This window comes from Myripristis murdjan, chromosome 16, assembly GCF_902150065.1.
Source record: "Myripristis murdjan chromosome 16, fMyrMur1.1, whole genome shotgun sequence".
Classification (NCBI taxonomy): Eukaryota; Metazoa; Chordata; class Actinopteri; order Holocentriformes; family Holocentridae; genus Myripristis; species Myripristis murdjan.
This window is the reverse complement of record NC_043995.1, coordinates 18,371,543-18,443,631: the sequence shown is the minus strand read 5'-3', so window position 1 is coordinate 18,443,631 and position 72,089 is coordinate 18,371,543. Positions and strand designations below refer to the sequence as shown.

Genomic DNA, 72,089 nt, shown 5'->3' with positions numbered 1-72,089 from the left:
GTTCGTACTTGGTGTTAACATCCGTTTTGGTTGATCCAGTAACAAGTGGACAGCCGCGACAGATCATCGTTCAGATCTGGTGTTATCATACATGTCAACTGCGTCCCCAGTGATAATATCTGATCAGATTTTGTGACTGCATTCCTCTGTACTCCAACTCCCTCCCGTCCTGGTTTCCTCTTCACCTTTATATCTCAGGCTGCTTATTCCAGATCTCTGGCCCTTAAACAAACCAGTCACTCTATTTTTGGATTTTTGGATGAAGGCACTGGCAGATCACCACAACACAAACCTCATCTCAGTTTGAGTTTCACCACCAACAATCCACTCTACCAGACACTCCTTCCACAAAGCAATCAGGCAGTCCTCTAGTGTTGTTGGGGATGCATTAGGATGCATTTTGTTCAAACTGCAAAAGCGCCGTCTGCTTGTGATTAGATCGCCTCAGATGGACATTCAAACCAGTTGAGAGCAGGGTCAGAGATGCACAGAAGGTTTGCATTGTGTTTTTAATATGTCACTTTTTCCTCTTTCTTTCCTCTTTATCTCTTCAGGAGAGCTGTCAGGTCAGGTGCTGTCATTCGCTGCTAACACTATCTATATGGCCATCTCCTGTAGCAACCTGCGACTGAAAAGTGAGGCCAGCGAAAACTCTTCCACAGGTGAGACAACTCGCCCTCTGCCATCTCTGTTTATTAGAAGTACAAATGCAATCAAGATCGCTCACCTTTTGTTTCATGTTGTCTTTCCCACTCCCTCTCTCTGGATACCCCTCCCTTTCTGTGTCCCTTCCTCCCTCCCTCCAAGATGGCGTGAACTCTGCTGGTCCCGCTCCAATCCCTGTCACCCCAGGGTTCCCTAGCGGCTCTCGGCCCATGCCAGCTGGCCTCTTCCAGAAAGAAAAGAGCTCGCAAAGGGCCAGCGATATCTACTTCATACTACTAGTCTGGGCCATAGTGGTAGTTCAGGTCTGGCTCAACCTCTGGATCCTGCAGCTGCTGCCAATCCCTGTGGCTGGTAACACACACCTACACACATGCCTGCTCTTACACACTTCTTCACAGATCGCTTGCATTATTTCGGCATGTGAACGGCTATACTGATACCACTGAATGACTGCGTTTTTTGCTTTAGTTTGGGTGATGAAGAAGCTGGTGGTCCACTTTGGTGTGAAGAGCTTTGCAGAGCGCACCCTTGCCTCGTGGTGGACGGTGCTCGAGAAGTTTGGACGTGAGCGAGAGGAGGCCCTGCTGCCCGGACCAATCAGAGGCCTGGCTCAGTTCCTGCTGCGCGTCGATACGAAGGTAAGGCCTCTGACTGGTGTCAGGGTGATGCTGATGTGGTCAGCGGCCCGATTTCTCCAGTGACTTGACACTTCCTTTTATACACACATGCGCACACACACATTTTCTCTTACACTGGCACATCCTTTTAGTGTCCATGCATTCGTCACTGTCAACATTTGAGGCCCCTGAAGGCTTCCAGGGCCTAGCTGCTCCACACTGTGGTCAATGATCGCTGAAGGTGAGGCCTAACATGAGTGTACTCAGGTGGATCTGAGAGAGAGAATGATGCAAGGGCTTAATACCACATAAATACTCTGCCACAGGTCATTTAGCTGATGAATCCTCTTAAGGTTTTAGATTTTTCCAGTAGAAATGACACTAACTGCCTCATGTCTGATATCTTCCATACTAAACGACTTTTTATTCTGATGTTGGGATGTAGGTATGACCCGGTCCGATTACATGTTTGTAATCGCAGGAATTTGCATCCCATTGTATTGCCACTATAGTCTCCCTGTATGTCCTGCATCCAATTAGATCCTGCCTGCCCCTGCCCACTTCCTGATGCTCTTACTGCCTGTACCCAAACAGAGGTTTTGTTCTTGTTGCTCGGGTACATGTGATGATTGCTGCACAGATCGTTCCAGTAATAATTCCCAATGTCTCTTTGTCTCTTCCCCAAGCTCTGGCATTGGCTTAACAAGCAGGTAATGATCTGGGGAAACAGAGTGCTGAGAGAAAGAAACAGAGAGATTGACAGAGCATGAAAGTCTGCGTGTTTGGGGGAGAGAGAGCAGGAAGAAAGATGTGTGTGTGAGTGTGTAGGCGTGAGCACACCTTGTAGTAGCTTGGACTGACGCTATTCCCATCCACTGTCATCATCCTCTCATCCTGTCTGTGTCTGTCCCCTCACTCCCCTCCTGCTTCCCGCTTCTGTTCTTGTGAAGCTACGGCGGGGCGGGAACACACCGGTTCCTCAGCCCCTCCTGTATCTTCCCTGCTGTGATTCGATTGGCAGGTTGGCTTCAGAGTGTATGAGCTGCATGGAGAGATGGCTGATGTAGACGGGGCAGAGCAGACTGGGTGGGGTGGGCATGGCTGACTCCCAGACAGGCCCTCTGGGATGAAAGGGATCAGAGGTGAAGGCTTTTATGGGTGGGGACTGGGACTGGGATCTGTTGCGACTACAGGGGGTGGACAAAACAATGGAAACACCAAACAGCATACTGTATAAATAGCAAGATTTCAGGTACTTTTCATCTGTAGAAGTGGGTAATTCCACCCTGAAATGCTGTCAAACAAGTCCTTAATTGTGGTTAGTGGGATATTTGTAATTTGCACCAAAGGACTCAAGCTTTTTAGGAATGAGGCAGATTGGCTTTGTGCTCCTGAGTTTGGAATAAAATTGCAATGATGGTTAGATCTGGTGATGGGGTAGCCATGGCAGGTATTTAACTTCATCCTGGCGTGGTGTTTGAATATGGAAATATCAAGGTTTTCCCTATCATTATGTTACCATGCAGTCATTGGAACCATTAATTTTGTGAGATATCTTAAGAGTTGACAACAGACATTGTGGGATGAAGGCATTCTTTGGCCTTTATAAAGCACAAACCTGTCCAGATAAAGGAAATATAGTGAAAGATGATTCATCAGAGCATATTAGTTTTTCAGTTGTTCAGAGGTGAATTTTTGTGCTCCTTACACCACGCTATATGTTTTTTTTTGTGAATTAGCTTTGGGAACAAGTGGTTTCCAAATAGCAGCCCCACATAAATACCAGATCTGTGAAGCTCACCTTGCTGTAGGGTATTTGTTTAGACAAAGGTGTTGACTCAACTCTTTGGTCTTTTCTGATGTTGTTGTCTAGTGGTGTTAAGCGACTATCCTGCTTATGGTCCATCTATTTGTGTTTGTGGACTGCAGTTCATGATGATTGTCCTTGATAATGAAGTTTGTATGTTTGGTGTAGAATTTTTTTCATGTCACATTAATTAATCTTACCGTCTGTGTGTGACTAGTGCACCTGCAATTTGTGCACCAACTATCTGGTCTCTTTTTTTCCCTGTTAGTTGCCAAATACTGCTTTCAGAACTGGCATATAAAAGTGGTAATTGTCAGATTTAAAGCTTGCTCCTACTGTTACTTAGCATTCAACTTTGAATGATTTGCTTGTTTACAATTGCCTATGCAAATCTCATGTAGTTACTTCCAAAGTCAAGTCCTGTTCCAAGTGGTGTTTCCGTTATTTTGTCCGCCCACTGTATGTCTTACTGGGTGTAAGCATCACATCCGTCAGCCTGCCAAGTACAAAGGTAAGATTCATATCGGTGGTTTAAAAAACTCCTACAGATTTCATAAATATTCTGGAAAGATTAATTTGACTAACACAGCAGTGCATTGCTATAGTGTGGATTTGTGTAAACTCTCTCTTGACGATCACGCTGATTATCCTGTACTGAGATGAGACGCTGATACGCAGTATGACGTTTACTGACCGCCATAACGTGTCATCTTCGATTTGATCGCAAGCCGTTAGGACATGGCCTCATGGGAAGGAGGTCTTGACTAACAGAGCCTCTTCACTGACATCAATAACTCGAATTTTTAACACATGGCTGTAGACACAGGCACACAGTCAGGTACACACTAATGGGATTTAGAAGCTGTTGTAAGTTGGCTGTTGGAGGCTCTTGCAGCATTGAGAAACCTGGGTTAAGAATTGTGCCACCTTGCAGTAGTCCACATTAAAAAAACTGCCACCATTTGTAAAGAGAGCCTGGCAAGCATACTTTAATAGTCAGGCACACACACATACAGAAGCACACAACCTGTCTGTTCTCTTATGGCCCTCAGAGTTCAAAGTGGTGGCTACTGGCTGTAATTTAGATCCAAAATGGCCTCCTCACAAGACAACGACACAGGTTTCTCCATGTGTTTCTCCAGCCATTGTATGTCCTTATCACTTTCTGATTGGTACTCACTATGTCTCTACTTCTCTCTGCCACCTTCCCCCTGTTTTTCACTTCTTGTCACTGTCATTCTCTCTTTCACTGTCTTCATCTTCCCCATTCCTCTACTTCTCCCCCTCTGCGTTGTCTTCCTCCTCTCCGTGCAGATGATTGTGTGGTTGGAGCGATCCCTGGATAAAATCATCAGCATCTTCATCATCTTCCTCCTGGTCACAGGGACACTGCTCATGGCTCTGCTGCTCACTGCTATGGTAGGCCGTGTTTGTGCTTTTGTGTTGCAGCACCGTATTCGACATTGTCCTGGTTAACACCTCTGCACCGCTGTGTGTTTCAGTGACGCCTCTGTCATCACCTTGGTTAACAGAGTATTTTCTGCCTTTCCCTGCCCCTGCTCTTTTCTAGGTTCATCATGAGAGTGTTCACATCATCGAGGTGACCAGTAACCTCATCAATGAGACTGTGTCTAACCACCCAGAATGGGCCAAGTATGACAGTTTTCACATTTCCTCTCATGTGGTGTCTGTGTGGTCTTTCTGGCTGCCTGTCAGTCACGTCACCTCTCTCATGCAAAAAAAGACATGGAGGTTTAATTTTCTCATCTGTCACCCATCTGAGATTTCTTCCTTTTCTGCCTCTCTCTCTTTCGCTTTCTTTTGTCTTTCCTTCCCCGCCCCTCTAGTTGGCTACCAGAGGCCCGTGTGGTCCAAAAGGCTCTGAACTCAGCTGCTACTAATGTCTATCAGCATGGGAGAGAATGGATAACTCAGAAGGTGAGAGTGACAATTACCTGTACATTTCTCTATGGGCTTTCTGCCCTTGAACATGCAAACATGTAAAACAGGAGCTAGGTATTAGGAGTGTATGATGCAATGACTCTTTGGTGTTTCTCTGTGTCTGCAGCTTCATAAGATGTTAGGAGACAAGGTGAACCACACCGCAGTCATTGAGAAGCAGGTGTTGGAGCTTTGGGACAGACTGTACCACTCCTGGTTTGTTAAGGTACACGCCCATCCGTGAGACGACGCAGTGGGAGGGGCCCTGCCTTCTCGAATGCCACACTCAGTGTTGCTTATTTTTACACAAAGCTTTATCCTGTGCGTACTGCAGAATGTGACCCACGCTGGACGCCATCGAGGTCAGAAGATGATGACTCAGAGACAGAACAGCTGGCTGGGCGACATTCTGGACTGGCAGGACATCGCCTCTTTTGTACAGGACAACATTGAGACGCTCCTGTCTGTACGTAGAGAGCTTAATGCCAAAATGTTTACTCTGTGCTGTCCACATTTCAGAGGTGATAGTTAAGATATTATTGATTGGATTTTGATGAAAGCTGGAGGAATGAAGCTGGTCACCACTCTGTTATGGCCTCATAAGGCTAGTACAGTTACAAGTCAAAACCCGGTGACAGAGGGGACTGCATCATCTTGCGAGAGCCGACATGTTTACTTTTACCTTGTTTTTTTGTAGATCCTGGAGTCTCTGTGGGTGGTCATGAGCAGGAATGTCGGCCTTCTCATCTCCACGACGACCACTCTGCTCACCGTCTTGTTCCACAGCGGCACGGCTCTGCTCAACTTTGCCCTGAGTCTGGTAGGAAACACCCGGCCGAGCAATTTGTGCTGAGTTCAGCTTCAAATTTTTTATTTAAACTTTTAGACCAAAGCTGGTATTTTATAACACAAAACTCATAAATAGCTAATTAAAAAAAAAAAAAAAACACTGCAAGAACTGATACATCTACCATGGCTGCATGTGTGTGTGTGTGTGTGTGTGTGTGTGTGTGTGTGACACGCTGATCATGTTTGTTCCTTTTCCTGTGTGTGTGCAGGTGATCTTCCTGACCACTCTCTTCTACCTGCTGAGCTCCAGTGGAGAATACTACAAACCTGTAAAATGGGTCATCAGCCTGACACCCCTGTCCCAGCCTGGACCTTCCTCCAATATCATTGGCCAATCTGTAGAGGAGGCCATCAGGTAGACACACACACACACACACACACACACACACACACACACACAAAATATCCCATGTTGACTTAAAGTGCATGGTAACATGTTTAATCTTTCTGACTTAATAATAAAGTTTTAAAAAGTGGGAAAAGCATTATTTTACTAGTTTTGCAAGATTTTAGTCGCACCAGTGAATGGAGATGTCTTCTGCCAGAAAGTATAAGACGCCTGTTTGCTCAAAAACACTTCCTGGAATTCGCCTGGCACTTACCTCGCCAAAAATTTCCACTCCCTTGGATGCTGCTGTGCTTTTTAGACGGATCTTGGTGGTTAATCACTGTCTGTGTGACCTACAGTTTTAGGTTTAAATGAAGTACAAGCTATTAAATACATATTTCCAAGTCTGGATACATATAGATTTTTTATTTTATTATATTAATTGAACAGCGACAGGGACACATTGATATACTTGCTGTACATGTGCCAGAATTAGCCAACAGGCTCATTTACAGTTTACATCTGTAGTCCCTGGCCAGATGTTAGACACAGAAAGTAAGAAGTGAAAAAAGTAAAGGTGAAAAACAAGACACAGCATAAATTGTAGAAATGCCATTATATGCGTTATATTATATAACAAAGTAGTATTAAAAGTAATCTGCTAAATTAACAATTGTTCAAATTAAAATAATTTTTCTTACATTTTAAATGAATTTACAAATCTCTGTATACATTTGCAAATGCAAGTATTTTAAGAAGCACACATTCGCAGGTTACACATTTACAGTACAAAAGACCTGATTTTATTTCCATATCTGTTCCATACATGTTGTAGGTCAAAGTGAAAAGAATAAAAATATGCAGCACCAGTCAAACGTTTGGACACATGTTCAGATTCAATGTTTTATTTTTATTTTTATTATCAAAACATATTCTGGTTTGTTCAACACTTTTTTGTTTTTCTACATAATCTCATATGTGCTCTTTCATAGTTTTGATATCTTCAGTGTTAATCTGCAGTACAGTGTAGAAAATAATAAAAATAAAGATCTGTGTATATATATGACAAAATGATACAAATTATGACACAGTTGTAGATTATTTGTTTCACGTTGCGTGTGTTTGTTTTGAAGAGGAGTGTTTGACGCCTCTTTGAAGATGGCTGGCTTCTACGGCCTCTACACTTGGCTCACACACACCATCTTTGGCATCAACATCGTCTTCATCCCTTCTGGTGAGTCAGTGTGTTCGCAGCAGCTCATGCTGTCACTACACCTGCAACTGCCAAGCCGTGGTCATCGTTTTTGTTTTGTTTGTTTGTTTGTTTTGTTCCCTCCTCTCTGCCCCTCCCCGTAGCGCTGGCTGCCATCCTGGGTGCGGTGCCGTTCTTGGGGACCTACTGGGCAGCGGTGCCAGCTGTGTGTGATCTGTGGCTGGCACAGGGAGAGGGCGTCAAGGCCCTGCTGCTGCTCGTCTGCCATCTGCTTCCAACCTACTTTGTAGACACAGCCATCTACTCTGATATCTCCGGGTATGTACGCATGTGCGGCACTGCTGTGTTACCAGCTTGTGTGTGTGTTACGTGAACACCCCCCCCTGTGGGACAGACAGATCTGAGTGTTGGCATTTGGCATTTGACTTCAAAATTTAAACAACCTGCCCGTGGTTGTTAAAGGGACCGGCAACCCTAAAATATAACTTTTGAGATGTAAACTGATATCTAGGTGTTGTTTGAGATACAACACAATCATACATTAATTTATTATTATTATTATTATTATTTTGCACAGTTTAAAATATACCAAAATACAAAGATAACAAATAACACACAATGCAGGAAGAGGCAAAAAACCCAGTGGGCTTATCTGAAGCCTCCACCGAAATATTAAAATGTTACAATGTTATATAGTACACAAAATTAACATACAAGAATGATAAACTATGTGTGTGTGTGTGAGTTCTGACGGATTGTATCGACAATGACTCCAGAGTTAATGACAAACAAACAAAAAAAAACAAAAAAACAAAAAAACCCAAAACAAAACAAAAAAAAACAAAAATATAATTAAAAACATGTACACATAAAAAAAAAAAAAAAAAAAAAAAAAACTATTTCAAAACAGCAATTAAATGATCCTTTAAACATCTTTTATAACAATTTGTCGAGGAACATTTTTTTTTAACAGGCGAGAAAAACCATTCCATAATTTGGTACCTCTGTATCTGAATGAAAAGTGACCTCTGCAGGTGAGAATTTTAGGAGGATGAAGATCTGAAGAATAACGGGTAGAGTAAGAATGAACCTGAGAGTTTGCTTTGAAATATGTCTTCAACTGTTTGGGAATATTCCCCTCAATTGACAGTATCTTATAAATAAATACACATATTTGAAAAATATTAATGTCATAAATGGTAGAAATTTTGTATTGTTACTGGGTGAATAGGTGCTACCTTCACATTTAAGTGCATATTTTGAATCACTGTCGTTTTAGGGGCTAAGTTGACCATCCTCAAGTAAAAACTAAAAGCTAGATGAACATCACTGGATGTTCTTATTGTATTTTAGGTCACCCAAAGATGCTGTAATAGAGTACAGCGATACAATATCAAAAAAGAAAATGGTGCATGCTTTCTTGGGTCACACTTCCTGTGGATAGTCTTCTATGGAATATGAATTAATAGAAGGTCAATGGTCATAAATTACATTTCAACAACATATTGACATATCTAGCGACATTCTGTTGTTTGTGTTTGCTGAGTCTTAACAAACATGTAGGTCTAGTTGACATTATTGCTGGATGGCCACTTTGTCATAATGAAACCCACCAGAGTTCTGGGCAAGACCCGCCCTCAGCAGTAAGGTTAGGGTTGTGCTTGGCTGAGGGCTTATGTCAGGTCTTTTTTAGTCTATGAGCAACAGGCCAACAAATGTTATGATTAATCACAGTGCTGCTGGGTGTATCTTGTCCAGAACTCTGGTGGGATCCATAACAATGCTTTACAGACTTGAAATGTAATTTATGGTTTATTGAAACTCTCTGATATTAAACTTGTATATCATTTGACATTATGTTGAATATCTATAGGGGATTATCTAAGGAGAGTGTAAACCCTTTCTTCTTCTAAGGGGGTGTGGCTGGCTGTATTGCCTAGCAGTGTCTGTGCAGCAGGAAGCACCAACAGATACAGTCAGGTCCATAAGTATTTGGACACAGACACAATATTTATAATTTTGCCCTCTTACACTACCACAGTGGGTTTGAAATGGAGCTTACCAGTGCATTCCTTCTTTTTCAGGATATACCAAACCGTTGATTTGGCTACTCCTAAAGTTGTTGGCTATCTGTCTGATATTTTTTATTTATTTATTTATTTTTTTTGCTTTTTGAGCCTGATGATGGCCTCTTTCATTTGCATAGACACCTCTTTGGATCACATGTTGAGAGTTCTGATAAACAGCTACCAAATGCAAATGCAAACACTCAGAATGAACTCGGAAAAGGCCACACCTGGACGGGAAACTGCTCTTTAGTCAAGTGTCCAATTTTTTTTTGCGCCTCTGAAAATGGGGTGACAATGTATAAAACTGGTTGCAATTCCTAAAAGTTTAATGCCATATTTTTGGTCAACCCCTTAAATTAAAGCTGAAAGTCCGAATTTCAGTCACGTCTTGATTACTCCATTTCAAACCCATTGTGGTAGTGTACAAGGTCAAAATTATAAATTGTGTCAGTGTCCAAATACTTATGGACCTGACTGCAGATGGCACAGAGAAAACCTCAAACAAAGTCACAGTGTTCAGAAGAATCAGTCATACTCTGCACTCAGGTACGCCTTCATCAAATGATTCTAAGTTGTGTCGTCTCGCTTTTTAAACTGTCTCTGGTTGACTCCTGCACAGCCACATTGATCAGACAGCTGCTCCTCCTTCCCCCTCCAGTGCTGCTTTTTCAAACAAGTGAGGTAGGCGGAGAGGAAACGAAACTCTGAGTTCTGCCACCTCTGCATACAAGCCTGGTGTCTGTCCTAATATGGCTTTGAAATGAGTCCATCTTGTTGGAGAAGTGTAAACATTGTCTCAGTTTGCCGCAGTCATTTTCCTAAAGTGTTTGTCAAGTTTCAAACCGCCAGCAAAGGCAACTGCTTAACTATTTTAAATAAATAAACGTAGAATCTGGTGCTTTGTGAATATTTTCCCCCTATTATACGACAAAGGCACTGTGTGTGTGCTGGTTGCAGTGCTGCGCTGAAGGCACATCAGTTATACAATAGTCAAACCCAAGATAGCATGGCTGCACCATTACCTCAGATAGAAAATATCTAGATGTCTTCTGCATCATTTTAAACACATTTCCCTATAATTCAGCAGCTCATGTTTGGTATCTTTGGAAACCCTGGAGTCTCCAGAAGAATTTGAAACAAAGTTCTGTGGTTTTGAATAAAGTTCTGACATGCAGCGATGTTAAGGCCCAGCCATGGGCATGGCAGAGTTGAAGAAGCAAAAGAAACTGTTTTCCAGGAAGTGAAGGTAATCATTTTGTGGGTATTTTAAGTTTTAATGGCCCGTTTTCGTCCTTGTCTGCCAGGGGTGGGCACCCGTATCTGACAGGTCTAGCTGTGGCAGGCGGAGCGTACTATTTGGGTCTGGAGGGGGCCATCATTGGGCCGATTCTGCTTTGCATCCTGGTGGTGGCAGCCAACATCTACAGTGCCATGCTGATGAGCCCCAGCTCTGCTGTGCCCACGCCTGTTCAGTCGTCCTGGCCTCTCCACCCCGTCAGGTAAACAGCACCTCAAACACCTGCACACACAGTGGGTGATGTGTTTAGCCAAGGGAAAATATGCTGCACTATTCCCACCCTCACGTTGTCCTCCTGTCACTCTCAGGTCCTTTGCAGACTCCACGCCTGTGCTGAAGAAGGCCAGTGAGTGAGAAAAAGAGGGTGTGGCTCTGTGAAACGTCTTCCGGCTTCCTATTGGCTGATGATTTCCCAGGGGAAGTCCTCCCCTCTCTGAACGTCCTCCCTATGCTGCCCCGCTCCTCAGGGATGGCCCTGACCAAGAGATGGCAGCGTAATGCTTGGTTACCCATGATGCCATCTGTCTACCAGAGCGGGTGCACATGGAGCAACATGGCAGCAGCTCCTGTGACTCAATACGAGAACATAAATTTGCAAAAATGAGAGCACACATGTTCAGATTCCCCAGCTGTGCTCCATGAAATGTGGACCAATGTCACATTGGGCTTACGATTTTTGAATGGCGGAGAAATTGATGCTCGTCACATCGTCTCTCAGAACTCAGTGCCTAAGTCGACGTTCTAATGTTTAGAAATACCTAAATTTAAACCACATGTGGTTTGTGGTAAACCTGACCATTAAGATTCTATATTTTATCTGCGATGCCCCCGGTTTCCAGTTAGCACACCCTGACTGTTTAAAAATGGCGTGGTTGTACAGTGTTTGTGCTCCCTACCTCGCTCCTCTTCCAGGCTCATGTGGTTCATATTGCGGGCTGATATGTGCAAAGATGAACTGAACTCTTTTTCTCATAGTAGTCCTCATGCCCGGCCAGGGAGTTGATGAAGAGTGATCTCTTTTTTGTTGTTGTTGTTTTTTACTTTAACATAAGGCTTGATTCACCTTACTGCGTCAACGAATCTGAGTTTACCACATTAGTTCTTGGCTTTAACAAAGCTGACACTCCTCCGCTCTCCTGGCCCAGGCTTTGGTACCACTGGTTTTTGCTTTTTCTTTTTTAATAGCACTACTGTTGGATTATAACTGTTATTTTTTATTATCTCTAACCGTTACATGTTTTTTTGGACATGTAGTGTTGCTGTAATGTCTGGAATGGAGATGAGTTCTGTGCACAAACAAACCTGTAGTGCTGTCAGATTAGATATCTGCATATAGAGTTTGGTCTCACTTCTCTTACCTAGGATTCTGTTCTTACATTTTTTTTTTCAGGCTAAGTTTGTTTAAACACACTGTGAGTGCACATACACACACGCGATTGCACATGCGGTCATTCTTTAGTTGACCTGTCAATGTGGAAACACGCCCCTGCACTTAGAGTATGTTGGTATTGACAAGTTTGACAGGGTACTTTTGCAAGCGGTTTTGTTCAGTTTGTTAATACTTGGATTGTCATACCCCCTCTCTCTCTCTCTCACACACACACACACACACCTCACTTCTCATAGAAGACACATGTTTGTATTTTCTACTCACCTCATACTCACATAGAGTTAACTCCATAGTAAAGTTGTGAAAACATGAACCAGTTTACATCACATGAAGCTTTAATAACCAACTTGTACAGGTGAATCATCTGTATGTAATGAACCTCATTTGTCATACATGGCTACGGCGTCAGCTGCCTGGTGGTGGGACTGGAGAGCTGCGATCTGTTAGGAGCGGGGTTGGAACAAGCCCGTCTCTCTAATGCGATCTCTGTCTCGTACCATCACTGTGTTGGTTTTTTTTTTTTTTAAGTTACTGGAAGTGCACTGACCCAATAAACATTACCATTTTGACATTTCAGATTCCACAACAGTCTGCTTTTGTCTGAGGAGGTTTTTGTTATCTGTTGAAAGGGAAATATTTACTTTGTTAAATTCCATTTTCATGCCAACACCGTGGTAAGCTTGGAAAGATTATATCCACTTAGTGTTTACTTGGCAAACATCTAAACTGCTGATAAATAGGAAAGGGAATACATACATACAGTGTATCAAACTTTCACATAGATAAAGATTTATCTTTTCATACTGAATTGATTAAAAAAAAAACAATGTCCTTCAAATCACACCCTTTATAACAGAAAAAATGAAAAGGAAAACATGCAAACAGATGAACTGATAGCTAAAGAAAGAGTCATAGATCTTCCTGTTAGGTGACTGCACTGGGGAAGTGCTCTTCTCCGCAAAGCTTCCTCTCACGCTGCTGCTTCCTCTGATCCAGGTTTCAGATTTGTAGAACTTTTAGAGATCAATGATTGCCTCTTAAGTACTGCAAACATGGCAGGATAACTATGAGCAATTACATGCATCTTATAATAAAGGAAGAAAGAGGGTAATGAAGAGGAAAAGGACTCCTGATTCACTTCATGCCTGTGGCTGGGAGGGTAGCCGCCCAGCTGCTGTAAACGTGCCCTTGTGCAAGACATTGAACCCACACCAGTGCCTGTGGAGCCGCTCACAGGCCAGCGGTAGATGGTTCTGGTCACATAAGAAGTGGGATCATTTTTAACAGAATGCAGTGCACGGCGCTGCTGGAGAAGAGCAGGCATGCCCGGCGGACTTTCCTTGAATAAATAACTAAAGGTTAAAATCTCCCTCTGTGCCGGAGCTGCCGAGAGCTGAGAGAGGCTGTGCGATCTGCTCTCGAAAGGCTTTACAGATTGTCGCTGTGTCTGTGAAAGCCGGGACAGATGGACGGAAAACAAACATCAAACCCATGCAAAGCTATTATTTCTTTGTCTGCCGGTTTGGATGAGAACCATTTAACTCTCCGGTTATGTTAACTCTCCAGAAGCACCTGCCTACAAAGCCTATTCATATAACTGGCGGAGCTATTACATACCACACTTGATAAACAAATGGTACATTTGGGCAGCTGTTCACACTACACAGTGATTTCTTTTAAGATTGTATATTTTAGTGAATCCAATCCATCTGGTCCTGTCAGCAGATAATAGCAGAGTCAGGACCATAACAGCACTGAGGGGCTTAGTAACACGGGCTGTGAATGTGCAAGGGGCTCAAACAACCAGAGCGAAAACTGTAGCATAGAGTGCCATCTGTACTTTAAAAACTGTGATACTATGGGCATTAAATATCTGTTGCTGTTAAATCTCTCAACAGGATATTTTGAAAAGAGGAAGTAGATTTTGCAAGATTAAGATTTGGACATCCTCTCTCAGCACTGCATCACTGTTAACTGATGCACCTCTTGTCTGTATGGTAGAATGTCAAATGAACTATGGCACATGTGAAAATTATTTAATGAAGTTTCTTTAATTAATCTTTGTTGTACATTAAATCTAACAAAGATTAGATGTCTTGTTTCCAAGAGAGACCTGGTCAAGAAACCTTGCAGCTTCAAAAACATGCATAGAAAATACAAACAACATGAAAATCAATACAAGTATGTAGTATAAATGATCAAAAGGGAAGGATGCTTCAAACAAGATTCAGAGAGGAAACAATGCAGAGTAAATAAGACCAAACTTGTCGTGTTTTGAGAGCAGGGGAAGGTGCAGGAAAGATTAACTGAGGCCCATTTGATTTTCTTAATGAAACCAGGTTGACATTGCCAGATTTAGAGTGGCCCAATCTGTCCCTTTACTCACTGCCATAAACCCAAAGAACAAACAGTAGAAGAAGAGGGAGTAATGAGTGTGTAAATTACACACATTACTCCGTTCCCACTTGGCCCCTCAATAACAGTGCTCTCATTAGACTTCTCTGCATGGTGATGTTATTTTTAAATGATGCACTTACGCTGACTCTGATACAATAACTTGAGTCAGTACATCCTTTATACTCTTAAAAATGTTCTATTATAAGCCGATATTACTTTTATTACTTCAAGTCAAAATGTTACACCCATTATGAAGCGGTAATTGCCAGTTAATGTGACAATGTGATGTTATTTCATTATCAGGTGCAGCTTGGTCTCTCTGAGGTGAAATTGCTTCAGACCGCGGGGCAAATTAGACACGCAAAAACGACTGGCAATAAAGCGTTTGATATAAGACAACTAAATATGAAGATCTGGCTTGCACCTCAGTTTATTCACTAATGATGTGATCAGCAGCACAGCGGAGCCCTGCGATTCACACCATGGCTCTGTGAGATTACATTCACGCAGAGTGTCACTAACTGCAAAAAATAGATTAGCAGTTCCACTCTACCAATAATGATGTCGCTGGAACGAAGCAAAAAGAGCTTGAATTCATATGAGAGTTGTATAAGTGTCTTAATAATGAAGCACAGAGCTGTTTTCACAAACAGGGATAAGCCCTAATCCTAGACTAAAAACAGAATTTGGATAGACATGTCCACAAATTAAATCAGTGTCTGTGAAAACAGTTCAGTATTCCCTCTTTTCTTGGAGTTCCTCTCTGGGCTGTTTAAGAGGCCTTGATCGAGAGCCGCAGTCTGAGCCGTCTTTGATCTGACTGGCTCTGTTCCTTCTCATGAATTACATCAAAATGCTCCTCTGAAGTTGGCAGCGCACAAACCAGAGCTGAGGCTTCCTGAGCTCACACAGCCGTGGATCTCCATAAAGAGAAAATCATAACTCGGTTCACTCAGACGGAGGAATAGAGTGAGGCGTCTACCTTTGAGGAAAGCTCCTCCTTGATCTCCTCCTTGAACATACAGGTAGCCGACTCTGTGGCTGTGGCTCACAGTCGGATTAGTCTCCAGTGAGGCTCAGGAGGAGGCGGAACGACATCAACAAGTGTCCATTCGCAGTGGTGGAAACAGTACTACACACTGCTACTCAAGCACAAGTACTGATACTTTACTTAAGTAGAAGCTCTGCTGTAAAAATCCACTGAAGTAAAAGTAAAATTAGCTCATTTAAAATGTACTGGGAGTTAGTTACTGAGCTACTTTTCCAAAACAAACTGTGTTAGGTGTGATCTTTTCCATGCAGATATAAAAGGATCAAAGGTTCAAAGGTTCATTCTTTTAAAGAGGCATTCTGCAAAATTGCAGAGGGCTGGGTGAAGTGAGAACCCCTTTTATCCACATTTATTCAACATTTTTTTTTTCCAGCTGGGTCTAAATGGTTCTCAGTTCCATCGACCATCTGCAATTCGTCAGTGTGCAGCCTTTTTTTGGAAATTTGGAAATGACAAAAAGTAGAACCAACAAAGCAGAACCAGATCCCTACTCTCATATTTGCTGACTGAGCTTCCACAATCTGTCATCGATCATTTGTTCTCTGTAATGAGTGTGATTTAAAATGGATTGAAGCACAAAACTCAAGCAAAAATGTACTTCAAGTAAATATAATTAGTTACTTCCATCCATAGTCCATTTGCACTTAGCAAGGCCCAATCCTCTCTGCTCTCATGCAGGACAGATGCTTGATTTAGCTTTTGATAAATCTGGTTTTCTGACCATCTGGGAGATCCACATTTACAAAAAAGGAGACAGATTAAACAGACCAAACCTGTCAGACACACAGCCTGTGGAGTCTGATCCATCTCGTTTGGCCCTTTTGGAGAAAAAAAGAAGTTAAACTGGAACAATGAGTGCTTTGGTATGAGGTAACACAGTTGCATGGAAAAAAAACATCTTATTTACAGCAGATGCTTTCAGAAATCAAAGGCAAAGAAGGAAACAATAATTGCTTATCTGGCATTAGGGGAAAAAACTGCACAATTTGTTTGCCTAAAACATGTTTGGAAAAATGACAGGTTTGCAAATCACTTCTGTCTCCCTGATGGTTCTCAGATGGTCTAATACTGACAAAAGAACAACAATTTAATAGGAAGTTTAATAATCTAATCTCAATAAAATGTACACTGGGTCTCCATTTTAAACAAATACAAAACTCAAATTTTTCCATGATCTATATTAATGTAACACGCTTCAGATATTCAGATTCTGATATTCAATGACTTTGTAGATTGTATTAAAACCCTGACTTTCCTGGAGTACACTTTTAAAAATCTCTAATTTTACAGAAATCCCGTGACCCGTTTCAGCCCGTTTGCACTGGATTGTCTGTTACCTTTGCATCGCAGTCCTGTTTATCAAGAGGACAGAGGAGTGTGTCTTTATTCTCTGCAAGACTCACTCTGGATGATGCTCTGCTGATTCATCTGTCACACGGCAACTTCCTGCTCACCAAGGGACAGAAAAGAGGTTATAATCAGGGAACAGAGTTGATATTTTTGTCCCTAATGTCTAAAACTGTAGCTGTTTTGCTGCAAGGCTCATTAGATCACGCTTTCAATATGACCGTGATTTCCACTTAATCTTGCTCTTCCTCTTTTTGTTTTTAAGTGTTCTTCAACCTGTATAACGAGTCACTTTAGCAGCCAAAAATAAAACCACAGTACTTCATCACTATGTAAAACGTGAAACTGAATCTAAAACTCAGTGGCACTCAGTAGTTCAGCTGTTTCTGATTGAATCCCTGAGTCAAGCAATATGTGTGTATGTGTGTGTGTGTGTATACAAACAGAGGCAGGAGTCAAGGGTTTCCTTATATTGTTTTGTAAACTTTTTCACCTTTATTTTCTACAACATTTGGATCAGCTCAGTGTGGAAGCCTAGACATGTCAATCACCCCAAACCCCGCCCCCCCCCAAAAAACAGAACAATCGATACACTCCCTCTTTCTCACAATCGAAAAGCTCACACCTTCACCACACAGTCATTCGCTCAGACATGAATCAGTTGACCGCCTCCTCTCTCTCCCATGCCCACAACAAGGATGAATTAATGACATGTACTATGTATAAACCCCTCCTCCACTGGAGGAAGTTGAAATGGTTAAACTTTTATGGAAATCACCTCTCCTGCCCTGGCTCACACAGAGAGGAGTGATAAAAAAAGAAAAAAAAAAAGTGAACAGTAAAAAAAATATAAGGTACAAATGACAACACATCTGTTCTGCTGTCCAGCTCAGTGAAATATGATTAAACCAGACTGAAATACTATTTGTGAAGTGAGATATGGATATTAAGATATGTCTGCTGCTTCTGTGCTCTTTGTAATCCACAGTTTGACCTTTTCCTTTCCTCTCCTCTACGAGTCTTCAATTCCTGATGAACTCTCAAACACACCTCAGCCCTCCCAGTCTCTCCCTTCAGGCTGAGCTAAAACAGCGACGTCTCTTTGATGCGCTGACAAACACAGCCTCTCTCCAGACAGCCAGTCCCAGACGTGTCTTTAAGAAACTGCCAAAACTACGCTCTGTTCAGAATAAAAGCAGCAGCTTTCGCTATTTTGTACAATGAAAGCGGGGATACACTGATCTGCTGTCAGTCTATTGTAGGAGCTCTGCGACGCGTCTGAGAGCTGTTTGTTCTGGTAAACAGGGAGCCGATGGACTGGGATAGAGCATGGATTCATCACTGGAGACAAAAACTCACTCACAGACATACTCACACTCAGACATGCATTTACACACACACAAACACGCACCTATGTGCGTATACACACACTCCGTTGAAGGAAAGAAGCCCTTGGAGTGTATTTTCAAGAGGTCATTGAGAAGAAGATATGACAAAATGGATTAAAGTGACAGGCTAGAACAGCCTTTTCCTATATGTTTGTGTTTATGTGTGTGTTTTACTATGTAGTGCCTTACGGGAAAGCTCCTTATGGTTGAACACTACATTAGGCAGTGAACATCAGTTAGATATGAAGAGTCCTCTGTGTGTGTGTGTGTGTGTGTATATGTGTTAGCTCTATGTTAAACATCCTTAAAGACAACAGATACAGACAGACTAGGGTTACTGTTCTGTGGCACGCTCACAGGACTGTAGAAACAGACAAAGCCATGTAAAAAAAAAAATTGGACATAGAAATCTCAAGATATCACAAAACATCATATATCTCTATCTCTAGATCTCTGCTGATGGCAGACGTCGAATCCTCATTTTTTTTCTTATGGAGTCCCTTGGTATTTATTCTTCGGCGAGGAGGCTTCAGTCTGTAGGCTGAAATGCCAAGGAGCAACACTAGAGGGAGACATACACTTCTGCAAGACTGTTGGAGGGGCTCTCATTCAGGCATACATGACACATACTCTCTAGCTCACTAACACACACACACACACACACACACACTTGCTTGCTCGTGCATGCACCCTTCTTCATATGAGTTCACCAGGACATTTTCAAAATCCATTACAAAATTAAATTAAAAAAATCATTAAGGAATAGCCCCGCTCTCGTAGCCATACATTCATCTCTGAACACACACTCACTCATAAACACACACACACACACAGACACACACACACACACACACACACTCAAACATGCGTACACTCTCATAAGAGGCAGTCAGAGTCAGTAAACGTTACATGATGAGTTGAGGGGTGGGACACTTTCGTCCAGGGAAGCTGCGAGCACAGAACCTCGCCTCCACCGATCTCTCTCATGTTCACACACAGGAGCGAGTCTCTCTCTGTGTTTAAAATCTCTTAAAAAAAAAAAAAAAAAAAAAAAAAAGAAAAAGAAAAAGAAAAAGTAGCCAACGTCTCCTAGAGGGAGTCTCTTGTTGTCCTGAGGAGGGTCAAACACACTCCTCCCTCTGATATCTCCATCTAGCCCCAGCAGGAGCCAGAGTGCAGAAGCTGCTAGAGGTAGTACCGTCCAATCCGTCCTCCTCAACCTCTACATCCGTTCATGGAAAGTCTTTCCTTTCCAGATGCCCGATTGTACTCTAATAAACAAGTCCGCTCCCTTGCATGCTCGCGCTGGGCCGCTGCGTGTGTCAGTGTGAGTGCGTGTATGTGTGTGTCTGTGGGTGTGCAGAGTGTGATCAGAAGATCTCGGGTAGTGTGACGTTGCGGAGCAGCCACTGTTGGGAGCGTGAGTGTGTGCAGTCTCTGACGCTGGGCACCTGGCTGTCCTCCTCGCTGGCTTTGTCCAGACACTGGTTGCTGTTGACATGGACCAGGGTCAGCTTCTGCACAGTGGGCAAAGGAGGGGGATGCAAATTAGATATGGGATCACACATATTTTACTGGTCCATTTGAATTCACAAGGGCAAGTTAAAAAAAAAAAAAACACACACACACACAGAAAAACAAACAAACAAACATAAAAAAAAACACATCAAAGCACACAAAAAACTCCTAGACTAAAAGAACTAAATGCACAGAAGCTTTCAACATTTTCACTTTCAATGTTTGGAGATCTTCAAGTCCACAAAAACCTGGGTCTATTTTCATGCCATTTGAGCAACTCAAGCACTGTCTGGTTCAGGACCCACACAGCTTCCTCTTTTCTTTAGTTCAGACAGCATTAATATAGGAAGTGACCACTGAGAACCCAGTCTCGGCCTGATCTGTCTGCACAGTTTGTTTGCTGTCTGTGTGTGTGTGTGTGTGTGTGTGTGTGTGTGTGTGTGTGTGTGTGGGGCTAGATATCTCTGCTCCGACTGTGTGTTGTGCTTAGTGCATGTAGCTGTCTGTCTTTTCTTTCACACACTTGTCACATGCAGAGATTTTACCTGGCACTGAAAGCTACTGCTGCCCAGCTGGCTCAAGTCCCAGGTTTGTTTGTTTTTGTCTTATATGTTTTCCCATATAACTGTCACTGTCCATATTATTGTCGATTATTATTGCTTATTTTACTGTTGTGACATGGCCCACCTAAGGTTGATTTCATTCATTTTTTTCCCAAGGTTCTTCTTGGGAGTTTTACTTATCCTCTCTGACAGTCAAAGGTTGTTTGGCATGGTGAGATCAGACAGGCAGGCCTACTGTGTATTTTCAACATGCTGCTTCATGTCTTGTATTTTTGTTGTGTTTGTTGCATACTCTGTTGCATCATTTTGTTTTGTTGCTCGTGATGAAGGGCTACATAAATAAACTTGATTTGACTTGACAAGATTCCATACATTCTCTCTCCAGACCTTAACGTCTTGACTCTGTTTGATTTAGGTCAGTGTTCTGTATGGTGCATGCTGTCGTTGGGTGATATGTCAACTACATCACATCAATTTAAAACTGTAGATAATTATTCACAATAAATGTCACACAAGACGTCCAGACCTTCACTGGAAGCTTCTGCATATATTACAACACATGCAGAAATGTATAAATTGGTCATTTTGACATGTAATGACATGTAATCTGCCCCACTCACCACAGGGTCATACTCCCAGAGCTGGTTGCCTTTGAGGTGATGACACTTGAGCATCATGACAGGCCCGTTTAGCTTGGACACGTCTAGACACAAGTCGTCTGTCCTGATCTCCTTATTGGCTGTGTAGGAAAACACCTGCACACACACAACAGACAATAGATTTACAAAAAACATGGACAATTTTTTTCCTTTTCTCTTCTCATTGAGCTTAATTTATGCTTGGTCACTCGACACTCTAGAGAGTTGTCTGCAAAAGGTTACCACAGGCACTTTCCCACTCAGACATCTCACCTCAGGGTGAGTCGCCGTGGGGTGACACCCTCAAGTTTGTCCCTGCTTCTTTTCACATTTGTTTTAATTGCTCACCCACTGATTTACATTCACCCTGTGGTCAGAGATGTTCACACACTTATTATTTCATACCAGAGTTGAAGAGACACGTATTTTTTTTTACAGAATGTCTCAAATATAATATCTAGGTTACTGACAACAGTGTAACCATAGTAACACCAAAATGGCCCATACCTGTGGTAATGGTAAACAGCCTATCTGAGTGACAGTGCGTGTACAGCTTGGATACAGCAGGAATGACATGAATGCTCTTTAAGGTGTATGTTTTCACTGCTTGTGCGAGGAAGATCTCTGGCATGCAGACGACAATATTTTCTTATGCCAGCTAACACCGTTATCCCGAGAGAATCATATCAATATATCTATCTGTTGTCATGGTAACGTCAGCTGTTGGAGCTGCTGCTTCGGATGCTGAAAAAATACGGGCTGAGCTCAATCATGTTGTTTTCATGCAACAAAATTTCAATGCTGGTCCCAGGCAGGGCTGAATTCACCTCAGGGGAAAAGTGTATGTGAAACTGCTTGTGTGCTTACCATGGGGCTCCTCCGGGTTGAAAACAACTCCCTTATGTTGCCTTACCTCCTGCATTTATATGTTGGCAAAGACTTATGCAATAGGTTCTGTCATCTCCATGGTACTGAAATGCTGACAGGTTTGTTTACATCTCTCTTGGTACGTGGCAAACTCGGATGAAACTGATTGATTGTTTTGTTTATGTTCTCAAGAGAGCATGACTGTAAACTATCAGATGACACTGCACAACACTCCTCACGGGAGGTAGATGACAGTGAAAATAATTCCCTGAGACACATTTTTCCCCAGTAAAAAAATGCCTCATTTAAATCCAAAAACCAGCATCTCAAAAGTCCAGTGACCAAGCACAGATGAAGCTTTACTCGTTCATAGCACTTTTCTCTTGCATGCTTATTCTGTAGTTACAGGAACAGCAGGTAAGCTGTGACACTTTGTTCTCGGCTCTGCTGGGTATTCTGGGAGTCAAAGCTCATTCTACTACTCCACTCGCTGTGAGTCACTTCAGGTAAGAACATCATTTAAATGGCTAAAATGTAAATTTTAGATCAGCCGCAAAATATATCTTTGGCTCATTCAAATGACAGTGAATTTGTCAACTTTGCTCCTTTCATATGTCACTATTGAACTGAAACTTGAAACACTTTCTGTCTTTATCTCTGGGTCTCTGCCTCTGTGGTCTTTCTTTCCTCATTATCCATTACCTGGTTGCCTCCCATGCCGTGGCAGTTGAAAATGCCGACCTTCTCATTCTCCTTACGGGCCATATTGTCCAAGCACTGATTGGTCTCCACGTTGCGAATCTGAGGACAACACACACACACACACACACACACACACACAGTGTCCATCACCGTCACCTAAGCAGAAAACCAAGCCCACTGATTCAAATAGATTTAGATGTACTGTGTGTGTTTGGATTGCAGCCCAAAGGCAGTGAATCACAGAAGCTGTGATGTGTGCATGTACATCTCCCGATGAATGGCGATGTCTAGGAATATGTGAGTCAATGTGTTGTGTGTGTGTGTGTGTGTGTGTGTGTGTGTGTGAGAACACACCTCTCCCAGGGAGTAATAGTGCCTGGGGATCTGGGAGTCGGGGTAGACATTCTCGAGGTACCAGCTGAAAGGTTTACACTGAAGCTTCTGTCTCAGAGAAGCACGAGACGTGATGTCACCATAATCAACTTTAGTCACACCTGTAACACACACACACACACACACACACACACACACAGACAGACAGACAGAGGTTAACAACTATGGCGCCACATTACATTCATGCAGTAAAGTGCTTGTTGAATGGCTATTAAATGTTTCTTTCTTTCTCTCGAAGCGATATTTATAGGGTGTCATTGGTATAATAGAAGAACATCATTCTTTCATTTGAGTCATAAAGGAGTTTTACTTTTGGTTTACTTTGGGTTATATATCTCCACTGGTGCCTGTGTGACTGTGCGTGTGTGTGTGTGTGTGTGTGTGTGTCCATGCTGCAATGGCAAGGTTAATAGACGCTTTGTAGCGTGAAATTACTCGCCGCCCCCCGTCCCGCACTGTCAGGTCACCACGGCAACATCACCCTGTCACTTGGTTAATGGATGGATCACACCTGCCACTGAGATTAACCTCCACACACACAGAAGCTCAGACATGCACACTGGAGTACACACACACACACACACACAGAATCACATGGACCGACTCACCAGGAGAGATGATGTAGAAGAAGTTTTTAAACTCATCCATCCACACCTCTGCCAGGCGCCGGTTGTTTTTGTTGATGATCTGTCCCGTTCCTCCAGGAAACGTGTAGGGTGTGGCCTTTCTAAACACGTGGCCCACGTGGGAACATGTGACAATTTCCAGAGTGCCGCCACACTGCCAGATCTGTGAAACACATGTTGGGTCAACACACATAAACACATGAACACATGGCACGGACATGGGGTCGTGATTAGGGAGGTCATCATCCCAGAATTTTGGAAGCTCCGATACTAGTGAATTTTCACCATTCTCGATACCTGATTCAATACGACGGAAAAAACAGTGAAGTGACACTCCTTTACTTTAGAAAATGTACATAAATAATACAACAAGTAAACAGAAATTGTGTTACAAATATTTAAACATGCAGGCTACAACAGAGTAAGAAAACTGAATTATAAGTGCAACATGGGCCTGTAGAAAACTAAAGCCAAACAAAATACTTATTTCAAATTAGATGAGCTATGTAAAATGTCATAAAGTGGTGTGATTTTAGTATCAGTTGTGCTGATACTAAAAACACAAGTACTGGTATTGTTTTGAGAATGTTGGTATTGACTTTGTACCTCAGTACTGATTCTTGTGACGTCCCTAGGTGTGATCACTGAATGAGTAAATGCCGACCAGCAGATACATGACGCAGACAGGTCCTGCATGTGTGTGTGTACGTCTGCGTGTGAACTCACTCTGAATGAGATTTCCAGGTTCTCTCCACCCCAGATGTCCATGCCTGCGTCATATGTGCCGATCTCCTGGAAATAATCTCTGTCAATGGAGAACAAGCCACCTGCCATGGTGGGGGTCCTGGAAGGAGACAGGAGGGAGAGTATCGTGTAAATTTAGAGTGAAACGGGTCATAATTCACCTAAGTGCGGTCCTGAATTTCAAAGGTTTGACAGTATCTTCAAAACAAATCAGAGTTTTCCATTTACAGCTCTGCATTCCTCTACCTCTCTCTGTTCTTTCCTGTTTTTGCATTTTCTATTTTTCTGCTCTCCTTGCTGTTGTTTTGAGGGTTGTCAGGGTTAATGACCTGAGGCCCTCTCGCCTATTTTTTCCCCCCTCACAGAACGGTTTCTTCCTTTGTAAATCTGTTTTGTTTTCCACACAACCTGTTTTAACTCCGATCCAACTTGTAAGTTCTCCTTTCAACATGCAAAGAGTCCCTTACAAACAAACAAATGTAGATAAAGAAAAAAAAAAAAGATATCCTGAGAGCAGATTGGGTAATGGCTTGTTTGCAGAGTGCAGCATTTGGCTGAGAGTGAAACATAATAAGCTACCCAGGAGAAAAGAAAAACAAATACTAGATGCCTGTGTGGTAACTTGAAATACACCAAGAGTTTGTTTAACAACCACAGATAATAACCATGGGATTAAAGCAGCATGGTGGCAATAATAATATATTTCATGTGTATGTGCAATTTCTATTTCACACAACATAAATCAAAACTCTCTGAGCTTTCCAGCTCATTATAAAATTATTATTTTTGGCAAAACAAGTGAAAAATCTGGTTAACTCTTGAAATGTAAATTACCGTGCAGATAAATCCATAACAACCAGTTCAGCTGTTGCAGTAACCTGTCACTTGGAGGGGCTTTTTTTGAACACAGGTACTTAGGTTGTTGTTGGTTAGCTAATAAGCCTGTCTCTAAGTCTGTAGCTTACTGCGACTCAGCTAATGGACAGCACTATGTAATGCAAAGGACAGCCATTCACAGTAGTTCGGAAAAAAATGAGTAATCATGTAATTTAAAATGACAGACTACACCAGTCAATGCCTATGACTTCTGGAAGGCAAAGAAAACCTGAAGTAAACCAGACAGCAGTGGCTTCTGACTTACAAATGCATTGTTGAATTTAGACTCTTCATGGGCATTAATGGCAACAGGAATAAATATAAAATGATAATGTGACATAATGTGATACTTTATTGATTCCATTTATTGATCCCCACAATGAAATTATCTTCTCGCTTTTCCCCTCCTCAGGTTATTGAGCTGGGCTTCTCTGGTTGTAGGACACTCACTATGGCATCCTGTTATGCCGAGTATACCAAGGAATCCATCTCAAACAGCCAGTCCGGCTGTTTGTCTGTTTCCATTCCTGAGCTTCTAGTTAGTCCACTTGGAGAATTATAATAGTTATACAAGGAAAGTCTTCTTAATCCACACTGAACATCATTTGTGATGCACACACAAACCAAGCTTCACTTTGAGGGTCCCTTTCTCTGCATCCAAAACTTTCAAGCTGCTCTGGTAAAACAGAACTATTTGCTGACAACATAGCATTCATAGCATTTGCAGTAATCATTTCCTTTGTGTTAAGTATTTCTTCATTCGCTGCCTTGACACAGCAACAGTTTTTGTGGTTTTTAGGGTACATACAAGGCACTCTTGGGAAACTTATGTCACACAAAACTATGACAAACAACCTCCTGCAATACTCAGTCACAAAAACAGGGGCACAACACATTACATAAGGTATGCTATGTGTGTGACCTTGAAAAATCCCTTCAGGGCTGCTTGAAAACATAAGCAGGAAGTGGAGATGATGGACAGGCAGAAAAACTATTGACTTTGCTCCTGGGGCTTGGAAATTTACTGAATAAAACTGTTTTTGTCACCTCCCTTTGACACAGCAACAACACATACAACAAGAGATACAGCTGCACGATTATTTCTTTAGGGGTAATGCAGCTTATTTATTTATTTATTTATTCTATATACTGTGTTTATTAACTCTGCGGTTATTAATCTCAAAGACAAATTTTGATGATTTGAAGCAGAAAATGAATGTTACATCGACATCTTAACTATTTTCAACTTCAGAGGATATTTTCTTTGAGAAAAAAATGTTTTGATACTGCCACTGTAACAATACTGCACAATTATTAATAGTGGGAAGATCTGTGATAAGCAATTGTATATAATCGACTGTGAGGCACTGGCAGCAACTTTAAAGCTTTCTGGGCATACAGTATGCTATCACACTGAACTGCAAAAAGAGTGAATTTGTGTTGTGCTCATGCTCATAATAAAAACAATATTAATATTATACATTGTTGATCCCTGCAGGGAAATTCTCTTTTCGGATGGTCAGCTTCAGAGCAGCAGTCCTCAAGCTGGCAGAGATTCACTGAAGGAGGCTTCAACAATGCAGATGCTTGCAGACACTGCAGCTTGAACCCAGGTCATCTGGTTTAAGGGTGCTCTCTCTCTAACTAAACCAAGCCACCCTGTCACACTTGCACCAACCTGACAGGCAACGTTCGGTCTCCCTTGCGGCGGTCCATCTCTCTCTGAGGCACCGGGTACCAGCGGAAGTTGAGTTTCCAGTTGAAGCCGCCATAGGTCATGTCAGAGCCGGCCATGTACTCAAATGTGTCATCACTGATGACGTCGATGATGGGGCATACCACTGTTTTCCTGCAAGCACAAACACACGCACACACACACAGACACACACATGCAACGACACACATTCATAAACATGCTGGTGGTAACCCCAGGTGTTCATCAATCAAGAGTAAGTGCTCTCCTGCCAGGCCTGGTAACTCCAAAACCAAATGCATTTAAACAATAGACCATGCTGAGACTTCATCCATCACTCATCACCCCATCTCGAACCCTCTTTGTGCTCTGAGTGTGTGTGTCTGAATGAGCAAGTGTGTGTGTGTGTGTGTGTGCGTGTGTGTTTGTGAATCCCTGCCTGAGGGAAGCGGTAAACAGAGAATGAGTAATTAAGCATCAAATAAACACAAGGGCAAGCCCCCTGCAGGCTCAACAATAGTTTATTGATTTTTTTTTTAATGTTTGCCGATGGTGTGTGTATGTGTCTGTGTGTGTGTGTGTGTGTGTGCGTGTACTTGCAGTGTGTCTTACTTGTCTAGCTTGATGCGGGCTAGCAGAGGCTCCAACCACCCTGTTGTGCATTCACAATGAGCATCCAGAAAGGTTATAACCTAGAAACATGGAGAGAGAACATCAGACAAACCCAACAGCTCACACACCATATGGAGAACAGGGGTCACACACTCACTCAAACACACACACACACACACACACACACACCTGGCCAGTGGAGATAGATGCTCCTTTGAGTCGAGCGCGGATGAGCCCAGACCTCTGCTCCATCCTCACCACTCTGACTGGGACCTCCAACCTTTTGACATACTGCTCCAATGGACGCTTCAGGAAATCTAACACACACACAGACACACACACACACAGAGACTAAGTGTCTTTAATATTAGAGAGCACAAGGCTGACACCTGAGCCACTCAGCATAGCGGTGTCACCCTCCTCACCCGTCACAGGCACAGTGTATTACAGGCTATTCCTGTTATAGTGGTAAAGGAGATCAAAGAGTTAAGTGTGTATTTGTGTTTTTGCTCCCTCACACCTGCTGAGTATGAGCCAAAGAGTTGTTTTGTCATGTCATTCTTTCAGCCGCCAACCCACCCTGCCCACCCCCACCCCCACCTTGGCCCATCCAACCTGGGGTCCCAGCGGGTGAGATGGTGCTGCGTGGTGGTGGAGGGGTGGAGGGGGATTGAGGGTAATAACAGAGTGTAATCCCTGCGGCTGGCGAATTAAAGACCTAATCTCCCCCAAACCGGGATTAACAGCATAGCACAGGATTGAGTGGCACACACAGCCCATACTAACTGGTGGGCACCAGCACAGACGTGTGCACGCACACGCACATGCACATGTACACGCACATCCACAGCTACACACACAAACTGCAATTTCATAGGTCTAAAAAATAGGCTAAGCTGCATACAACAGGGACAAGTACCAGCACTGAAGGAATTATGTGCTCTATATGTGTGTGTGTGTGTGTGTGTATGTGTGTGTGTATACCTCTCTCACTGGCATCGTCCACCAGGACAATCTCCTCCAGCAGTGTGTGGGGAGAGCGGTCGATGACTGAGCGGACGGTTCTCAGCAGAGTGCTCCATGCCTCATTGTGAAACACGATCACAACGCTGGTACGAGGAAGATTATCTGGGTATAACTTGTTCTTGCACCTAAAGAGAGGACAGGGTAGGACAGAAAAGAACAGAACATAATCTTCAACACCACAGTGACAGTTAGGGTGGAATGAAATGGCAAAAAAAAAAAAAAAAAAAAAAAAGAATAGATTTTGTGCTTGCTATATAACTCACTTTTTTTTAGTGGAAATGATGATTTTTGCATCATAAATTTCATTTTCGCTTAAAAGTCCTTTTAAAGATTGATGATGGGATTTTAGCTGGGGTTTGTGTCAAACAAACATGCTTTCTGGAGAATATGATCTGTAGGCCAGGAGATCTCTGTGGCACCACAATATTTAATTTGTAATGGTATTTTGTCACACATTTTACCTTTGTCAAAAAAAAAAAGGACGTTAACTGTTCAACCCTAAAAAGAACAAAAAACCAATTTTTGTTCTTTTTTACTTACTATTTTCCACTTTTTTCAACATTGAGTGGAATAGCTTAGCTACATACATGGACACATAATATGTAAACTGAAAAAGCCATAATGGGACCAACATACTGTAGTGCAAAACAGAAAAAGGTACAACATGAGCATGTTACATAAATTACATCAAAAATTAATAGAGACATGGTAACATATGCAAGACAGCAGTAAATGCAGTAGGAGGGAGCAGAGCTGCAGAGACATACACCATGTTTATGACAAACCTGAGCAGACAGCGAGTGTCAGAGAGGACAGAGAGAAACAGAGAGACAAGTAAAGAAAACTCAGATTACCCACATTAGCCTCTCTCTCACTGTGAAAGACAGACAGACAGACAGACAGACAGACAGACAGACAGACAGACAGACACACACACACACACACACACACAGATAGAAATGAAGTGGGACTACGCAAGGGAGATAAATTACAAAGCTAAATCTCTGGGGCTTAAACAGCACCTAAACCGCATTAAGCAGTCATTGAATCACTGCATAAATCAGTTAATCATCATTAGCCTGATGAAAAGCCATGTTTTTGATTGCCTTCAAACATTTCCTCTAAACAGAGAAAACTGAGGGTGAATGATAACCAACTGCATTTCTACAGATTCAGACACACACACACACACACACACACAATCACACACAAGCACACAAAAATACAAGGAGTGGGTTTGGGTGATGGCACCTGATTAGTGATGTTAATTATGGTGTGAGTCATTATCAAAGCAGTATAAGGCATATATCTGCAAGCTCCGTCACTGAGAGACAGAAAATGATGTAAATATCTGACAGAGGGAATCAGGCAAGAGAAGATGGATATTAGCACAGCATTTTTCCAAAGACTGGGTCACGGACATATTAAAATGGGCTTTGGAGTTATTCCCAAGGAAATACTGCCTGCATTAGGTTCTCGATTACCTGCAGTGTGAGGCAGGCTGATTAAAATACTGTGGGCTTGCATGCCGGAGGTGTAATACAGAATGAATGTTATTTGTTTGGCCTGCAAAATCAATTTTGAGGGTTACTAGACAAGAAAATTTATGGACTCCGAGAAAAGATTTTATTTTATTTCAGTGTCATGCACTCTACAGTAGGTGCCAGCACACATGGGTTTGTAAGATATACATCATATTGCCATATGTGTGTACAACATATGTCATATACACACACACACACACACACACACACACACACACACACACACACACACACACACACACACACACACGTCATACACACTGTATGTGTGTATGACATGAGTATTTTTGTCCAGGCTTTACAGAACAAATTTGTCAAATTGAATCCAATCAAATTATCTTGCCAGCAAAAATTAACAAGTCATTTTGCAGTGTGTGCTGCATCGCTGATGTCCACTCGGAGCAGAAATCTGTTATTGTGCTGTTGGGGTTTTGGACTGCCTTCTCAGACAGTGTCCAATGAATTCTCACTGTGGTGATGAATGAATGCGTTCTATAAAATGAATGTGCTCTAATCGCTGGGAATTAGGACACAAACTGTAGATGGATTGATCTGGACAACAGATGGCACAGAAAACGGACTCATGCAATTCCATACTGGTGTTACATGTCATCCTCCCCCAAAAAAAGACCCAAAATTCAGTCCACATTAGATTCACTGTGTAGCACACACTAGACGAGAGGCAAGAGAGGAAAAAAGGGGTCGGCAGGCAACTGTAGTTGAGAGCTGAAACCTGCAGCGCATGTGCAACAGCCTGCCAAGGTACGTGCACGCTAGCTCTCTAATATTAAACTGTCTAAGAGTCAGACTGTTTTTCCCAAAAGAACCCGAGTGACCGGCTCAAACTGTCATCAATGGAGAAAAACATAGAAACCAGCCAGTGCCTTCCTTTGGCAGATTAAAGGTCTCGTGATAGCCCAGATGGAATATCCCTCGTTTTCTTCTATCTTTCTCCCTCCCTCTCTCCCTTTGGCTCGTTGTCCAGATCACTGGAATGTTCCCCCTCTCCACCTCTGCCTCTGACAGAAGGAATGTAACAGCAGCGGAGGAGAGGAGAGGTCAAGAGTAAACCCTTTCACTGCAGCGTCCTCTGGAGCCTATTAAATCATACATACATTCATTCCTATTCTGTGGTGTGTGTGTGTGTGTGCTCCTTGTAAGGAGGGGAGGCTGATGAGCACGAAAGATGATTCACTTTAAAAACAGTGACACCCTGGAAGCCCTTCAACTTTTATACACATCAGCACAATCACTCTCTCTCTCTCTCTCTCTCTATCTCTCCCACGCACACACACATGCACGCACACACAGAATGACCAAGAATTTCCAGTTTCCAGACGTGATCTGTGCAATGAGGATGACAGAAAACAAGACCTCTGTGTCTTGTTTTCTTGGGCTTCAGTTGATGAGCGCAGGCACACATGTCCATGAGTCACATGATGTGAATTTTAATAATTAAGGGGAGGGTGTGTGATGCCTGTGTATACTAACAGTCAAGTGTGGTGTAGCAACATTTGGCAAGAACCAGCGCAGGGTAATGAGTTACAGGCTGGTCCTCCAGCCAGTGCATTGTGGGGGGATAGTCAGCATGGGCGGCGAACAGACTGGTTCTGATTAAACAGCCTTTCTCTCCTCCCAGTACACACACACACACACACAAACACACACACACACACACACACACACACAGACAGGCACATGCACATATACTTCCATGCATGCTCATAAAACCCATTGCAGCCAGGATCTAAAAAAAGGAGAAAATGTCAAGTTTTCTGAAAGGTGCGGTCATGGAAAAGAGTTTTCATATAGATCCACCCAACCACACACATACAGACATCGGTGCTCACTCATACCCAACCACACGCACACACACACACATACACACACAGGCTCAAGCATAATGTCAGAATGACCTGTCCTTCCCCATTACTCACAGCCATAGACAGCACCGTTGACAATAATGAAAATAAACCATGAGTGAGTTTCCGCTCCAAAGTTTCAGCTAATGGCAGTCTGTCTGGCTATGATGAATCCATTCACTGAGTTTCCCTATACCTGTCACTTCAAACAGACACACACTAACACACACAAAAACAAACACATGCACGCCTCCACACACAGACACACGCGTTCCCTTGCTCGATATTGACTCTGTCTTATCTCCTAATTGGAAAAGCAGATAGACGGAGAGAAGGCTGAGTGAAAACACACCTAGTAATCAACTCTCGCTCAAAGACTAAAACCCATTTCACGGATCAATGTTCTCTTTCTTTCGTGCCCGTCTTGTGTGCATGTGCGTCTGTCTGTCAGTCAGACAGTCTTTCTATCTAAACCCCCTTCATTACCAATCTACGTATGTAAATCCACCAAAGAAAAAGAAGGGGTTAAAGGGGGGTGGAGGTGGAGATGGGGGGTTAGCCTCCACCTGCCAAAACTAACCTTGACATAACTGCTGTCTTTACACAGGTCTGCTGCTCCCTGTACCTTTCTGAAGGCTGCTAAATGTGCATCCATTAGCATTCAGGCACTTATTCACCATAACTTGTAATGTGGCACACACTTTAATAAGATTAAATTCCTCATTATGGAAAAAACAAAAGCTAATTAGGGACTACTCGCAAATGCCACATATAATTTAGTAAGATTATATAGAAAAATAAAAAAAAAAGTGGCTACTGGGGAACTGAAGTAAACCGCATCTACTCTGTCATCATTATTTATGCGAAAGTTTTGTTTGGCCTTGATTTTCTTTACATTTTAGCAAAATCCCCAAAGCACTGGGCTCATGTCGTAGTGCACAAGACATGGCTGTGCTTCTACAATCAGGCCCCTTGACTGTGAAATGTCTCGCCTGTGTTACTCATTCAGTTTCATGGTTTAAATTACATCAACACACTTATAGACATACGGATTTTACAGTCTTCTTCATTATGCCCCCCTTTACTCACATGGTTTAAGTTATTCTTCCTTTAACACCCAGAATTTTTTTATGTGTTGTTTGCATACAATTAATTTATTTATTAATTTATGCATATTTGTCAATCACTTTGTAAACTGCTTTTAAATAAAAGGTATATATCAACAATATCACAAAAAACTACTACTACTATTGAGCGTTGTTATTATTTTATCCAGTTTACCCTCTCAAGCCTAAAATACCCCTCACTAACCCTTCAATAAGCAATTATTCATGACTGATGGCTCAATCTGTGACCAATTATCCAGGCATGACGCCCATGTTTGGCTATGATCCATTATCGCTGTTTGTGAGAGATTAATAGTGCGGGCTCTTCCATCAATGACTGCCACTGAAAGCCATTTTTAGTGAAGTCTTTTAGTGGTTAGATGATGCAACAGGACGGCTGATTCGCTGTGGGGGATCTGCTCACCCTTCCAGGCGGACGTCAGGCAGTGACCGGTTGAGAGCAATCATCTCGGAGGCCATGAGGTTGAACTGGTTGATCTTGAACATCTCCTTCATCTTCTCCTGGTTCTCCTTCGGGATCACCACCGGTTTCCCCCCCTCACCGGGCCCGTCCCGCGGCCTGGCCAGAGCATCTGCAATACAGATTCACACACACACACACACACAAAGCTGTCAATAGGGCAGCCTGGTGGGAGTAAGGGTCTTTATTTGTTTGTGTGCATGTGTGCGTATATGCTCACCGTCTCTTCCGGGCAGTCCTCTCTCCTTCTTGTCATCACACTTGTTGCACTCACTGAAGTAGAGCAGGATGAACATGTCCAGCATCACCCACACCAGAGAGGTGGCCAGCACCACCTTGCAGTAGGCAAACCGCCGCATCCTGGAGGGGTGAAAAGAGAGAGAGTGAGAGAGAGAGAGAGAGAGAGAGAAAGGAAGAGGAACAGAGAGAGAGAGATGAGCAAAAGTGCAATATTAAAGCTCCTTCTGAGGTATGATGGTGAGCCCTGAGCTGCAGACACAATCACAGGCTTTGCCAAAGCCCTGCAGAGGAGATCACTCTCTCTCTTCCCTGTCTATCTCCCTGCCTCCTCCCACCCCCCTCCGGCTCTGCGCCTGAGCATCTTCTCAACCCCTCCATCTGTCCTTCCACCTGTCTGTCTGTCTAACTCTCATTTCTTATCTGCCGGCTGGTTATCAGTGCCTTTCCAAAAGGTCACCTCCACACTTTCATAGAGAGCCTAAAAACGAGTACAGCGCATTGCCGGATTTCCTAAATCACTCCAGAAGAAGAACAGCAAACTCAAGATTACCTCTGTGAATGGTTATTGGTTAAGTTAACGTCTGAAACCTTTATCAGTGCATCAGACATCAGCGTTTGTGTCTCAGAGGAAATGTCGCACAGTGCCCGAGCTGTGTTTCTTCTGAAGTCTGAAGCACACACACACGCAGACGCACACACACAGACCCACACACACCTATCAGAGCTGTTCATATACCCCTGCAGTGTACAAGCTAATCTAGCCCTTGTACATTTAACATCCTGAATCCCGTGTGCTAAAGTTCAGTAAGACGCACACAGCCGCAGGTAGGCACACACACACACACACGCGTACGCATGCACACAGACACACACACACACAGCGCATAGGGGCTGTGATAGTAATTGCTTTTCTTTGGCAGGCAGTGAGAGTCAGACACAACCACATTAAAATTCCTCTGCTCCCCTCTCCTTCTCTCCTCCAGCGCCATCTCTCCCTCTCTGACTGCTTCTCTGCCTCAGTGATCCCTCAGGTTGCAGCAGCACAAGCAGAGGGGAGAAAATTAATTTGGACACGGTGATTTCTTCTGTACTCCTGAGAGAAAAAAGTGTTTATGCATAGCTAGCTTAGCTTAGTTTAGTAGCCATGGAGGACGGAGAACTGCAGAGTGGCAATTCTAAATTCCACCTGATAGGATTCTTCGACCACAAAGTGTCTTGCACAGCAGAAAACAGGAGTGCAGATCTCACTGTTCTCTCAAGAGTTTGCCTTCCTTAGACTTTGGTGCTTGGACAGTCAAGAATTTCACTATCCTGACAATGTAGCAAATTCTACCAGGTTAAAGGTATATAACACTGCAGCACACTCACACATACAAGTGCATATAGACACTGTCACTCCATGAAGACCGAGGCATATGCTGACAGTGAACAACAGCAGGGTGCATTCCCAAAACGACCTGAATCCCCAGTGGCATCTTGTAACTATGTCCCTGCACAACAGCAAACTCGAAAAAGATTACTAGAGTTGGATCTAATTCACAAATTGAAAACTTGGTTTGTGTGTAAACTTTGGAGGATCAGCAAAATCAACAGGGTTCTCCCTTGAGGAGTCTTCAATATACACAGCAAATTTGAAAAGGTTCAAATAAAAAGTATTTGAGTTGTCATTCACAGTCAGGATCAGTGGTGGCAGATTTGACGGTGGTCTGGAAAAATCAATAATATCCCCAACCTGTCTTTCAGGCATATGATTATAAAGACAAAAAAATGAAAGTTACATAAAACAAAACAAACAAACAAACAAAAAGAACGTGACCCTACAAAAAGCTACAAGCTGTAAAAGTCAATCTGCTACCAAAGGCTGCAAATAATAGTTAGTGTCATCAGAGACTCATTATTATATGAAAGTGTAATGCTAACAATTTCAGTTTGATTGACAGCCAAATTACTGTTCACTCACACAGAGCTGGCTCTGGATGCTGACTGTTTTATAGCTCATGTTTACAATGTCATCAGATCTACAGCAATTTTCATTATCTAGTGGGCTTTTATCTCTCACACAGACAAAAGTGAAACTAATGAAAAGAAGCTACCAATAGATTACAGAAATGTTCTGTTGTCTGGTCCTCCTGATAACATTTGGCTGTTTGCAACGTATTCAAAATGCAGGAAAACGGGTTTCAGGCAGGTTGAGGAATGCACATCATCTGGAGCCCAATCAGCTCCAAACTCAAATGTAAGATCCTTTTTTGGGTTTTCAAGTCTCTTAAATTATACACTTGTTCCATATGAGACAAAAAGATGTCTTATGTAGATCATGTGGTAGGCTACTCACTAGTAATTTCCCTGCGGCAAGAACCAAAATGGGTTGTGATGCAGCATTTAACTTTATATACCATGCATCTGGAATAGCCTTTAAGCTGAGCTAAAAAACACTGATGGTTTTAAGAGAAAATTAAAAACACACCTTTTTGCTGCTGAGTTTGATTAAATTTGGTGAATATCTTTGTATCACACATAATACCAAAACTTTCTAATATGGTGGTTTATGAATATAGTCTTTTTTTTTAATTTCATATTTATGATTTTAATCATGTTCATTAAGAACTCTAAATTGCATAAATGTATGATATCTGGCCTACAGCCTAAACAAATGTCACTATTACACTATTGGAAAGGCTGTACATCATGTTTTTGTCAGGTTTTTTCCCTAAAGAGATTCTTTTGTTAGTCCATAGAAATCAGTTCTATTATTGGTGTGTACTTCAATACCTGGATAGGCCTACACACTTGAATGCAATGAGAGATAAGATAGCAGAATAGAGGAGGAATAAGCTGAGTCGACGATGAACTATAATGTACAACAAATCAAAACATTAAATGATTAACTGCAAAAGGTTTCCTTCTTAATTAGTTGTTTTATTAAATTATCAAGGAAATAATCTCCAGGTTAATTAATAATAAAGTAATGATTTGTCAGCCATCAGCCCTAGCACTGTCGACAGAGGTGTATGCATGTCCAAATTACAGCTTTCAAATTTACAACTTTTCTTTCATATCTGCTAGGAATAACTTGTGCTGCCCTGACAATCTCATATATGCGATGGTTAGAGTGCCTGGCATGAGGTGTGTGTGTGAGCTTAGGGGAGGAACATGGGGTGCTGGGTTCTGTAGTGTTGTCAACACCTGAGTGTGATCAGTGCAGCGTGTTCACACACTCAGGTGATACTCTTCGTACAGTAGAGTGAGAGCGTGGGCTGAGTGCTAGCACCAACTGCTTCGCTCTATTGCCTCTATTACCATCCCTCTCCACAAATCTCTCTCACTCTCTCTTGTGCTGTCATACATTTACTATTTCTACTTCTCTTTGATCGTTAACCTCCCTACTTTTACTCCCTCCTGCACAAAAGAAGCCATTTTTCTCCATTTGCCAGGGTTCTCAGCATGACCCTGATATAAATCGCCATGACTTTACATGACTAAGTCAGAGCACTGCCATGAGCTAAAAACACTGAATTCCTAACTGGTTTGCCTGTGTTCCTTTTGAGTTCAGAAAAGCTGAGCTCTGAAATGATAAACAGTCTGGGTTTCGAACTACAGTTTGGAATCATTGTGGGAGGAAAAGAGCTAAAAACTAACCTCTATCAGTGAACGTGTGAAAGAAATGATAAAACCCATTCTATAGTTCTGCAAAGTGGCCCATTTGAAACTCCAGATATTCCCTGACTTCCCTGAAAAATATACCCAATTCCCTGCCTTTTCCTGTCTCTAATGCTAATCTCAAATTTACATGACATTCCACAAATTCCAGAGCCATTGGGAAACCTGAATTTCACTCATCCGTCTCTTCTTCCTCTTGTCCTCTGTTTCTTTGACTGCTACTGAGCTGTGCTGACCTCACTTGACCTCAACAGAGCAATGTGATACAACACAAACTCACAAACTGGGAAATCTCTCCTTTTTTTTTTTCCTTGCATGTACTCACACAGAAAAATGCACATGTGCAAAACATATATAGACACACACAGGCATAAACAGACACAGGCAGACAGATACATGAGCACTAGCATGGCCACACTCTGTCACAAACACAGACACACCCACATACATATATATTCTTGCTCACAAAGTTGTGTCAAAATGCTGTCAGGGGGGATGTCAGCTGGTTTCCCTGTATGCCATTTGATCACTGTGATGTAAAAGGAGTAGACAGCAGTGCTTCAAGCGGCAGCAGAGAAGATTTATATGCACATACATTGACTTAACGCATGCACCCTCCTCCTCTCTCCCTCCCTCCCTCTATCTCCCTCTCTCTCTCTCTCCCTCTCTTTTTCTTCCAGCACTGTCTCTCAGTCATGCTGCTCCACTCACTGCATTTCTAATCAGGCATGGTAGAGGACACCCCAGGTCTCCTCTCTGCTCACGGCAGCCTCAGGCCCTGCTTCTGTGTGTGTGTGTGTGTGTGTGTGTGTGTGTGTGTGTGTGTGTGTCAGTTTAGTTTATGTTGGGCGCTAGTCTGTTTGAAGTCTCTTTTAAACAGCCTTGCTCCCTACGACATTAAACAGACACACAATTCTCTATCCTTCCATCTCCGTTCTCCTCCTAATCCATTAACATATCACGTTGCCTCCATCTTTCTTTTATGTCTCCAGCCTGGCCGTCTTTCTCTCTCTCTCCCACTTGCTTTCTCAGCCCCCACCCTCGCTAACCCCCACCCATTCGACTGAGTGACGTCCTCTCCTTTCAAGAGTGGTTGCCATCACTACCTCCCTACGAGAAGACAATTCCCTCTTCACATCCCTCTCTCTCTTTCTGTCTCTCTCTTCATATCCCCTCCTCTCCTTCAGCTCGCCTCTTCTCCACAGGCTTAATCCTCCTTTAGAGATTGCACAACCACTGTTTCTCACAACCACTTGGCAACATTTTAGCTGGAGCAAGAGGAACCAGAGTCTCACTGCCTCACAATTTATGACTGTGAGTGAGGAGCCTCCCTTATGGGATTTTATGTGTATATCTGTAAAAGGGAGGCAGTGCAGTGTATATTTGTGCAAAAGAAAGGCAAAGATTTGTGTATTACTCATCAGCCGCAAGTCTGTGCTCTGTCCGTATAAAATACAGACAGACTATATGGGCATATTTTATTTGCTTGCTCATTGTATAGTGGGGTTTACACCATTACTCTGAACAGCTTGTTCCAACATAAACATGGGGATAACAATGTATGCTGCTGTTTAAAGCATATTCAGTGACAAAACCAGAGATAATGCCATAAGCCCATGAGCCATCCTTGGGTCATGCAAGCTTGATAAGCTCAACGTTTTCCACGATGATGCTGATGGGAGTAGTGATTTTCTGAACAGTCCTAATTCCTCTCAGTTGGAGCAGAACAAGACACAGGCTGTATTAGGGGAGTGAAACACAACACGGAGGCCTGCAGCTCTGTCTCTATGGAGTAGATGAGGTACACAGCCTTTCCTGACAACATGGCCGGGGTCATTTAATTTTCAGGTCACAACCTTAACTGTCAAACAGAACTGTCCTTCACAGAGGAGAGGACAAAGACACAGAGAAAGTGAAGGTGAGTGTGATAGATAGGGAGTGTGTGAGGACACGGGGTGAAAAAGGCAGAGGGTGAAACAGAAAACTGTGCATGGCGGCAAAAAACAAAAACAGCTTTAATTGATTACCGATTCAAAGCTTGGCACGGATGCACAGTGGAATTAAACACTTCAATCTCCAATCACTTGGGCATTTTCGGCCAAAATCAATATACACTGCTGTCTTGGGGGGATGACTGGATAGAGGGTGCATCAGTAAAACAGGGGTACAGATATACATACAACATAGCATATGCTAGGAAAGTCTATAAAAAAGAAATCCTCCTCCTTCTCCCTCTCTCTTACACACACACACACACACATACCCACACACACAAAAAACCACAACATCACTCCCCTTGGACTGAATGACGCCGGTGTAATTGGTCTTTTAACAACAAAGGTAATTACACTTTCTCTATATGCCTGTCTCACTCTCTAACACAATATCCACACACAAACATACAGAGTGGGATCAGGGTGACACTAATCAGAGCAGTGGCACTAGGATGGGTGGTGAAGAAGTGAAAGACACCAAATGCATGAAACACGCAGACACAGATGACAGTCAGACACAGGCAGACACAGGCAGGCAGAGGGATACACATACACACATACACACACAGACACAGGTCGAATCACATTGCTAGCAGTCTGATTGTAAGCTGCTTGACCCAGCAGGTTTGTGTCAGTATGTTTGGCCACCATGTCTGTCTCTGACTGTGTTATGACTACTGTGACTACTAACGCCAACCAGACAGGATTTACTAGGATCTGGCAGCACAGCATGGTTTCCCTGCTTGTTAACCACTTTAGCAGTCTACCTGGATTTTGTTCTCACCAGCAAAATAAAAAGCAGAATTTTGTGCCCTTAGTTAGTATGGGGAATCTGAAAGAGTGCCAGTATGTTCATATTAGAGTTCTCATATTCTGCCCGAACCCGACCCGACCCGACCCGACCCGACATTTTCGGGTCGGGTCGGGCCTAAAATTTACGTGAATTGGGCGGGTCGGGTCAGGCTTCGGGTTCTGTGGGGGATTTTTTTTTTTTTTTTTTTTTAAATAAAAAAATAGAATTATGTGTTCTGTTATTGATTATGACGTTTCATTTTTATGTGACTGGTGGAGAGAGTGAGAGACTGGATTGGATTTGGAGGCTAAACTTTCAGTGACAGACAGACAACCAGCTGTGCGAGCGCAGCCCAAACAAGTGAGAGAGAGTTGCAGCAGTATCCCGCTGTGCTGGCAGACTCGGCAGCAGGGACGGTTTCTGCCAGACTACCGTATTGACCCGCACATGCCGCGGCACCATCAGTCGGTATCAGGCGGGCCAGCCGCGGCACCGTCCGGTACCGCGCCCACCGGTCAGGTCTGCCGGATCTGACAGGTGAGCTGCCTGGTGCCGACCGGCTCTGTTAAATAATGGCGAATTTGGCGATTTTTTTTTTTTTTTTCGGGCTTTATCGGGCTGTCGGGCCTAAAGTTCGGCTAATTAGTCGGGTCGGGTCGGGCCTCGGGCTGGCCCAGTCAGGCCCGGGTCGGGTCGGGTCTTAATTTTCAGGCCCGATGAGAACTCTAGTTCATATTACATTTGCCAGCTGTTGGTTGCATGTATCCAAAGCATCTTAAAATGCCATTAGTAAATATTTTATCAGCATGTGTAGTTCCTTTGGAAAATCGAACCCCTAACCTTGGTGGCATTAGTGCCATCAGCTCTGTCCCCTGAGTTATTAACCACTCTTAATAGTGCCTTCTACTTTTTTTGGACCTTCTGAACAGAATCGAAGAACATTTTGTTTCTAAGTCATCTACACTTGAAAAATCTGCAACCGTCTGCATACCCACACAAACACAACCAACTCAGCAAAAGAAAGGAGAGTAACAAAACATGCCTAATTAACACAGTACAAGAGATATTGGGTGCAAGAGGCATTGGGTAATCGTTAATCCTGTGCTACGGACAGACAAGACGAGCTTGAACAAGCTTGAGGTCTGGCTGAGCGTTTACACAATAAGTTTAATTGCAAATGGGAAAGCAGGGTGGCATGGTGAGAAGGCAGACCATCATTTAATTGGGAGGCCCAAGCTGAAGCTGCCAACAACCTCAAACCCATTACCAATGCCTTCTGGTGTGCCTTAAGGTGCTAAAACCACATCTAAACACACAAACACATTTTAAAATGCCAAAAATCAACCACAACAAGAATTTGTGTATCATTCCTATATTTACCTGTCCGATTGAGTAAAGGGGTCTCTGGTCAGATGTGTGGGGGGGCTCCACCGGCAGAGAGGGCGGAGCTTCAGAGATCCCACTTCCTCCTTCGCTTGTCACTCAGACATGCTCCTAGAAGAGAAGAGAAAGAGACACACAAAATAAACATTGCGTCCCCACAGACTGATGAGCAACATGACCACACAGCAGTTTCAGATACCTTTTTGTGTGATGTTGAGGCTAGACTTTAGCTAAGTCAGGAAAAACGACAGCACTTTCTCTCCCTTTCTGTTCCCCCCCTCTCATGCATTCCAATTATGTGGCGTGGGGAGTGTTTTTTCCGAAACGCCCTGGAGCTGTGACCCACAGCGTTCCCACTGCACCTCAGGGAGGCACAGCCACACAGAGACAACAGCAAGCCACAGGAAGATGACAGAGAGCTGGTGTCACTCAATGGCCTAAAACACACTTCCTGGCTGCGCAGTGTGCACGCTTACCAAATAACACTTGTCTCTCCCGCACACTAACATCGTCAGAGTCTCAATGTCACTAGACATACTACTATCTACACCAGCACTTCTTGTTATGGGAGGAAATGCATCATCATTCAGTCTGCGTAAAAAGCAAAAAGCAGAATTTATAAATTCTAGTCCTGTCAATCATAACAAATTGTCAGCCTGGCTCTCCATCTTTCTGTAATGCGTTATAAATCCTTCATCCCCTCTCTTCCCACACCCACCCAGAGGTCAAACAGCACCAGAGGCTTTCTGCCGGCCTTAGAGTAGGATGAAAGGGGGGAGAGAGGGAGAAGACAGAGGGATGAAGGGATAGAGGGATGGGCGACTGACGGATTCTCAGAACTGCTCATTTCATTGGATTAATCTGCTATTTTTGAAAAATCCGCAGAGGATGAAGGTGAGAGTGAATATGACTGGGCATGTGTATGTGTGTGTATGTGCGCGTGTGTCCTTCAGTCTGGTCCTTGGCCTACTTATAGCCAAGACGTCACTCTGGTCCATTGGGACTTCATACTGCCAGCCTGTGTATGCGTGTGTGTTGGAGTTTGTATTACATGGGGTCTAACAAAAGAGCCATAGCATACATCCCAGAGTCCCAGTGTTAGTGGATGTGAGCAGGCTATACTGCAGTGCAGGTATGCTTTAGTTTGTGAAGGTTCCTGGCCACCAAAGGTGTCTGCCTGACTCCTCCTAGGTGAGTCATCATTCCTCATCTCTTCCCTCCCATTCTCACACACACACACACACACACACACACTATGCAAACTCTCTCACACACAAACCTCCCCAAAGTTTCAACGGGATGTAATCCATCTGAAAATTGGAAGCAGGACAAGCAAGAGCTTCTATAAATACTCCTCAGGTTCCCCTGACAATCACAAAATAAACCTACAGAACCACACACAACACTGCAGTGCAAATAGCAGCAACATGTCTAACTCTGTCTCGCTCTCTGCACAGAGAAAATCTCAGTCTTCCTTTTCTCCTTCTCTCTGCCTGTCGGCTCCGGCTGTTTTCTCTTGACTTGTATGGCGAGAGGTTGAGAAAAGAGAAACTGATAAACAGACAGAGTGAAAGGCAGGCAGAAAGAGATTGGGGAAGGGGAAGAAGGGGGGAAAAAGAAAGAGAATGAAAGAAAGATACCATGCTTCCTGTCTTCACTGGGCGCCCCTCCAGGAGTCAAGACGTTGGAGGGCCTTCCAACATACGCTGCTACTTCTGCACAGCAGCACAGCTGAAGAAAACGAACCCTGGTCAAGCTCAGCTCTTTATCTATAACCTATGCACCAACAGCTCTGCCCTGTGAAACCAGAGTAGTAACTGTGTCAGCTAGGAAAAACGATATCATCTTCTGCCTTGGCTTAAGCACTGTCGGTGCAGAAGATTATTTAGAAGATTATTTCAATAGGCATGATCTTTGCTTATATCCAATGTAAATCCTGACTTTTGATGTTTAAGGCCTTTATAATAATGATGAGTGATAAAAAAAAAAGTTACCATTTGCCCATATGAGGCAGACCTGCTTAAAAACACATAGGAATGTTAAATCCCAACATGCACACTTACACACAGCCATATACAGTACCACTCAAAAGTTTGAGCACACCTTCTCATTACATGGTTTTTCTTTATTTTTTATTATTAAAACATATTTTTTAACATATTTTTTTTTGTTTTCTACATAATCCCATATACGTTCTCTCATTGTTTTCATGTCTGCTGTATTATTCTACAGAATAATGTCTAAAATGATAAACATAGAAGCAAAACCACTGAACCATTGTGTCCAAACTTTTGACTGGTGCTGTAGTTCGAACTGGTACATCGAGATACACTTCAGCATACACTGCCATATAATGGCTTAGTAGTTAGCCAAACAGATAGATACTCAGTCAGATGTGTAATGCAGTGCAAGTGAGCAGAGAGGGATACGTCCAAACAGAGAGCTGTGCCAGTGGAACATGACATTATCTAGGCCAGCACTGCACTGACACAGGCATCCAGAGAGCGGGGGTAGCCAGAATCCACTGTGTGTGTGTGTGTGTGTGTGTGTGTGTGTGTGTGTCCACTTCTTTTGCAGGTTGAGGGGGCTGGTTTGGTTGTCATGGTGATTAACAGGTTTCCCCAACTGTGTGTAAAAACACATACTGCAGCCAGCCCTTCCACTGTCCTATGATGTCCTTTCCTCTAAGTCATCCCTTCTTAAAATCTTTCTCACTCTGTCCTTGTTCCTTAGAAGAATTTTTTACTCAAAGAATTTTTTTTTTTTTGTCATTATCTAGTGCCCAACCTCTTGCCAGCTGAAACACTGGTGAAGTTTGGATGCTAATGCAGGACACAGTGATCTAGCTCTAACAACTTCATTTTAGTTTTCTTCAAGTTTCTTTGGAGTTCCAAGAAAAAAACAGAAAGATAAAATGTTCATGAAAACACTTCTGAAGCCAAGCGATTGCACTGTGGGTTTAACAGGCCAACATTTGCCTCATTATATCCTAGATTTTCCTGCTTACAAAGCTCTGGTCACCCCACAAGATCAGGTGGTACTGCTGTCATAATTTGCTGTCATAATTACAACTCATGGTGCATCAAAGTACTTTTTAGTCAGAAATAACAAAATGGCCCTTGAGACAAAAATAGCTATTTTATTTATTTTAGAAACAAAGTGGTACCACAGAGATACTTTGTACTCAAACAGTGGAGTAAAGAGGAGGATATTCGCATGCCATATTCACAATTTGTAACTGATGATGAGTTGATGGCTTGATGACTAATTGTAACTAATGATTTGATTGACTAGAAGTTGTTATGCATGACACCTAACCATAAACAGATTTAAAATTACACATTTTGCCATCTTAGGTATCCTGTAAAATACAACTTTAGCTATAATTACAGTATTTCTGACATTTGAAGCCAACACTGATATGTCAACTTGATATTACGCTGACAACTGATGCAGTGCAAAACAAGTGGAAAATCTAGGAGATGATGAGGAAAATATTGTACTTTTGAACATGAAGGGTATTTTGATGGTTTAAAAACGCTTGGACTATGTTGTTTGGAACACTTTTTATGTTATTTTTTTATACTATGTTTTTTTTTTTTTTATACCAGCTGACTGGCTATCTGTTCCTAACATGCAAGTTTCAACGGACACTGTTGGGTAAACTATTAAGTTAACCTCCTCCCTGTCCTCTCTCTCCTCTCCACTTGCATCCGCCTCCTCACTGCAGCTGGGACCAGCTGAGAACCAGCACAGAGTAGAATATGGTGTGGCAGCCAGCAGGCTGGGCCCTCACCATCCCACCCTACTCTGTCCTCGCTGTCCCTACAGTACCCTCCCTGTTATTTTCCCCCAAGTCCGTCTGGCCTGTCTCCTCCCTCACGCAGGCCTCTTTCCATTTTGTCTATATCAACGTAAATCCTGTCGTAAATATGCACATGGAGAGAGGAAGTGAGAGACTGACATGTACAGAGTTGAGGAGGAGTACATGGGCGGAGGAATGAAGTCTTCTCTCAGCAAGTAGAAATCACTCAATAGACATGTGGTTTGAGTGCTGGCATCCAAAACACCTTGCATGGCTGGCAAGCTAAAAAGCTTGAGGGTAGAATTTGAGCCAAACAGGGCTGAGGCAAAACGACCTTTGTTCTGAACGATTTAGTGGAATAGCATGGACTGAGCTAAAACTAACAAAGACAGTTGAATCAGTCCTTCAGAATCCCCAAAGCTCAGCACAAATGCACTGTGACCAACCAGCCATGGCCAAGCTTTTAACCCAACTGTTCCGCTATTTCTCCAAAGCCTGTCAAAGAGACAGAGAGAAGGAACAGAGAAAGACAGGGAGAAAGGTCTCTATTCTGAAGACAGGGTGATATCTTGCTATGTGTGCGTGTTTGTGTGTGTGTGCTTGGGTTCAAGCCAGGCTGCCTGTATGTGTTATGTGTCTCTGTTTGCAGCGTATGCTGTAACAGAGGGAGTCCAAACACGACATCCTCGCTCTAAGCAACAACAAACATGGCTGTGCCAGCCCTGTGCCAACTGCACCTCCCCTTCACCCGCTTCCAGCCCTCCCTTCGACCTCCTGCACTGTCAAACACCTCATGTCTCTGTGGTGTGGAAAAAGAAGGCCTTGAGGGGGTCTGCAGCACCACATGCACGCATGTATGTACACAGGCGCACACACACATGCACATGCACACACACACACAGCAAATCCAAGTTAAATAGGGACTATAGGAAGGACAACAAAAGATGACAAGAACAGTATCAGAGGCAAATGCAGCCGTAGCTCAAAGTCTCTGACAGCTTTCCAGGGGAAGCCCAGGGAGGAAAACAGGAATGCCAGGAATAGAGAGGGGAGAAAATAAGTAAGAAGCAGCTGGTCCCACCTCCCTGGACATGCCACTGTGTCACTCATAACAACTTTCCTTGCTGGCTCACACAACAGCCTGCTTTGCTTTCCATAATAAGGAGCTGCGCTGGGAGTTGGGGACTAACTGTCATCTCCTAGATCTACTGTAGGTACTCACAGAGGGAAGCAAAGGAAGAAAGAGGGACAAAGGGAAAGATGTAAAGTGTGGGGTTGAGAGAGAGGGAGAGAGAGAGAGAGATCTGCTTCCTGTTTACAGAGAGTGGAGAGCAGAGGAAACAGAGCAGCAGGCTACTAGACAGTGTAACCAGCAAGACAGCAATGACAGCACACGCACACACACACACACACACACACACACACACACACACACACACACACACACACACACACACACACACACACACACACACACAACCGTTCCTCTTCTCCATATCCTGAGAGAAAACACAGAACAGCTTTGGCCCAAAACCTTCCCATCTATCTCTTTCTGTCTCTAAGAGGCGGTAACATGTGATCTTTTCTTGGTTCTGTGTTTCCCTTCTGTCCATGCTCTGACCGGCAGCTGTGTTAACAGGATCAAGCTGCATGCATTTTCCCGGCTGTGTGCCGTAACGTTCCTGGCAATGCTCCCATTTCAGAACAGAATTTCTAGCAGGCCTATGGAGCATAAAATTATTGCCTCTTGTGTTGTGTTGAAAGGGTATGACTTAGCTGTGTAGAGCTGAAAATGAATTTTCCACACAAAGGAAACAGGTTTTTAGCAGCTAGTCTGTATGCTGAAAAAATATCAATAATTACAGTAATCTTTATTTTCATAAAGCACATATCTATGAATTAACAAAGTGCTTTATGACCTGGGATAAAAACGAAGAGTAATAAAATGCTATACCAGTCAAAAGTTTGGACACACTTTCTCATGGTTTTCTTTATTTTTTACAATTAAAACATATTTTGGTTTGTTTAACACTTTTTTGTTTTCTACATAATGCCATATGTGCTCTTTCATTGTTTTGATGTCTTCAGTATAATAAAAATAAAGAAAAAACATTGAATGACAAGGTGTGTCCAAACTTTTGACTGGCAAAAAAAAAAAAAAGACAGAGTACTTTACTGATTGCCAGAAGGGGAAATTACATTGTTGCAACTATTACAATATCATAAAAAACAGGGGTGGGGAGGTGCTGTCAGCTGGTCCCATGTTTAAACAATTTAAACAACACTGCTTTTACCAGTGCACACATCACCTCGAGCAGATAGAAGCGTTCCAACAACAAACTAAAACAAGTACAACCTTGAACCACCAACTTGTATTGATTGTCATCATCGTGCAAGGAGGCTTATAAAGTATTTAAAAATTATAAAGACACACTGACAAATAGTAAAAGAATCAGAGTGGGAAATATACAGAGAAGCGATAAAAAATAAATGAAGAAATAGAAGTATTATAATAAAAAAAAAATCAAGATTGAAAGAGAACAAAATCTCAAGCATTACATTAAAATCAAGTTCATGTCCAAGTTCTATGAAGTGAGGCTTACAGGGGGCTTACTGGCCAGACCTGCCCGTGGTAAAAGGGGATTAGTAAAATCTGGAAGTCAACTCTAAACCGAGCTGATAACCAGCGCTCCCACAGTTGGGGATCTATGGACTCTTTGTTTGGAAGCAGTTAAAATCCTAGCTGCTGCTTTTTGAATGAACTCAAGACATGGGAATGACTTTTGATGGAGGCAAGAATACAAAGTTGCAGCACTCTAGATGAGAGGAAATAATGTCAGTATGCTGATATTCTCTAAATCTGTAGAAGATCAAAAAAATCCTTTTTTCAATCTTCTGACTGCAGTCAGCTTTGTGTCTGTATGTCTGTGTGTCTATGCATACACACAGACATACAGACAAACACACACTTTCACATAACATACACACACCTGAGAGGCTGAACACTTCATAAAGTCTTTGCTTAATGTCAAATGTTTCCTGCGGGGTTTTTTACAGAAGTGTTTTCTTTCCACTGTAAATGTGCCCTACTGTACTCATACTGACATGGCAGTATGCTTTTATTCATCATTTGGTCAAAGCATGCTGGAAACTGATAGTAGAGTACCTTAACATATTTGGTACTTGCCTCCTTCTCTAAGTGCTGGAAGTTGTATCATCATCATTAGGTTAGTGTGTAATATACAGCCGTTAAGTAATGCACTGGGAAACCAAAAAGTACAGTTAATGTGCCACACCCATAGAAGACCCAGTTTGAGTATAACATGATAGTTGTGCAACAGAAAAGACCTGATATGACAATACAGGCTCACTGAATATGCTGAGTCACTGTGCACATGTGTATGTGTGTGTGTATGTGTGTTTGTGTGCGTAATGTCCTACTGCTCCAACATAAAGCAAATCTGTTCTTATTACACAGGAGATCTGTGAGAGAATGGCATTTTCCTTCCTCTTGTCAAGCAGTGCCAGGAGGCTATTAAAGCCTCCTTATCAACAAATCAAGATGTCCTCTACTAGCTGCTGTGTGTCATTGGCATATTGTCAGCATCATGTAACCTACCGGCCTGTCTGCCTGCTTGGCCCTCATTAATCTTGTTATTTAGCACTACTGGGTCAGTTCAAGATAAGATCTATGAGACCATATTTTTTTAAACAACAAGGCCATCAATAGCTTATTGGCTGCTGCAAAATACACAGCTAATAATCAATCACTGGGCAGACGTCTTGTTTATTGGTGCAAGTATGCACGCACGCACGCACGCACGCACGCACGCACGCACGCACGCACGCACGCACGCACGCACGCACGCACGCACACAGACTTCCCCCCACACACACTTCCCCAAACCCAGCTAAATGCTATCAATTCATATCATTTAATCATTTAAGTACCACCTCGCATGAAGCCAATAGGTCAATACTGACACTCCACCACACACAAACGTGCATGTGTGCACGCATGTGCGCGCACGCACACACACACCCGTGAACATGACATAACCTCCACAGTTTTGTTGTGACATGCAAATGTTTGGCAATAACTCTGCTTTAGTAACTGCAGGCAAAATCCAGTATGAGTCCCAGGCATGACTAATCTGGCCATCTCATTTCGAATCTGGTCTCATTCAGAAACTACACAGATTTTCATAACAATCACTAAGAGTATGTAGGCTTTCTCATAACAAGGGAAGATTAACACAAACACTTTTAGATCTCCAATATGTGCATCACTAATCTAACTCGAATTGAAAAAAAAGGGAAAAGAAAGGGCCTAAAAGGGCAAAACAGTCACAGGCTTGTGTTTGAGATTGTACGCAACTACACTGGCACAGCTGGGTTATCAAAGGCAAAATCTAAAGGGCACTTTGGCTCCTGCTTCACTTTGCATTGTTGTGTGACATTCTTCTGCCAGGCCGATCCTCCTACAGTAAGTACAAAGGCAGTGTCCTCCTGCTGTCTCTCCTGCAGTCCGCTCCCCGTCGAGCCGCAGTCACTGACCCACATCCCAGCCTCTGGCAGATTACACTGCAGCACATCAGGCGCGCACACACACACACACACACACACACACACACACACATACACACACACACCTACTCACACAAGCACATTCAAGCTGACATTTGTGTCTCACAGAAAAGCAATTTTTGATGGCTTAGCATACACACCTACACACACACACTTAGACACACAATAGGCCCGCTGTTCTGCAGTTCATCAGACGGCAGTGAGTGTTGATATGGCTATCAGTGTGACCGGGCTAGAACAACTCTACTCAAAGAGTCCTCAGACACACACACACACACACACACACACACACACACACACACACACACACACACACCACACACACACACACACACACACACACACACACACACACACACACACACACACACACACACACACACACACACACAAACACTCACAGAGTAGTGGCCTAGTAGTAGATAAGAGCCAGAGATGGATGGCTGTGTGTGTGCAGACCCAGAGGGAAGTGCTGTACCTGGGTCAGGGTGAGCCTGGGGCAGATAGCTCACTCTGTCACACAACTAAGATAGAGCACAGAGCTGCCACAGAGGGGGTCTGCCCTCTCTGCGCCCTCCTCTCTTTACTTCTCTCCTTCTATCTCTATCCAATTTGTTACAGACATTCTCTCCACTAAGTTTGGATACATACTGGGTATTCAGTCACTGAGTTAAGGCCAATTTATACTTCTGTGCCCAAGTGTTGCTGTAGCTATGCAGTAGGGGCAGCTGCTATGTGCACCTCTCCAGCTATGTAACTGCACGTAGGGCGCTACAAGACTATAAGAACTGTGACTGGTCTGCTGTGTATCTCTTCCACCATGTTTGTGGTTTATTTGCACTCACAATAAAAAATAATAATGCCCATGAAGTGTCTTAAAAGTTGGCAGCAAAATCCTAAAAATGAATTCTAAAACACACAGGCAGCCAGTGTAGGGATGCTCTAGGATTTGAGATAAAAGCCTGGCAGCTGAGTTTTGTTCAATCTGTAGCCACTCTAAACTTTTTTTTTTTTTTTATTAAGATGAATAAAAAGGGAATCACAGTAATCAAGGCATGAGTAAATAAAAGCATGCAAGATGGTGTCAGTGTCTTTAAAATCTAGAGCAGATGTAACATTTGCAATATTTCTCAGTTGATAAAAACATGATTGGACTAGCTTGTGTGGTGTTGAAAATTTAAAAACAGGGCTCCAAGATTTCTTGCAACAGATTTTGTGTTCTGTGAAGACGACACTGTGGCGGCAAAAGAAAGATGTGCTGAGGAAGTTCACAAATCTGTTCATTTTTACAACACCTCATCCCCAACTTAAAAAGACTGCCAGATGTCACTAAATTCTTGGCAAGAAATGTCCCATAACACTGGTTTGGACACTACTAATGTACCCACCAGAAGAGGCTTTTTCAAAGAATAAAAACATTGCGCCTGTTTTTATCTGTGCTTTGCACGGAGTAATCAACACTTGCCACTGTCATCTAGCATTTCAGAAGTGAAACACTGCTAAATTTGTGTCTTTTTTTGGGTTCACGCTATCCAATTACAAGCAATCCGGCACATTTAGAGTCATATGGATTCACACGTGGCTGCATTATTGAACCAAGTTTAGTAACCTGTCCTCCTGTGAAGGTGGAGAGTTTTAGTGGTGCCAGCAGCAGATCAAAACAAAAGCCAATTCCTGGGCCTCTAATTTTAGCTAAGTATGACTTACGTCGGGTCTTGGCTGCAATCTGTCTTTGCCTGATGCTCACACCAGTTAAGAAGACACAAAAAATTTGCTCAACATAAACAGCAGTCGAGACTAGCTAGACCTTGCTTGTACAAGAATTTCTCATCTTGACTCTAAATTTGGTTGATATGGTTATACTACACTTCCCAAGCATGACTAATTGCTAGCTATCAGGTGTCAAGGTCTATCCATTTACTCACAGAAAAAGATGTGTTTGGGGTAATTTCCTGTAGCTGGTTCAGATTACATTCTCATCCAGATGAACCACACTAAATAAAATGGGACTGTTGTTTGCTTTGCAGAATAAACAGCAGTCCCATTTAATTTCACTTCTCTCACATGTTCATCGTATAATCACAGGGATACTGTCAAGGTACTGTGGCTCTGGGCCGTGCTCTCATTATTTGTAATCTTGCTGAAACTTTGAGGAATTGAGCTTATTCTCCTGCTCCACTCACTGTAATTCTCTCTGGAAAAGAGTGTCAGCTAAATGCCTAAAATGTCAAGTGTACCAGGGATCTGATTTTCTCTGTGCTATTTCTGACTACAGGGAGTACTGGCTGTAATAGTTTGAGAAAAGCTAAAAGGTATTCATGAGGTCCTGGTATTGTGAAGGGAGGACAGTGTACTAGTTGAGAAATCTGAATAACTACTCAAACCAACTTGCTACTGTGTCTGCTGCCAGTACACAATGACATTTAGGCCTAACATGTTCATTTTTAATTTACCTTAATGTCTTATGAGACTTCTTTGTACTGGTATATGAATGCACCATTAAGTTTTAACTATCTACTCAAATTGAAAAAAAAAAAAAAATACACATAAATAATTACTTAACTGCTCGTAAAAACACCACCTCTGAGTTTTAAAAATGTTCCACAACAAGGTTTTGAGTTTAAACATACACGGTTTGAAGCTGTTAAAAAAACCTTCAATATTTTGAACAAAGGCCCATTTAGAGCTCTTATCCAGATACAAAAGGGCTCTCTATTTTTTGGGTGCAGGCAGAGAGAACTGAGTCGCAATGCCATGATCTCTGTAAATCCTGTCTGTATCTGGGCTTGTCTTCATTTACCAGCTCACTGTGAGAAGCCAACCCAACATGCACAGGCACACATAAACACAGCCACATGAAATATACAGTACCTGAATAATTCAAATGATATGTACTGCACAAAGCACAATTTTTTCAATGTGGTACTCAAAATTTCTTTCAAAAAGGTTTGGAGTGCAAAAAAAAATGAATGTGTGCAAAATCACAAGGTCCCAATGATACAGTCCCACAGTGTTTATGAGATGTGCTAGGCACATGCACAAACCACCATATGACCACAAACAAAACGGTATGCACAGCCCAAAACAACAGGGTAAAATCTACAGACACACAGCGAGGCACCCTGAAAATTAATCTAGACTAAATAGAGATATCTGTGTATGTGTGTGTCACAATTGTTTCTCTGTGAGTCAGCAGAAATTGAACACATTCCATTTCCTCTTATGGCGGGTGGGGGGGATGGGCAAGGTGCAGGGCTGTCACCATGGAAACTATGTCTTTTCCTGTGGGGTCATATCTCAGACTGAAACAGATGCTATGAGCAACATACAGACGGTTGGAAATCACACACAAATAATTAAGGAAACTAACAGGAGCTACATAGGGTGACTTGATGCTGTCTTGAAGTCGTTCTACAAGACACAACCACACGCTAAAAGGGCTGGGCTGCAGACTGAGCTGAGCATCACAGTTCACATTCTTTCATTTCTGTAGCACTGCTGAAGGTGGCATTGTGCCTCTAAACTTTCACCTAAGCACAGGCCAGATTATACAGACAATGAAATCAAGGTTCCCTTTGCATCTGGCTGTATCTGCACTGAAATGCGTCTCATGTCCAGACTGGGCTCATACATTGTCAAGCTAGACTGTATTTACATCTTACTCCTGTATGCACAGTGAAATCTGCTTCTAATCCCTCCTCACAGAAGGCATATTACTGAGCATGTCACTTACTCTCATAATTACATCCCAAAATCTGACAGTAAATGGCTCTCTTGTCTCGCTTGTTCCCCATCCACAAGTACCCCAACCAAGCAGGTTACCGTCCAAACTGTCAGACACCCGTTTGATATGTGTGCTTGCTGGTGGCATCTGTACGCAATAATTATCCTCATTCACTCTTTGTGGATTTCTGGTGGCATATGACACAATGAATCGCCACTTTGTCCTTTTTTAATATAGCCAAATGTGGCACTACTCACCTCCACTGGTGGACTGACTGATCAGAATTGTATTCAGATGCAGTCCCCCAATACACATGTTCACACCAAGTTGTGTGATATGGATAAAATCTTGTATTATGATATGGATCATTTCATATCTTGATAATGATATCACAATATTGTATGCTTCTTGTGAATTTGATGAAAAAGTTGGCTGTACAAAATAACCACACCTAGTTTTTGATAATGCTGTGAACTAAACACAAGTGAAAGGCATTTTCTCTGTTCTCCTTTTATTTGGAAGTGCTCCCCATTGGCTGTCCTGCCTCTCATCGTTCTTCTTTAAAGTGGTAGAAGAGGTTTGTTATGTTGGCTTCTGATGTGAGAGCGGGCTTGTGGCCTACTTTGCAAAGTACTGTTTTCTGGACAGTGACAGATTCCTTATATCCAAACCGCATCCAAAAAACACAAATACTCCCCTTCTTAGGTACAAGTTACTCATCTTGTCTTGGTCAGGCTGAGTTATGCTCTGGACTGGAGTGTTGTGAGGAATTTCGTTCTGTGTCCCTATCCTGCATGTTTGCTTGCAGCTCAATGACATAAAAATTCTGCCATGATATATCGCACAGCCCTATCATTAGGTGTAAAGCAGGTCAACAAGCACGTAAATTTGTGCTCTACCTATGACAAACTGCATACATGCATAATGACATAATACCTAATATTAGTCATAGCTTCATTTACTGCACTTGAAGCCCAAGATAGATACATACAGCCCTTACACCATATAACTGCAATGCAGGCCAGTAAAATTTCAGTTTTCCATAAACACTTTGGGACAATAGCATCAAAGAAATCACTTCTTGTGGTTGTGGTGCACACATTAAAGCATGCTTGAATAAAGTGGCCAATGAATAATAGACTAATTTACCTAAGAACAAATAGCCTTTAAACCAACACAAACATTAGGACCTACATAACAAATATATAGGCCTGCCAGTAAAACAGCAGTTGTTTGCATCTAAAAACTCAGTGGAGACCTAATATGAACATTTTAGTTTATACATGCACTACTGTCTGAACTAAAATGTGCAATAAATACATCACATTTAAGACATCCGTAGTAAAATGCATCTCATGTATGCAGTCTCTCATTTGAAATAAATTAACATCTATCAAAGCATTTCATTCAGTGTAAGTAAGTGTGATTTCAGACAAATTTTCTATCAGTTCTAAGTTAATGTTTCTTTGTGGACACTCATCACCTGATGTCAGCTCAACTCGGCAGTGTAGTGCTTTGGACACGGGACAAAGACCAGTGACGTGGAAACTGAGATCAGAAATAGAACTGTAATTCCTCATCAGACGAGAATAGTTGGAGAAAAACACACTGCAGCTAGCAAAGAGATGAAATAAACCTCAGCTGAATACTGGGCTAAATCCTATTTCCTTATCATTAAGCCAGCAGAAACACTGTGTCCGTCCAGCTGAGACGTAGACTAAACTGCATGGGACAAACTGAATCATCAGTAAAGGTCCTACATGCTGTCTAAAACATACTGCACCAAAGCGTTGGCTTGATGCTCTGCAACATTTAGCTATGCAATGTTGCTATTTACAAGGAGTCAAAGTGCAGTGAACACGCCAGAGACATGTGATATCAATGAATGACAAAAAAGCTATGCAAAGGTCACACTCCCAGGTGTATGAACACACATGTACATACATGTGAACACATACAAACAGACACAGAAAGACACACACACACACACACACACACACACACACACACACACACACACAGCAAAAGGCAGAAACAGCTAAATAGATATAAAATGTCCATACTCTTACACACAAAAACACACATACCAACACAACTAAAGCGTACGTGTTTGTTTTAGCCTATAGTTGGTTCCAGCCTGACTGTGTGCATGGAGCTGGCAAGACTCCCTGGTGGCACTGGCTGACCCACTTCTATGTAACTCTATCCCTAATGTGACCCACTGGAGAGTCAGAGCATAAACACACACACACACACACACACACACACACACACACACACACACACTAGGATAAACATGCACAGAGATGCACATTTATATGAGGGTGCGTGTGTATGAACACACCCTCACACACAACTGCTTGGCTGAGATTCCCTGACTGCAAACCCTGCCAGGCTGTGAAGTACAAAAAAAAAAAAAAAAAAAAAAAAAAAAAAAAGAGCAAAAGGCTGCTGATGGCTATCAGTCTCTCCTTCTCATCCTTCTCCTTTTTACTGTTTCAGTCAGTTTATGTGAGGTTTAACCATCTAGGTTTCTGCAATCTGATGAGGCTCAACTAGCTTGCAACATCCGGAATGTGCTTCTGTAAAGTTTATATTACATCTAGATTTCCAATTTAGGGCAGAGAAGTCAATCTAATGACACCAAAATCTGGTTACAGGAAGTGGATATGTTACATCAATAAGCTCATGTTTCAACTGTGAGAAAGAAAAATTACGTGCACCTGGACAAAAAAGTTGTTTATACCAGATATTTCTCTCATTTCTTTAAACAAACAGCCTAAACAAAAATATGTTTGTTACCTGTGGATCTTGATTTACCAAAAAAGATATGTTTGACAGTGAACAAGATTAAGCCACGGTATCTTGTATGGCATGTAATGTTTATGTAGGCAGTGCTCTAAATTACCTTGTCTTGGCAGCAGTGGTGGATTGAACCTCAAAAACTTAGAGCACCAGGAAAAATGTAGCTGCCACAGCCCAGCCAAGGAGCAATATTTCTCTATTGACAAATGGGCAATGCTGTAAATTCATTACAATTTTATATAACCACACATGGAACAGAAATGCACACCAACATTTACACAGAATGCGAGCTGACATCACTTTAACCATGTCTGATACAGCTTCCACCCTCTTTAAGGATAATTACTGTTGTTTTCAACATGGGCCTTGTTTTCCTGGTTTCTGGCATAATTACGACCGATTGCGTTCAAAATTTCATTACTTACTTGGAGTGTTACTATAGAGTTTGAGGTTGTTTGAGTTAGCCTGGAGCTCTGCTGTTGAACTCACACACACAGTAACACCACAGCAGCTGAACACAAATGCAATTAAAACATGTATTTTCAATACAGTCTACACTGCAGTCAAAATATGGCTTTAAATTCAGCGACTGAATTATCATGACTTTCAGTCGTAACAGCCAATTTGGTACTTGTGATGTGGAACATAACACTGCATTTTTCATATTAACAGAATATCTATCATAGACTGAACACGGCATCGAAGGGGTGTAGCTAAAGCTAGTTAAAATAACCTAATACGTGCAGTTTTAAATTAAGTATATTATCAGAAACTGGACGCAGGATGGTCCTACTTTAGTGAGTGTAATTGTGTTGATGTGCTTTAATTGCTTTTTGGATTCAGCTGTTGGAGGTTGCAATGACCCGATAAGTGTAAATTGGCAGGTAGTGTTACCAGCAAACTCAAGCTTCTTCAAGCTCTATAGCGAAGTAAGTAATTGAATAGAGATGCATCGATCGATTGGCTGGTGACCGGAATCAGACGATTTTCAGCTTTATCGACCATGACCAGTGACTAGCTGATCATTCTCAGATATATCCGATTCTGTGCCGGATAAATTTACATGCATGTGCCACACAATGGTACCCATCATACACACAATAGCACAGACAATAATGCCACAGCCACACACACAGCCACACACACACACACGCACACACATTCTTATTCACTGTGAGTGCTGAAGACACAAACACATGCATATTGTCCTCTACATACTTTACATACAATGTTGCTTCTCTCAAATGAAGCTAAAGTCCTGTTATAGCCTCCTCTCCCCATTAATCTTTATCATTTGATTTTTTCACCATGCTGTGTAACCATTTATGCACTGTTTTACTTTTTTTTTTTAACAAAATCTTTTTAAACAGATTTCTTCCATGTTAACAGGAAAGATAAACAAGACTATGACAAACTCACGGTACACTGCAATTCATATTCAGCTGAATTTTACTTGCACAAAAAAGCTCTGTCCAGTAACCTGGGGCACCTCTTTATTTTGAGATGTGTTTAAATGAGTATGAGGGAGGGTCCTGTAACCTAGTGCAATTTTGAAAAAAAAAAAAAAAAAAGTTATTTTATAGTCAATGAAAATGAGGTTTGCTTTTGAAAATAATTGGTATTATTCTTTAAGATCACATCTCAGCATTTCAAATATAGAAATGGCCCAAGTGCCTTGTTGAATCAAACTGGCGAGTAAGGAAGGTGAATGGCCTCAACTTTTATATGTGGATGTGGCAATTTTACACAACTAACAGCTAAAATTGTCAGCACGTAGCATACATCATTGTAAACCTGATAAGTGGGAAGCATGGACACTATTACAATCTCATTTCTCTTAGAATAGGTGGATGTCAGATTAGATGTTATGCATCTAGCACAGCACTAAAACCAAGCAGCAAAGCTAAGGAAAGCCAAGTGTGTAAACAGGTCTGTTTGGTGTATTACTACCAAGGCCCCTGACATCAATTCAGTGATCAGATTCAGAAAAAATAGAGGATTATTTAAAGCAAAAACTGCCTTAGAAAAAGTAGCCGGCTGGAACAGAGTTGATAATCGGCTATCTGGCTGACAGCTGAGGCTTGTGGAATGTTTTCTCATGAGAGGAATCCTCATAAAGGGGATTTGATTTTACCCAATTAAAACAAAGCAACAATTTAAGGGTAAACAAAGTTAAGCTGATGTTTAACTGGCTAGAACAGAAAGGAAGACAGTGTCCCATTACACCACCAGTACACCAGTAACACAAAGCTTTTTTTCGTTTTTGATTGTTAGATGGTACACAGGACCAGACATTATTAAAAAAAAAAAAAAAAAAAAACAGTTAGTGCGCTTGCAGCAACTCAATACATCAGTATAAATGTTACTCTAAACACTGTACAGTTTACAGTTTAGTTTAAGAATAAATCATAATGACTTATAGTGTTAAGCACTGAAAATTGGTATTATTTAACAGGTAGATGAATAGAAATAGTAAACTACTGTACATGCTGCAGATGAAACTCTGTCTGAGAAAACGAGAGACAAATGCAAATTATGCTATTTTACCACAAAACTGGCACTCACATTATGGTGAAAAAGCTGCAGACAACGCACCACAAGTGTGATTCAACAGCATAATTTCAAGGCTATATCACAGAAAGTTATGGATTATGGATTAGCTACATGTCCTTACCTTCTGTAACAGCAGTGTGTGCAAACGAATCCAATGGGAAATATGGTCAATATGTCTTTCCTTTCCACTAATATTAACTTTTTAACTGAGTGTTGGGCAATTTCACACATCTCCAAATACTGTGACTAAAAAGCGTTAAGTCAACGGTTATAAAGCATTGCAAGCATGAGATAGGGGGAAACGGCCTCATTTTTATGTTTCACTTTCATTTTCACAATGGGAGTCTGCATTGCACTGACAGCACTCATACCGGCTGTGGAGAGAAATCTGACTGATGCCGAGTGGCCAACCAGACAAAGTCTATGTATGGGAAACAGTGGATTACAGCATGTGAAAACAGTGTGTAGCACGTTCTGTAGGCAGTGCAACTAAATGAGTTGTTTGTTGTTTTTGACTGTACAAGGCAGCATAGTGGTGACAATGTCCAACGCCAGCCGTGCAATAGCTTTTATAGGCTTTTGACTACTGTTAATAGAAGAAAGAAAATGCATCACACTAAGCCAATCTTCCATTCATATGCTCTCCATACTGAACAGGTGCAACATCTAAAATGTTTAGAATAATTTTGCAAGTAAAGACAAAACTTAGGCATCTGCATATTTTAGTTATCTTTCACCTTAGGACAAGGCTTGTAGGATTAAGAGTCTCATCCTCCCTATAACTGTGCATGCGTATATTTCTGTCTCTGAAGAACAAATATCCAGTAATCAGCACACAGCAACAATGCAGGCACAGAGGCTTCGGCTAGTTTGGCCACTGTCTGAATAGCTATGAAGTACCTCAAACATAAATACTGTTGATTAATCAGAAAATTAATTAAAACTTGGCTGTATGTGAAAACATTTACTCCGGAGCTAGACTGGAAATCTAAATCTGCTTGATTCTGTTGACAGCTACAAGGAGTTATTAAAAAGGGCATTCATCAGATTTCCACAATACTGACAGTTTCAATTAACTTTCCACCTCTCCATGAACAGGTCCTTTGTCATATTACACCATAAAAATGAAAACTTAAATTCTGATTGCAATGAACCTATTCAAATGTGACAGTTAACCTATATGGAGCAAAGAGCGGAACTAAGTTCAGCAGCAGTTCACAATTGTGATCTGCAGCTAAAAATACTTCCTAGCCACACACAGACAAGCATATTGTTCTGCCACTAATTTCAAGTCTCGTTACATGTGTGGGCAAAGGCCTACTGCTTCTGTCTGCAATAATACAAATGCTAAAATAATGATTATGAAATATAAAAATAATAAACCGCACATTCATCATTTCTACAGTTAAAAAAAAAAATTACTTATCACTCCCTGCTAAACATAATTAGCTAAATTACTAGTTACATTACTTCTATGTTACTGCCCAAAACTACTGTGCTACTGTAATATGATCAATGGTCCAGGTAACCTTGTCATTCTCAAAAGAGACCTGCCTAAATAATGACAGACACAAAATCTTTCTTTTAACATTTAAAGTAAAGATAGAACCTATAACATTTAATTCCACTTTTCAAGTCATATTTACCCCTTTGTTGGCCTGTTCAAGTGTGCCCCTCTCATAATTCTGATATTTGCAACATGATTTGAAGGCAGAATAAGACAAGGGAAGCTTCAAAACAATATTAGACCAACAAAGACTTTATAGAGGCTAAAGACAGTACAACCTATCTGTTTAGATCAAAAACTGTAACGTGATTACTACTGATACAAGAGCAAGAATGCCTAAATTTACTAGCCTATATTACAAGTAAAAATAATATGATTACAGTAAAGCATTACTTTGTAAAGTGCTACCTCCAACACTGTATCTAAGCAATGATAATCTAGCAAAGCAATGTAGCTTAAGTCTTGGGGGATAGGCACATTGGTGTGACCTCTTCGTGCAGAGTTTGTGTGTGTGTATGTGTGTGTGTGTGTGTGTGTGTGTGTGTGTGTGTGTGTGTGTCTGATCCGGCAATGGTCTGGAAGAAGGAACAATGGCATTCCTGTACTCTGAGCTCCAGGTGGCTGTGGAAACCCAATCCCAAACCAAGCCTTGCTGGCACACAGATCGCCGGGAACGCCGAATGCTGCTGCCTCCCTCCGGAGACAGGGGCCAGAATAGAGCTATTGTTCCAGACTAGAGCTCAGAGCAACAAATGCACTAAAGCCACCCTCTAAGACAAGCGCGCGCGCGTGCGCACACACACACACACACACACACACACACACACACACACACACACACACACACACACACACACACACACACACACACACACACAGAGTATGGATGCACCTTTTCAATTTTTCAACTTTTTATTTCCTTGAGGCTTGAAATTACAACCCACAAAGCCAACCTTTTTACACTTTCATTTTGATAAAGTAACCATAAAAATTAAGTGGAAAATAACATTTAAAATTAAACATTAAAAATTTAAAATGGAAACCCAAAACAAATTGCTTGCGCAAGGGTGAGCAAGCCTTATAATTGGAGGTTGTAATTAAGTTCAGATTAAAATTGTTACATCCCAAGGAATATTTTGATTTTTTTTTTTTTTTACTATCAGCATCATTGCTATATGATGGAAGTATACATACACTATGCCTCCTTACTCACTCCTTTGTACCTTTTTGTAAGTGCTGAAACAACACACACACACACACACACACACAAATACGGGAGCACATCTGCTGCTGAGGACTGAAAACGCAGCCAACAGGGCAGGAAACACATCATAAGGCTGCATGGCCTTGAAATGAGGAACATGATTCATTTCCTGTCAATGCTGGACAGTCATGCCTTAAAACAGGGCTGGGCTCGGTCTCACAGCTGAGAAAAAGGTCCTGAACATGACACACAAACCCAGGTCAGTTAACTTGAGGGCTGAAGAGTCACGCCCCTGAAGTAAGGCTGCATGTACGCATGTTTCAAGAGAGTGACTGCCATATTTAAACCTACATGGTCAAGTCCTGTGCCTCCTCTTTCCTGATGTAGCCCAGCTGTAGACCACACAGCCAGTCCGGCATAATGTTCAAAGCTTTCTGCAGCCTCTGGCCAGGCACAAGCTCCGGTGCCAGAGGAGCCGAGCTACAGGTTGCAAATGAGTACAGCAAACTCCCTACAGCAATACAGCGTATTCTCCACACAACCGCATACACACACTGAGGATAAATAATACATGTCCCTCTTTTTTTCTCCTTTTGATGAACATGACAGATTCATTTAATTGGCTCCCTGTCAATCGTACATCTTCATCTGCTGTGTGGCAGTTGCGGACTCTTACAGGATTGACAGTGAATCCATTTTCTTATCTCTCGTGATAATTACAGCACTGTTAATGCATGCTCACTCATGCATGCTTATTTTCTGTCTGTCTCTCTCTCTCTGTCTCACTCACACACACACACACACACACACACACACACACACACACACACACATTCACACAAAAGCCCCACATATTTCAACAAAAACCCACAAAAGGTCTCTTACTGATTTAATTACAGAGATGCAATTAACCTCTGTTGCAAAATGAGGGAGGGGTTGCAAAGCTGTAGCCCTGTCAGGAATTCAAGAGGGTTAAAAGGGCCTGTACATTTTTTTTTAAACTAATCAAAAGCATCTGACCTCTATCAGAACATCTCAGGCACACCAAGCACAAACAAGGAGTTAAATTTAGGAGGCAGAGCTCATCTCCCCTCACGCAACACTGAAGTTGCGCTGAAGAAAAATACCTTTTTACTGTCATAAACGAAAAACTTCAAGTCTTTCATGACACTGACATTAAAGTTCTCACCATCATATTTGTACAAAAGCTGCTCTTTTCATGATGAAGGCAAAGCTTCCTGTAGTACTACCCTGTCTGGCGACCTTTAGCCAAAGCATGTCTTGTCAACTATCTCACGGAGATTTGAATAGACATTTAGGGAAAGTCGTTGCAGTCAAATGCGGCAAGTCAGATCTGGCACCGGCCCATCCACGATAGACCAGGCAGTTTGAGCTAACGTTACATGGCTGGAAAGTATCTATGAGCACGATGCTGACTGAGACAGTCATTCTTTCATCAACTCAACCACAGACTGCATTTGAAAATAAACCAACCGGCTGCTATTTAGCGACTGGGGAAAGCTACTCCTTCAGCAACGTATTTGTTTAACGGTCAGTCGCATCACATCCCGTTGCTTAGCTGCTTCTGTCAACAAGAACAGCCTCTGCCATAGTGCCAGTCCGCAGTTATGTTGTTAGGAGATAGTGGCTCGGTGCCTTGCAAGGAGTACTGGCCATCAACGAGCCCGTTACGGAAAATGGGTCTGAAAACAGAAACTATCGGTCTCGTTTTAAAATATTTAGTTCACTTACCTAGAGTGACAGGCGAGACCTCAATTCGCTGCCGTGGCGCAAGAGACCGCAAGCTAGCTAAACGCCTCGACGAAGCAGAAAACTATCGCCAGTAGTGGAGGATATCGGCTAGCGGGCTAGCTAGCGTTAGCGAGCTAACGGTGAGAGAGTGTGGTCCTCTCGCTGTCGACGTCTCGGTGCCTGAGAGAGATCAGTTACCTCAAAAATGAATCCGGGGACGACGTGTTTCTGACGCCGGACACGGACAGAGGAGCGCTGCCCAGTGTCAAAACATGATATTATAATAAGACGTCCGCTGTGAATATAACTGTGGGTTCAGTCGGCGGCAGCGCTCTGCGGTGTAATTTCGCCTGGCGGACGTGCTGTGCTCGGCGCGGGTGAACAGCCCTGCCTCTGCCTGGGTCGGTGTGGCTGGGCTGAGCTGCTGATGTGCAGAGGAACCAGAGGCAGCATCACTGCTCATCCCTCCCTCCACTACCCCAACCCGGAAGAAATACTACAACTCATCTGATTTCTCTGTTGTATAATCAAATTATACTATAGCTCCATCCAAATGTGTCCAGGTCGTTGTCAGAGCTATACTGTAGTGCAGACTGATGTGAACACAGAAATTATGTTTTCACCAGCCTTGATCAGTGGCATATTCAAATTTAGGCTGAATTCCCCAGGGAAAAAAATGCCAAACTTTTTAGTTTTATCATCATTTCATTCATTAGAAGTTTTTACAGTGGCAGAAGAAATCTGTCTGGATATAGTAATGATCATTATAGTAATGATTATTGGTTATGAATATAGTTAAGATTTGGCAGTTTTAAGCCAGCTGAGGGTCAATGATGGTTACTTCCTTTCTCACAATGTGATATGTGCCTTTTGATGAGAACCAACAAAATAAGATGAATAATTTTAATATATCAGTTCAGATTCTATATTCCTAACTTTTCTTTGAGACTTTGAAGTTTACTCATGCAACACATCCAGGAGGAAACAATGCTAGGTGAAAATACCTTGCACTATTTGTACAGACATGAATAGCCTCATAACTCACTGGTGGCTCAACACTGGCTTTATATAGCCTGGTTCAACTCAGGTAAAAACCTCTCACACTATTGCAGGCCTATAGGGAAGCAGTTGCTTTTCTTGAACAAGAGAAAGTTCAGCCTCAAGATCCTGAAATACTCTGTGGGAACAATTTTGTGAGAGAGAAAAAAAAAGAGTTTCAAGTCACTCTTCAAGCATGGCTAGTTCAGAACAGCATATTAAAACATGATCTAGTGCGTTTCAGTAGTGACCTTCATCAGGGAATAGTAAGCACAAAACTGCATTAACGAGCACCTCTCGGCCTTTGTATTTAGTGCATTATATATTTTGAATTAGGTATGCAATAAAGACTTTTTCAGTCAAAGACTTGCACTGAAAAAACAACCCCGCAAACCAAAGAACACCTTAAACAAATGCCTCCACAGGCACACTCCCACCCTGTCCTCTTTGAACTACACTTTCACAGAGGGACTGAAATATTACCCTCTCTATGAAAACATAGCATGCAAACAGTGTTTCACTTACCCCACTCTATCTTATTAAGTTTTTTTTCTGCTCTCCTCACTGATCCATCCATCTACTGAACATAACAGTCAACAGCCCCGCAATTTTGTAGCCTATTTATCAAAGCTTCTTTGTGGTCTCGCAGTCTCGTCTAATGGCAAGTTCCCAAGCTGCTGCCTTGCATATATTTGGGTTCTCGATTGCCTCTGAAAGTCAAATTTGGGACACATTACGCTTGATTCATCTCTGAGTTATTTGGGAGACAACAACAATGCTGATAAAACTGATGAAATGTCTTCATAATTTGCAATATAGACCTTCACATTCATAGCCCCACATTACATGTCCTACAGAAAATGATAGGCTGGCTCTGGTCTTTAGCCTTTTTGCTATATTTTTTTATGTCAATGAGCTGGAATATGTCTATCAAGCTCAAAGCATTGCCATGACAGGTCAGTATCACAGAAAGCCATGACGTAAACCTGGTTTTATGAGCCACCATTTCTTGCCACCAATATGCCATCAATCCAATCAGACCCTAAGATGCAGCTAAGGGCTCTACATTGCTCTATGTTTATATATATTGAGGCTAAAAACTAAAGGCGCAGAAGAAAATTGGCTGCTATGTTCCACCTTGAGAAGAAAGAGTACTGTTTTATGGCAAATTGGTTATACTCTGTTACAAGCTACTATAAATAAGATGTCAACAGTATTGCTCACTATTACCTGTTCCATCAGGGGAGTGTTTAAATGTGTTCACCGTGGGCATAACCTCTTTCTTCACAATTTATTACCACAATAAGAAAAGCACTTGGGAGTGCTCAGGCCATTACCAGGTGCCAAGAAAAGCTAGCTGCCTGAGTCAGTGAGTTCATTTTCCTCAGTTGATACCAGTTCATTCACAGGGATGGCAAATTGAGGTTCCTGATTGGCAATACAGCCTCGGGTGTAATTTTGTCAGAGATTCACTATGTCCAATATTTGACATGCTGGCGTATAGTGTCAGTCCACCTTCTCAAATTTACAAATACAAACTGGTTTGTGTCAGCATCACTGCCAAACTCTTGTTGCACATAATGATGTCAGCGAGGAGCTAGTTCCACCTATACAGACAGAAGAGAATCTGCCTCAACTTGATGAGACTTGAATAGCAACACAGCTGCACGTCTTTGTAGGGGTCATTAAGTATGTATTCATGGAGCTGGAATCTGCGCAGGGAATGATAAAGTGTGTGATACAGACAACCTATTCGCATTCTCCTGCGACAAGTGTACCTTCTTTTACTAGTCATAATACATCTGTAGCAGGGTCTCAGAGCCTTTGATCTGGGTCTGTTGAAAACTCAGACTGACAACAGTCACATCCCTCATTTAGAGGTACGGGAAAAAAAAGCCATGGAAGCTCACAAAAAACATGACATTTCTGTTATCTTATGGAAGAACATATTGTGTACACATTTTGTTTACTAGTTTGAATTTACCTGCTATGTGGAGATACTACAATTTTCATTCTTTAAATATCTTCAGTGTTTAAAAGATGTGTTCATGCCTCTTTAATTCATAAAATATTATACGAATGTAGGGTTACAAATGATAATGTAGAAGCCTTGGAAAGAAGAATCTTCTCTCCAGTGTCTTCCCTATTTCAATCGCATTTCTTTGATGGTCTCATTAAAGTAACAGTAACACTAACAAAAGAGGATGTTTCTTTCTCCTTTCAAGTAAAAATAGGGGTCCACCTGTCAAAAAAAGTGGATTAATGATGATAATACAGAAAATGGGAGTTTTTGCAGTAGTGTTTGTGATCACTGAGGGAGACCCTGCTAGTGCAGCTGTTTCTTCGTCAGTGCCTTACTCATATGGTGTAACAGCACAGCTGGAAAACTGAGGAACACACTCTCTCACACATGTACTGCACATTATCTCTATTTCACAGATGCTCAAAAACACACATGACTGATCTTGTTACCTCGGTACCTCCAGAAGTGATTTCACGCCATACAATGCACCACCTCTCCATATGCACCCCCCACCCACTTACCCACACACACACAGACACACACAGGCACACACACACACACACACACACATGCACGTATGCATGCATGCACACGTGTGAGCTATCCATACACATTACACCCATATCTGGCACCAGTCAACGACCTGCTGACACAGATCAATAAGTTTTGCTGCAGGCTGTGGCTTAGATCTTTGGCTCACACACAACACAGAGTCACTAGAGCAGAACACTCCACCAGCATGCTTACATAATCTGCTTTTCAATTACATCCATAGTGAAAACGTGTTTGTGGGTATGTGTGTGTAAAATTGAAACCTAATTTAATGGTGAAATTTCATGTTTTTTTTTTTTTTTGTTTTTTTTTTGGAACTGGACAATTCCATGTAGCAGAAAATTGGGTACAACAGTGAACTGAGCACAGCACAGAAACACTGATTATGTGACAGTGGAGACATCTTGCCATCAGACTGAAGAGCCCTGTGTGGCACCCTGACTTGTTTAGTTTGTGAGCTTGAGTAGAGCAAGTGGTTTAAAATAGAAAGTGTATCTTTGATGTCGCTGGCTGCTTGGTGCTGCTGCCTGACAGGTGTTGTGTTCATGAGGAGAGGGGTGTTCGCTTGGGTCCAGTGCTCCACAGTTCCAGCTCACAGTTTAACTTCAACTATAAAACATTCATATCTGTTTGCAACTGAGCTCCAGCAGAGTCTCTAGATATACTTTATTCATGTGGCTGGCAGCGGCAGTGTGCCAGCCCTGAAAAATGAATGAGACATTAGGAAAGACCTTCTTCTGAATCAGCAGTTCCCCAGTGGATATGGCCCTCTGTTCACCCGGAGACGGGGCAAGGACAGCAAAGTAGCTGCAAAGTTTCTTAATCTTTCTCCCTCTCTTCCTCTACCCAAACACATCTTCATGCAAAGTACACCAAAATTCTCAACATCAGCTTGGAGGAGATTGTGCGGAGCTCTGATGTGTTGATGTGGTACATCTTCATGTCCTCTCTGGATGCTGACAGGTCCCTTGCTGGAGAGCAAGTGTAAACTGATGGATGTGCTAGAGGCACTTTCCATCTCAAAGGTGTTTGTGCAAAACAGTTTGACTGAACAACAAGAGAATAACCATGTACCTTCAAAGGCATGGGGATGGTGCTACAATCCACCAGCAACCCAAGACAATCTCAGACTTCACACTTCTGCTGACAGGCATGCTTGTGTGACCTCCAGATGCCTAATTACACCACAGTTATTTTATTGATCCCTGTACGGATCAATAATTTGACCTTTACAGGTATGCAGGTTATGCACACATACAATTACCGTACTATGCTTATTAAACAGAGCTGTGGCAGAGATTAAGCACGAAGATACAGTATGACTCCTTTTAGTCAACCACCCCCCCATATTTGAATGATTTATAGGTTAACAAAAACAAGTCTGATGCCAGTTTGCTCCTTATCACACACATGTAAGGCTGATCGAGGACATGGATAGAAGGTTTTTAAATGTGTGCATGTGTGCATTTATACCCACACCTGTATGTGCTTGCTTGTGTGCATACATATTAAACAGAGCCTTGTGCTATACAGTGAGGGATTATGGAGGACAAAGTTATTTATAATACTTATCAGAACATTTATACATACATACATACATACATATATATATATATATATATATATATATATATATATATATATATATATATATATATATATATACATATATATATATATATATATATATATATATATATATATAATTGTATCAAAGTTAGGATTTGAATTGATCAATAACGTTTACATTCATGATGTAAATATATACCATAATCAAATTAATGCTTTATGTGCATATCAATGCTGAGCGACCAGCAACACATAGTCAGGTGCTGCTGTTTGCAACCTCAGAGTCACAGTGGAGGAGGTGAGAAAGCTTTTGTTCGTTTCTATTCTTGGTGCATGTGGGTATGTAAAAGACAAAGGTGTGATGAATCATATGGTGGCTGTAATTGCACTGTATACAAACACTTCACTGTTGTGTCAGTGTGTGTGTAAATGTATGTGCGTACAAAGCATTAATGCTGGCTGGGCAAATATCCTTTCCAATCATTTACAGCATTCACACTCCCAGAGGAGTATGCAGACCTCTAGAGAATGCGGTTTGCAAACCAAAAAGGGCTGCATCTTCTAATGAAAATTTGTGTGTTTGCTTCAGCCTGTAAAAGTAGCTGGTTGAGTATTTTAAGCAGTATTTGATGTCCTTGTTGAATTAGTAGTTTAAAGCAGTACATAAAGTACTTGAAGCAGGGCTTGATGAAGTTGAAGCAGAATAGTTAATGTACTTTTGCAGTAGCTGTGGTAGACTAAGCAGTATTTGAAATAGCTGAATCAGTAACTTAAGTATTTTCAGCAGTAGGTAAAGTAATTGAGGCTGTACTTTAGTGGTGTGAGTAGCAGCAAAAATAAAAAAAGGTAGTTGCATATAAACAACACGGGGAGGGAGAGAATGTACATATGCCTGTGTGTGTGTGCGTGTGTGTGTGTGTGTGTGTGTGTGTGTGTGTGTGTGGATGGGCGTGTGTGTGACAGGAGGGCAGTAAGGGGTCAGATAGCCTGCAGGTTTAACTTATTACACAAAAAAGGACGGTTGAGAAGAAGTGACAGCTATGTCAGCTGGAGGAACAGAACTTAACATTGTACATGTTGTCACTGCGATGCCATCTCGCTGTAAACTAAAGCAATACACACTCATTATAATTTCTGAAAACTGCATAAAATGTAAACTGTGATTTCTCAATACCTTCTTAAAATATCAAAAAATTGTTTCACACCAATAAACTATCACTCACACTGACCTGTTTAAAGTTCAAATGAAGTTTGTAGTTCAAAAAGGGCTGGGTTTGAACATTCTGCCCATAGACCGCCATTATAAAAAAAGCAGATAAAAAGTTAAATAATTTTAAAAGTCAGAAAGCTATTAAAAAGTTGAATACTACTGGTAATGTGCTACATAAGCTGAACATTTTAAAAGCTGAATGACGTTTGTCGGTTACAGTGTGAAAAGGTTGCAAGGGTTGAAAAATCAGCTGAAAATTGCTGAAAATGAATAGATTGAATGCATCCCAAAAGACTTTTAAAATTAAATTGTGAAGAAAAAAATCTACAAATCATATAAAATATCGGAACACAAGCAATTTAATCTGGAGCAGACTAAACATTTTAGTTTGAATAGTGTCGATAACTTCAACGGTGCAAAGGGTACAAAATGTTGGTGGAAGAATAATATTAAAGAAGTGAAGAAGAGTGTGGGTTGCTTTGCTGCAGCAAGCACACTAATGAGAAATGAGAAATCCACATAAAACTTTTGGTGTGTAGAAGTGTGAGAAACAGAAATTCTTATTTAAAGGAGAGTAGAAGCACATTCATCACAAACTATTCACAAAAGATTCAAACACAGTGGAGGTGTGAACAGGTACACATTATTTACTGACATCTTTTGATGAAAACTTTGTTCCTCCTTATTATCTAAACTGCAGTTTGAAGCTCCTACTTAGTGGAACACTGTGAAACACTGCCTCAAGTAAAACTCTGCCACACATGTTGGTTATATAACGACTGGGAAGAAATATAATTAAGTTTTCAAGATGTATGCATTGCCATAAAGTGGGACTGCTCAGCAAAAAGAATGTTCCAGCGCCATCTACAGGCACCTTCCCCGCCCCTGACTGACAGGTGGTCCACATACTGCGCTGGAAAACCAAGAGAGCATCTCTGAACAGCAATCCTGGATCACAAGTGAGGTCAAACATCAGTATGATCACAGCCACAACAAATCTACATCACCGTTCATAGGCAACCAGCATACAATGCAACCTGCATAAAATAGATAGGCTTGTATCCGAGGTCTATTATCATTGTCAAGTCTAAAAACCTGAATCCCCCTCCTCTTAGAGACTCCATGACTTAGGCTCAGGTTTAAATTACCATAAACGATTTATTTAAAACAAACAAACAAACAAACAAACAAACAAACAAACAAACAAACAAACAAACAAACAAACTTGTAATTAATGCGTTTCATTTTTTAATTACATTGTTATTCCCCTGCTGTGAAACTGGTCGCATTTAGACTTCCTTTGCCATTGTTTATTCAAAGGTAATGCCTTCATGAAACCCTTTTATCTCACATGTGTAATCTGCATTTTCCCCCTTATTTTTATTTTTATTTATTTTTTTTAAATCACATGTACAAATAAGTATGCACCACATAAATGGTGAAACGTTTTTTATTTTCAACATTTGTGTACACTTGCGTGTTTATGCTTATCGTTTTGAATAGTACATTTTAATCCTGACCAAAATTAAGTAAAATAAAATAAAATTTAACTATTGCGTCACAGGAAGTGCAACACTTACACATCCGGGTTACACGATGTTTACATGCTCGACAATGTATAGCCAGTGCTAATTCTTAATTTGTTGAAAAGAGAAATTAATTTCATTGTATACTACAGCTGTTCTCTTACGGGTTCACAGCAGATGGCATCTCAGATCCCCACAAATGTCCGAGGCCAGCCTGCAGCCGCCAGCTCCGCCGCTCTCCGGGGGAAGAAGCGCTCCGGCAGCCCGGCGGCTACAGCCGCTCCGCAGGCAGGAGGGAGCGGCGGCAAGAAGAAGAAAGGGCCGCCGACAGCAGCACCGACACAGGCGCAGGTAGACCAGCTCACCTACCAGTACAAGACACTCGGTTTGGCTCCCAGACAGCCTTCAGAGAGAGGCTTCAGGATCTGTAGTCGACCTTGTTAACGTAGTGCTCTCTGCGTTACTCAGTGAGCCGTCCGGTAACGCTTCGTGTTTAATTTCTATACCCTGGGCATTTTCTCCTGCCTTAAAATAACCTGCATATCTCATTTAG

At 42.1% G+C, this 72,089-nt stretch overlaps 3 protein-coding genes across 8 annotated transcripts in view; 2 read left to right on the top strand and 1 right to left on the bottom strand.

The window, feature by feature from the left end:
- The window catches only part of tmem245 (transmembrane protein 245), a 65,733-nt gene extending 52,985 nt beyond the window's left edge, over positions 1 to 12,748 (top strand). Inside the window, exons 4-18 of one of the 2 annotated variants that reach the window (XM_030071628.1) lie at positions 555 to 662; positions 808 to 1,017; positions 1,135 to 1,304; positions 1,970 to 1,993; positions 4,405 to 4,509; positions 4,661 to 4,743; positions 4,938 to 5,028; positions 5,159 to 5,257; positions 5,366 to 5,497; positions 5,729 to 5,851; positions 6,090 to 6,235; positions 7,342 to 7,442; positions 7,565 to 7,739; positions 10,795 to 10,989; positions 11,096 to 12,748. In XM_030071628.1, the coding sequence (XP_029927488.1) occupies positions 555 to 662; positions 808 to 1,017; positions 1,135 to 1,304; positions 1,970 to 1,993; positions 4,405 to 4,509; positions 4,661 to 4,743; positions 4,938 to 5,028; positions 5,159 to 5,257; positions 5,366 to 5,497; positions 5,729 to 5,851; positions 6,090 to 6,235; positions 7,342 to 7,442; positions 7,565 to 7,739; positions 10,795 to 10,989; positions 11,096 to 11,141 (1,808 nt within the window). In that variant the 3' untranslated portion in view covers positions 11,142 to 12,748. The remainder of the gene's footprint in view (positions 1 to 554; positions 663 to 807; positions 1,018 to 1,134; positions 1,305 to 1,969; positions 1,994 to 4,404; positions 4,510 to 4,660; positions 4,744 to 4,937; positions 5,029 to 5,158; positions 5,258 to 5,365; positions 5,498 to 5,728; positions 5,852 to 6,089; positions 6,236 to 7,341; positions 7,443 to 7,564; positions 7,740 to 10,794; positions 10,990 to 11,095) is intronic. The other variant, XM_030071627.1, reaches the window with a different exon arrangement.
- Positions 12,749 to 17,436: 4,688 nt separating this feature from the next.
- On the bottom strand, positions 17,437 to 64,033 carry galnt1 (UDP-N-acetyl-alpha-D-galactosamine:polypeptide N-acetylgalactosaminyltransferase 1). 4 transcript variants are annotated; one of them, XM_030072531.1, is made up of 14 exons: positions 63,619 to 64,033; positions 41,679 to 41,792; positions 33,832 to 33,971; positions 33,555 to 33,723; positions 28,577 to 28,743; positions 27,782 to 27,909; positions 27,593 to 27,672; positions 26,966 to 27,136; positions 24,394 to 24,511; positions 23,650 to 23,830; positions 23,003 to 23,142; positions 22,649 to 22,747; positions 21,062 to 21,196; positions 17,437 to 19,877 (listed from the first exon to the last, which is right to left on the bottom strand). In XM_030072531.1, the coding sequence occupies exons 3-14, from the start codon at positions 33,968 to 33,970 to the stop codon at positions 19,731 to 19,733; spliced, it is 1,674 nt and encodes a 557-aa protein (XP_029928391.1). In that variant the 5' UTR covers position 33,971; positions 41,679 to 41,792; positions 63,619 to 64,033; the 3' UTR covers positions 17,437 to 19,730. The 4 variants fall into 4 exon arrangements, with proteins under 4 accessions (XP_029928391.1, XP_029928392.1, XP_029928393.1 ...); XM_030072532.1 differs by having other exon boundaries at positions 63,817 to 64,033; XM_030072533.1 differs by lacking the exon at positions 63,619 to 64,033 and adding an exon at positions 43,322 to 43,420.
- Positions 64,034 to 71,609: 7,576 nt separating this feature from the next.
- ino80c (INO80 complex subunit C) overlaps positions 71,610 to 72,089 on the top strand; it is a 4,211-nt gene continuing 3,731 nt past the window's right edge. For both annotated transcript variants that reach the window (XR_003929612.1, XM_030073249.1), the window contains exon 1: positions 71,610 to 71,887. Coding sequence is in view for 1 of the 2 variants with exons in the window: in XM_030073249.1 (XP_029929109.1) it covers positions 71,714 to 71,887 (174 nt within the window). In the remaining variant the exon portion in view is untranslated. The remainder of the gene's footprint in view (positions 71,888 to 72,089) is intronic.

Excerpts from the sequence above, each read along its gene's own strand:
- galnt1 (XM_030072531.1), bottom strand. The coding sequence starts at position 33,970 with ATGCGGCGGTTTGCCTACTGCAAGGTGGTGCTGGCCACCTCTCTGGTG. Across the intron at positions 24,512-26,965 it reads GACCGAACGTTGCCTGTCAG|GACCCCCACCATGGCAGGTG; the intron begins GTTGGTGCAAGT and ends GTCTCCTTCCAG. Across the intron at positions 22,748-23,002 it reads ACTATTACTCCCTGGGAGAG|ATTCGCAACGTGGAGACCAA; the intron begins GTGTGTTCTCAC and ends TGTTGTCCTCAG.